This window comes from Hippocampus comes, unplaced genomic scaffold, assembly GCF_001891065.2.
Source record: "Hippocampus comes isolate QL1 unplaced genomic scaffold, H_comes_QL1_v1.1 scaffold122, whole genome shotgun sequence".
Classification (NCBI taxonomy): Eukaryota; Metazoa; Chordata; class Actinopteri; order Syngnathiformes; family Syngnathidae; genus Hippocampus; species Hippocampus comes.
The window spans coordinates 4029638-4081706 of record NW_017842059.1 but is presented as its reverse complement, the minus strand read 5'-3'; the positions used below and the strand labels follow the sequence as shown (position 1 = coordinate 4081706).

General features: G+C 41.0%; 2 protein-coding genes and 1 long non-coding RNA gene across 3 annotated transcripts; 1 reads left to right on the top strand and 2 right to left on the bottom strand.

Annotated features, from left to right (window-relative positions):
* Positions 1-13895: 13895 nt before the first annotated feature.
* linc.pou2af1 (lnc RNA pou2af1) lies at positions 13896-17112 on the bottom strand. The gene is made up of 4 exons (XM_019861609.1): positions 16831-17112; positions 16540-16591; positions 15362-15675; positions 13896-14450 (listed from the first exon to the last, which is right to left on the bottom strand). The coding sequence occupies exons 1-4, from the start codon at positions 16966-16968 to the stop codon at positions 14097-14099; spliced, it is 858 nt and encodes a 285-aa protein (XP_019717168.1). The 5' UTR covers positions 16969-17112; the 3' UTR covers positions 13896-14096.
* A 76-nt stretch (positions 17113-17188) lies between these two features.
* LOC109510922 (uncharacterized) lies at positions 17189-20996 on the top strand. Its single transcript, XR_002167210.1, has 3 exons — positions 17189-17226; positions 18028-18370; positions 19437-20996. It is a non-coding gene; the product is annotated as an uncharacterized LOC109510922 (long non-coding RNA).
* A 1913-nt stretch (positions 20997-22909) lies between these two features.
* On the bottom strand, positions 22910-35813 carry pou2af2 (POU class 2 homeobox associating factor 2). Its single transcript, XM_019861182.1, has 5 exons — positions 35295-35813; positions 34516-34616; positions 28402-28441; positions 27488-27789; positions 22910-24202 (listed from the first exon to the last, which is right to left on the bottom strand). The coding sequence occupies exons 1-5, from the start codon at positions 35452-35454 to the stop codon at positions 23780-23782; spliced, it is 1026 nt and encodes a 341-aa protein (XP_019716741.1). The 5' UTR covers positions 35455-35813; the 3' UTR covers positions 22910-23779.
* Between the last annotated feature and the right edge of the window lie 16256 nt (positions 35814-52069).

Here is a 52069-nt window from a genome sequence, read left to right as displayed (position 1 = left end):
TGTATGTATATATATATATATATATATATATGTGTGTGTGTGTATGTGTATGTATGCACATGTACGTGTATGTATGTATATATATATATATATATATATATATATATATATATATATGTATATACACACAGTGTATATAAATACATACAGTATATATAGTGTGCAATCATTGGCCAGTGCAGTCATCCATTACGGAGTACAGTATTGAAGATGACCCTCCTTGGAAGTTTATGTGCCGGCAGTAGCACATATACAAAAGGCAAGTTAAATCATTTTAAGGGCCAAATACAGATAGGAAAAAAAAATACTGGGGGGAAAATCCAAGAAGATTCGTATCTGATGCCCCTGTCATATTTTCCTTGAAGGCCATGGATGCATTGAAATCAAACATCAGATAAAACATGAGCGTTCCGCTGCTCCACTTCCTCTACTCATCTCACACAGCTCCTATAAACTACTGTTTTGGTGTTTTAAAAAATCTCTTGGTACCTTGACATAAACACAAATGATAAAATACATGTCGGTCTAAATGAAAGTCAGAACAGCTGCAGAAATCTCAAGTCTAAATGCAGTCTTTGTTTTGTGCCGGGCTCGAAAATACCGTATGCGAGAGCCAAAAGGGAAACACCTGCATGTACTTCAGGGTTCGCTGGTCAGACTTGCAAGAACGAGAAGAACAAATAAATATAGAACGATGAAATAACAGCCAAACACTGATGGTAGATATTTCAATGTGTCTGCATATTTTTGAAGAATCATACACATATTACTGTGATTGTTCACACACACACACCCACAAAAAAAAAAAAATATATATATATATATATATATATATACCTGTATACACACACACACACACACACACAGTAAGAAGACTAAGAAGCATAATTAACCCTTTCAGGGACAGAAATTTCTACAGTAGACAGCTTATCATGTTATCAGGGTACAGAGTGCATGAAAGGGTTAAAAGTGCCTGTGGTTATCATCCTTATGATATCAAAAATGTAGTCTGACTGTGGGACTACACTACTACGTCTACACTACTGTGCAAATACTGTAATGGGATACAAATGTGACACAATTCAATTCAAAATAAACGTGTCATTTCTGCTGGGTTTTGACTGTCGGGTATGGCAAGTTCATGCTTGGAGCTTGCCGAAACAAAGAGTTTTTGATCATTTGCATTTGTGGCTATTCATAGCAAACTGTTCGCTCTGTCTCAGCAACACGGTGAAAGAGATTGTGAGGGTGTTTCACATTTCAAGAGAGAACACATGAGTACCAGAAGCTTTTTTCTTTAGAGCTGAGGAGGTTTTTTTTTCAGCCAACACATCCATAAACACATCCTGCAATATCACCTACTGTATTCATTTCAGTTAAGCCCAGTGAAATAATGGGATGCTTTGCTAGCCACTCCTAGTAGATGATTTTATTGTATCATTTTAAATTGGAGTAACTTCATATTCTGCATTTTTTTTCAAGGGGAATTTACACTCAAAATGGTAAACTATTGTTAGTGTTAAAAGTGTAGATCTTTATCAGCTGCTGTTCACTGGAATTTACTCAATAATTATTTCAAAAAATACATTTAAAACATCGCATCTCTCGGCTATAGTGGCTGACATTTTTAGGTCTTTTCACTCTTGCAAGAGTGCAAATTTGAGAAGAATGTGACATTTATTGTAGGAGCTGACCAATTTATGAAATTTTGCCGGTCTATCGTTCAACAGCGGCCTGAGCACCCGTCCATCATCATCAGTCCATCATTTTTTCAAGTGTGAAAGTCAGTCCGTCACTCCGTCATGTTAACTCATTCAATCTCAGCCATTTTCACTGGAGCAACCCCCTCAATCCCAGCGTTTTACTGGATTTTGACTTGTCTTGCAAGGCCCACAGAGTATTTGGTTCTAATGCTATATAAACATGGAGTCTACCAAAATAAAGTTTGGACTCTCTTCTTCTCTTCAGCAGAAAAAGAAATTTTGTTTCTATCTTTTTCTATTCTTCAGCAATCGGTATTACAAAATGGCTAAGTTTCATGAAAATGGCGATTCCAGGGCAAAAAACGGAGAAAAGAGCTTTTTGTAAAATCATGCATTTCAAGCACATGAGGCACCACTGCCACCTACTGGTCGCTTTTTTACATGATTTACAATGCAAACGGCTAATTCTCATTCACAGATTGCATCAGACCCTCCTCCTCTCTATGACGCAAAAAATGACTAAGACGTATAAGTACGTCCTTGGTAGGCGGGGCCTAATTTTAAAAAGACGTACAAGTACCTCTTGTGGAATGAAAGAGTTAATTTAACTCAGTCAGTCCACCAGTTCCCCCACCCCGTCCCTCCTAAGAAACTCGTCATCGTCCAACATTTTATTAAATGTAGCCTTCTTTGTCTTGAAAGTAGTAGCCTCCTCTTCTGTCTCCTGGCTGGGCCTTTTGCCCTTCCCAAAGACGTTTGTTTTTGACTCATTTTGGTAGCTCCTGGGTTTCATTTAAGCGGTAACCTATCACATAACTGAGAAGGGCGTCTTGACCTGTGTCAAGAGTGACACACTGTAGATGGATGTAACAGAGAATCCAGTAATTTTTCAGATCTTTCAGATTCCGAGAGAAATAAAACGCAAGCAATATATTCGTTCTGTGCGGCCCAGTATCAAATGACCCACGGACCGGTACAGGTCCGTGGCCCTGGGGTTGGGGACCACTGATATACAGGACATAAGGTGCACATTAAAGGAACGACTGATATCACTAAGTTTAACAGTCAAACCGCTAAGCTACCAGTGTATGTTATGAGAGGCAACTTTACCCCAATCATGTGGCGTGTGTGGGTGAAAGTACGATGTCTTGGTTGGCAATAGGCGAGACGGTTGCCAAATAAGAATTTACAACTGTAAACCATTTGGGGCAAGAATGAGAAGGTTTTTGAGCAGAGTTAGATAGCACGAAGAATAGCACTGTGAAACTACACATAAAACAAGGGAGCAAACCAGTGTTCATGAGGGCTTATGCCATTCATGACAAAGTCGAGGCAGATATGGCAGCATTGGTTAAAATGTGGACTTTTGGAACCGGTTACTAGTGAATGGGCAACTCCCATTGTGCCAGTACTCAAAAAGAATGGAGAAATACGCACGTGGGGAGACTTCAAAGTGACTGTGAATCCGATGTTGAGTGCACAACAATATCCACTCCCATTCATAGATGATTTGTTTGCAGGACTGAGAGGTGGACAAAGTTCAGTAAGATTGACTTAACCCATGCGTAGCCGCAAGTACATGTTGACAAAGAGTCATGTGGATTGCTTTCAGTAGATGCTCACAAGGGACTGTTTCGATACTGCAGGTTATCGTTTGGCATCACATCAGCTCTAACACTATTTCACTGTGCCATCATATATCCTCAATGGATTATGTGGTATTCAGTGTTATTTAGATGACATACTGTCCACGGGAAAAAACGATAAACAACCTCTTCAAAATGTAGGTGCAACACTGCAAAGATTTAGCGAGTATGGACTCAGAGTTCGCAAGGAAAAATGTCAATTCCATGTCATAGATGAAAAAGGCCTACATACCTTCAAAGATCACAGCCAGATCCAGTCCGGGTTTCTGTGATGGGGAAGGAGCATCATCTTTCCAAGGTAGTGCAGCTTCATGCAGGATACAGTGGAATAGTAACATTGAAAGGGCCCTTGGTATCACATTCATATTGATTTTGGGGGTCCATTTGAAGACGAAATGTTTCTGGTTGCTGTTGATGCACACAGAACGTGGCTAGAGGTGGCCATCATGAAAATCCACAACCTCTGAAAAGACAGTTGTGGAACTTGGAGAAATATTTAGTAGATTTGTTGCTCCTTTACAACTTGTTTCAGATAATGGCCCTCAACTCGTGTCAAAAGAAATGTTAGATTTTCTGCAAGCCAATAGAATGCAATACATATCGAGTCAGCTCCATACCACCTTGCAACAAAAGGGTTAGCAGAAAGGTTTGTGCAAACATTGAAAACAGCACTTAAAACATGACAAAGACACGGAGCTGTCCACCAGAGACTACAAGAGTTTCTTCTTAAATACCAAACCACGCCAGTCATATTCAACTACAAAGCCATCACCAGCCAGCCTGATGTTCAACAGAGAACTAATAACTGACGAACAGCTGAGATTGAACGAACTTTCGTGCACGAAGGTGACTACAATGCGCCATTATAAATTGCAGGTGAGCAGATTTATTTGATACATTTTTGTATCTTTGTCATTTTATTTCGTTGCCATGAATTTAATACTAACGAAATAAAATGACAAGAAGAAATGTAAAATAAAATTCATTTACTCACCAATGTAGTGCCTTTTCACTGAGGTGCAGATCTACGCAAGTGTCCCCAAACGTTTTTAAACGCACCATAGCTTGTAAGTGCCCAGCCGTTTCCTTGCTGCCTTAGTAAAACAATCCAGTGTGGCTCCAAAAACCAAATCGGTCAGTTACAAGCAATAGGCATTCCCAGCAGTACAATGTGCAGCGTTTACAGAGGCTGTGAGTCACGGGTAGCGTTCATAATTGCTCGTCTGAAAATGACGGACAAACTCTTTTCCTTGCTGGGACAGGTTAGCTAGCGCAGGAGTTGGGCGACCTCTTCTTACAATATCCAGCTTTTAGTGGAAGGTCTGTCTTGAAAATTGTGTGGAAAGTAGTTCCACACGCGCACGGCCAGTCTCGACGTAAGGCCTTCTCGCTAGCCCTAGTATGCAGAGAGAACAAGTCAGGATACAGGATACAGATCACGAGTCTCAGACAGATCGGCTATTGAAACCTGACTGTGCCCGTTCACTTACAGCGCACAGGGGCCTGCGCTGTTTAATCTGAAGGCCCCGAGCAAATGTAATTTACCTGGCAATACAGCTAGCTGAAATATGATTGGTTAAAAACTCTACCATAATAAATAACTTATTTATCGAGTGGCTTTCAATGTTATTTAATAACATTGAAAGCCACTCAACTAAGTGGAAATAATACAACGTAAAGAATACAGAGAATAATTTTGTTTACATATTTATGAAAATAAAATACATAAATTATAAAATAACATAAAATACATAAAAGTAAATTTACTTTTCTGAGAATGTTTAGGCCAGCAGAGAAGGCCTTGCTGGCCCTCAGGGTCCGCCACTGTATGAATGTGATTGCACTTTAGTTTACATATTTAAATGTTCAGATATTAAGATTTGAATGAGGAAAAATAACATGCTTTTTCTCTCAAATATATTGTTATAATCATTTGTTTCAGATGTACTGTAATTAATTTCTGTATAACAATTAATTTGGTGCTCAAAAAGTCTTTTTTCAAACTTCAGTCTTGAAAAAGAGGGGTTCGTCTTATAATCAGGGCCGTTTTATATTCGGGCCAATACGGTATATTGTGCACGCCGTAGGTTATATTCGGTGTATGTACGTTTCTATGCAGCATCTTGAACGGTCTAAGTGTGGCTTGAATGGCAAAAGAGGTCAGACGATTGATTTTGTAACTGAAGGATATTTTTCTGAATGTGTTTGAGATAAGAGTGGTCAAAGCTCAGACGGGTTTATTGCCTGCTCTCTTCTGGGATTAATTTTTAACCCGAGTTCTTGAAATGGGTCAGATCTCCGTGACTGAATATGTACATACACATCGAGTGCAAGATGTTTCTAGGGCAACCAAGGTTAAGTCACATTTCAAAGTTGGGTTCAGGAAATGTTGATGGCACGATAAAAGCCTCATTGGTTACGCAAACAATCTGACATTAGTCATTCATAATACACTGTAATAGACCGCCAATGAATTTGACAAAGAAGATGAAAAAGAAGTGTGGCAATTGGTTATCCTACCGAGGGTATACTGTGACGTTTAGCTTTTTTTCTTTTTTTTTTTTTTTACAATTTTTTAAAATGAAATCATAAAATTGCAAATTAAATTGACTTAATCGCAGCAATAGCAGTTGACTGACAACAAGACAAAATTATAACATGCAAATCACTCCACCTGAAGAACAAACAAGTCATAATCTGTTAACAATGTTCCCTCAAACTTTCGAAATGTTCAAGCATGTAATTTTCCAAAAAGGACAAGTTCTGCACCATGTCTGCAGATTGCACAGAACTGCTTGGCCGTCCTCCAAACTGTACTTGTAACCAACCCCGCCCCCATCCCTTAATTATAAATGGTGCCAAGTCGGGAGAAACATCCAACCTCCTCGTCAAAGCTTCCAGGCTTCTCCTTAAAGCATTGATGAACAGTGTCATAATACGGCACACTCTTAAATTACACTAAGTGTGGGTTGTAATACTCTTGTTTCATCGCTAATAAAGGCCAAAACTCCTGACCATAAAGGTGCACCTGCCAAAAAGTGATAACAGGCAGTTGTCATCGACTGACACATAAAGTCAAAGTAACGACACCGGTAAACATCCTGAAGCGACAATGACTTCAGGGTAGTGTGAATGTGCGCTAGCAGGGAACAGGGGAGCGAAGTTTGCTTTTAATCTCTCCGCATGTATATTATGATGACTGAAATGAGCCATAACTAAAAGGAAGCATTCAGGCGGGTGCACCTCAACAATTTGGAATGTTGTGGAAGGCATAATTAATTTCAGTAGTTCAATTCAAAAATGATATCACATGTTACTACAGGCAGGGTGAAATACCGTATTGTTTTTTTTTTTTTTTTTTTTTTTAACAACTGATGTTTGTTGTTACAGCAATTTAAAACCTATGATAACTGAAGGTTAATATTGAAATTAGGCAGGAATAGGACCCAGCTCTGGGGGTGCACAGTGTATGGCCGCCGTTCATCTGAATTGGTCCACCAAAACTTGATGCCAGACTGGTCCCAAAACGCCTGTTTAGACCACCCTGTTGTTGAAATTATTACTTTTTTTTTTAAGTGTGGACGGGTTGGGGGCAGACTTAAATATGTCCCTTAAGGAGGGGGTTATGTCATGATCAGTTAATTATGTTTTTGTTTGATGCGATTTCATTTTGTTCCACATCATGTCATGTTTTCCTGGGTCCCTTTGAGATGTCTTGTCGACTTCATAGGTTTTGCACCTCTTCTTGTCAGTCTTGCTCCTTGTTCCTATCAGCTTCCTGTGGCCATTCATATCTTGGCCAGGTGTGCCTTGTTGTCTCATGAATTTATTTTATTAGTTCCCTGGCGCCCTGCAATTGGCCGGCAACCAGTTCAGGGTGTACACCGCCTGCTGCCCCAAGACAGCTGGGATAGGCTCCGGCATGCCCGCGCATCTTGTGAGGATAAAGCGGTTCAGAAAATGGATGGATGGTTGGTTCCCTGGTTTCTCTCCGTCTGTGTCGGTGTTCTTGCTGTCACATGTCACATCATTTTTCCCCAGTCTTAAGCAGTGAGTGTTTTGTTCCTCCTGTGTTTCTTTGTTTTTTACATCTTGATTCGAATTTTTTTTTGTTTAATTCCTCAGTTTTGGATCATGATGTACGACTTTCTGTTTTGCGTTTTTTTTTTCCTAATACACTGTACAGTCAAACCTCGGTTTTTGAACGTCTCTGTTCTCAACCAAATCGGTTTTCGACCAGAAAATTCGAGATTTTTACACCTCGCATTACGACCGAAAACCGGTTTTCAACCAATAAATCCACCGGCACTGCCTAAGCTGCAGCCACGATTGCGACATAGTGGTTGTTGATGGGTTTCCCCCACTTGGCGCAAAGAAAACAATATGTGATCATTTAAAGATCTAATCATTTAACGTTTCAGAGGCAGCAAGAGAATGCAGGACCCACCCTGAAAAAAAGGTGTATCTTTGTGGGTCCACTGGCTTATTATTGGGTTGAGTACCCTTAGGGTAAATTTCTTGTACCCTTAAACAGGGTACATATTGGGACCCTCACAATTTGTACCCTTTGTAGGCAAACATGCACATTAGGGTACAATTGTAGACAAATATCTAAAGGTCACAACATGTACCCTGTTTAAAGGGTACAGTGGTGTACCTTTGAGCGTCCTGTCCTAGGAACACGCCATTAAGGCCTCAAGGGTACAAATTTAGCCAAACCTGTGCTCATTTTAGCTCTTAGAAGCTTGATTTTAACTACATCCATCTGTTTGAGTTATTTGATCCTTCTTAAAAATACAGTAGAGTAAAAATGTACTCTATTGCCAGTGTCAAATGTCAGAGTTAATTCTACTCAATTTGGTGTCAAAATTCATAATGAAATGTGTAAAGATAGTTAACACTGTGTTTTGTTTACTCTGTTCAGTGAAATATCATATTAAACTTCAATAGTTATTATTATTATTATTATTATTATTATCATTGTTATTATTACATAGCACTACTACATTCCTCCAAACGTGTTGGTATTTCAGGTTCAGCACTTTGCTGGTTTAGTTCTTACGTTTCAGAGAGTGTGTTATTCATGGCAATGCGACTTCTGAGTTTTGTAATGTCACACGTGGCGTCCCGCAGGGATCGGTACTTGTCCCTCTATTGGCTAGCATCTTCATGCTTCTGCTTTGTGACATCATACATAAATATAACGTTAGTTTTCACTGTTATGCTGATGATACCCAACTACAGTATATACGTCGTTAGAAATAGCTAACCCGTGCAGTTGCTGTAATTTAGAGGCATGCCTGGCTGAGATTAAACAATGGCTGTCTTTCAATTTTTTTCTTCTTAAAACACCGATAATACCGAGATGTTGATCATTGGCCCTGCTCGTCAACGGCACCTATTTGAGGACACTACTCTCAGTCTCAATGAATGTACTATTATCCAAAATGATTCAGCAAAAACTCTTGGGTGTTATGTTTGATTCAACGCTCTCTTTTCAAATGCACATTAAGAATATACAGTAACGAGAACTGTGGTTTTCTTCACCTTCGCAATATTGCTAGAACCTTCCCATTGTATCTGCTAGTGATGCAGAAATCGGAATTTATGCATTTGTTACGTCTCGCCTTGATTATTGCAACAAATTGCTCTCTGGTCTTCCCATTTCTAGTATTAAAAGTCAGCAGTTAGTACAATAAAATGCTGCAGCTAGACTTCTGACAAGGACAACTTCAATCATATTACTCCGATATGAGCCAACTTGCGGTGGTTCCCGTTCCACTTGAAATGCAATTTTAAGGTTTTGCAACTTGCACAATATTACATGGCTTTCCTATCTCGCTATATTGGTGATACTGTATGTTCGGTCCTGAACTCTATATTCCAAACACGCTGGTCTTTTAGTGATCCCGAGAGCCCAAAAAAGTTCTTTTGCATGTTTTATTAGGCCTCCAGTACTCTGGAAGACACTATCCATGGCAATTAGTCACGACATCAGTAGAAATGCTTAAAACACGACTTAGGACTTATTTGTATACTCTTGCATTCAGTTGAACTACTTTTTGGTCTGTTTGACTGCCAACGTTTCTGTCCCCCCGCCTCCCCCATTTTTTGTTTTGGAGAAGGTGTGAAGTGACAATGACCCAGTTGGTTGTCGCTCGACATGTTCTTCTCTGATTGATCTGGACAAGATCCGCATCGACTGATCTGAATAATCAGAGATGGTTCACCTCCTCGGAGGCGCTGCAATGCAGATGTCTTCATTGACAAACCGGGAGTACTCATCTCTCCAAAAATGTCTTCCTGCAGTGTTTCCCCCTATTAAATGGACTAATACATTATTTTAACTAACATCGTAGACCACCATATTGTGTCAAATGTTGCCCACACAGCATTCATTGCAGCCTGTTCATCCTGCAAGGGGGATTCTCCCATCTGTGTCCCCTTCTCAAGGTTTCTCATTTCTCCCCAGATGGTTTTCCTTGCCTTCTTGGAGGTTAAGATCAGGGGATGTCGTTAATATTTGTCTACTGTGGACAATTTTTTGTGATTGAAGGATATATAAATACATTTGACTTGACTTCTCATGTTCTGACCTTACATGTCAAACAGGTACATAATATCAATTCCCCTGCAGTCACATGCAACCCTCAGGCCTGTATGCAGCTTGTCAGCCATCCTGATTAAGTACTAATTCCAAACTGCAGACCACAAGGCTGAATTTTTTGTGTCTGTGGAGGGGTGGGGGGTTGATGTCAGAGGCAGCCGCTCCACCTGGTCTTGGCCTGTGTGATCATGTCAAGTCCCGAACGTGTCTGGACCCGCAGTGCAAACAAATGTGCTCTTCACTTTCACCTCTCACTTCAGGCCCTCGCTGTCTTTGTTCAGTCAATACACATGTGCTCGTTGCATGTCCTCAGGCCGTTAAGCGTGAGGACAGTGCTGGCCCTTGACTTGTGCAGCAGATCCAAACTTGAGCTGGGAGCATAAGATACAATCGCTTGGAGGGGGTTGCAGCTGAACCATGCTTGCACAGCTGCTTTCCCTGAATAAATAGTTAAACAGCGACAAGGAATGAAAGAATATCCAATGTGTTAACGTTCAATGAACACACGTTTGAAATAAGCCTTTTGAGTTCATGAGACTCCCAAATGTAGCTGGACGAGGAAAGGATGGAAACAACAATTGGACAGCTGTAAAGGTTGGCGGAACTTCATAACTTTCACGGTACAAAGACCGAGAGCTTCTTGAGAAATCCCTCTTCGCAGCATTCACCATTCAGGGTCTGACAATTTACCATATGGGTCATAATAAAAATAGATTCATGGAACTTCCCTATTTGAGACATAAGCAGACCCATCAAACAGCTGTGCCAGGTGTATTTACTGTTAATCTAAGTTAAACATCAGCTTCCTTTCATCGCCCTCATGCAGAGAGGACACAAGGCGTCTGTATTCATGCTACAGGGACTCTCCCACTCTTCATTAGTTCAGATAAATGAATTTGCTGTCATATAAACCAACAAGATTTCCATAAGTTTTCAACTGGCGAGTCAAGCAGAGTGAGGACGCAGCACAGCTTTGAGGGCAAAGAGTGCAACTGTTTCTGACATGAACGTTTTGTTTCCAGCAGTTGACCCCCCCGTGCTCGCTTCGAAACGACTGGTCTTCCGAGTCAATTCGTATTGAGTGAATTTACATTTGCACTTCAACAATTACAATCGCGCAATTATGTTTTTTTTTCCCCCAGTCATTAACAACCAACACAGAACTTTTCTCTCTTTCCACGTTCTAAACCAAACCACTGTTGAAGATCTCAAGCAGCTCAAGTTTATCCCAGCCGACAATGGCGAGGGACCCTCATTCAATCACACGGTACGGCATACAACCAACGATTGACACTGCACTCTCATAATTTCAATTTTATTTGGAGCTCTTAATCTTCCATTCAAATTCAGTTCAAACAATTTGGTATTTGACATTGTTTTTTGTGTTATGCGGTAAAAGTACTGAACAAACAGTGTCAGGTTGAATACTAATCTGCAGAAGAGCCTTCGTTAACCACAAAGAAAGTCATTTAATGAATGTGACCTGTTCTCCACATGTGAGGGCTTGTGTCAGGAAAGTAAAGTACAAACACGAAGTGCACACGTGCCGCCTCTCACACATGCACGTGCATGCCCAGCAATCTCTTAATGCTTAACTTTGGCAGTGAACTGTATCTACTACAAAACATCAGGAATGAGGTGTGAGTGAGTGTTATGCAAGCTACCAAATCCTTGTTCTTTTTTTTCTTTCTTTTTTTTTTTTCCTTTTTAGTCATAGGAGAGATTTAACCTTTTATACAGTACACTGTAAATATTTTGTATTGAAATCCCATGCATGAACGTTACTCATTGTTGATGACAGTTAATCACCAGCACTTCTCATAATACACTTTTATCAAACCCTCTAACTCATTTTTTTGTCACAGGCCATGTTATAGTTACCGTTTCCCTTGGAGGGCCATTATGACTCTGAAACCATATGAAGAAGACAAGCATAATGGTTTATTCAACTATAATTTAAGTTACTGTAATGAGGGATTTGGGAACAAGAAAACTTACAATATCTTTTATATATTACAGTACATACAAGAATTTGAAAGTTAGGTTCAGATTGTAGCAAGCATCATAGAAGTTGACGTTTGATTTGCTTTCACAGGCCACCTAAAATGATGTGGCGGGCCATATCTGGCCCCAGGCCTAGAGTTTGACACCAGTGCTCTAAGTGAAAATGTCCAAGTTGTGACCACCATTAACTGCAGATGCAGTTCCAAGGTGATGATGAATATTTTTAGAGCTGCTGGCTACATGCAACATTAAAAAAAAAAATCTGATCCTAATAAAGTTCTTTGCCATAAAGTGCCATTTTAAACATTCCGTGACCAGTATGAGAGAATTGGACACACGCTCCCAGTGCAGCTTCCAATTTGGTGACAGAAAATGGACTAGGCTTTAGACCAGGTGAAAGAGGTCTTAATTCAGGCACAGGTGGTCTAACATTTTGTGGATTTTAGTGGCTAACGACCTACGTTTTTGATCGAATACTTCTCATCCAACCACCATCAAAATTAATCTATCCTGGTGAGTTTTGAGTGCATACCACGTAGGTTTTTTGTTGTTTTTTTTAAACATTTTTGAAAAATGACAAGCCAGAAAGAACACAATGAAATAGAATGAGGTTTTTTTAAAGGGGAAATCAACCTAAAAAATTCTTTGCAGTCATATGTTCTATGCAGTATCATCTCAACAAAGCATTCTGATCATTATTGTGTATTGGGAAGCAGAGTTGCTCAGTGCTCAGGTAATGACCAATCATTGCTCAGCTTTAGAAAACAGGTGAGCTGTGATGGTCGTGACCTGAGTCCTGAGCAACTGTAAGGTCATTTTCAGCCGACAAAATGGCCGCCCCTGAGATGGCTGGATTTGGTCACTGAACTCATACTCCACAAACGCAATACGAACCATAATGCAATGTTTAAACTCGTGAAGGTGTGTCGAACATATTGTTAAGAAAAAATTTTAATGAAGTAAGTATTTATATGTCATTACCTGACACCTCTGCCAAGGAGTGAAGTTTTACTAATGTTCACTTGTCCGTTACATAAGTGAGTAAATGGTCAGATTCGATATTTTCTTCTACATTCTGTATTTTCATATATATTTATGTTGAGGGACAAAATGCAAATGTATTATAATTATTCATATCTGTCATATTTTTACATGAACATTCAGAATAAATGAATTGGACTGATTATTATTTGACCTTTTCCCCATACATAGACTTATTCTGGTTATGAAAACTACATCCAGGTATTTGGGAATTATGACTCTGGTGTCATGTGTTGAGGTTTTGGTGGGTGTCAGAGGATTTTCCGTTTTCAAACTGAGACCTGGAGCACTTTAAGTTTTGAGGATGACTGGGGTAGTGTTTGATTTAAAACATGTCAGAAATATTGACCGTTGAATCTGATTTCCATTCGTGGCTTGTCTTAAAAACAAATCATTTGTCATTATAAATTGTCCAAAACTTTTTCACCGTGTGTTTGTGTGTGTGTGTGTGTGTTTTACCTCAACCAGAGTTTGACAGTAGGTTATTTAGTTCTTAAGCCACCATGGAGAGGACCAGTTCAATGCAAGGGCATGTTCATTTGCTCAGAAAATGTGGCTTACTCCTCAAGGATCTCCCCCCTTCCCCCATACGTCCAAAATACTGGATTCAACCCTGACCCCATTTCTGCCCCAAGGTTAGCCGCGATCGGCTCCAAGTTGTCCTGCAATGCTAAGAAAACGAATGGTTTAGAAAATGGAAGGACACACAAATTGTACCTGTAGGTCCAGATTATACATAGAATTTGCTATTATGTTAAATCTGTATCAGTACCCAAGTACTAGATTTATCCATGAGCACCTGGAAATTTATAAAGATCATATCCCACGTTGTTACACTTGAAAAGTTCTATTTGTGTGACCGTGAATATGTATAGGACAATTGGGAGCTCAAACTGAGTGTGTTTTAATATTTTATTACAAACACAGATTTGTCATGGGTATGAAAATAAATCTGAGTAAAAAAAAAAAGAAAAACCCTGATAAACTCAGCCACTTCATCCATCCAATATCCATTCATCTTATCCACTCCACCCTTGCTTCGAGACACGCACAAGCGGATCCTTATTGCGCGCTTGAAAAGAATTGAACACATCATCATAATACATTATAACACATTTCAGTGCCCAATGCAAAATTGCTCTTGAAATAATTCTCCTCCATGAGGCAGGGGTATGTATAATCTGTGGTAGGGTAGTAAGGGGAGTATTCAGGAGGGCAGAAGCTCTCCTGCAGGTTGGCCCAGCACTGAGGCATGCAGTAACAGTCCTGAAGGGTGCAGTTCTGGTTGTGGTAGTTCTCTGCGGAGTAGCTAATGGTGTTGCACTCCATCCTTGTGGGCGAGTCATAGCAAGAGGAAGAGGAAGAGGAGGAGAAAGAATCCTGTGGCGAGTAGCTATTGTGATCCACTGGGCTGCACAGCTTTAGTGACTCTGGTGAGGAGCAGGGGACCTAAAACAGATCATTTCACTTTTGTGAATCCGGGAGTCCAGTTTTCAAACCAATGGGTCTGATAAACTGAAATGTTTAATTTTCTAATCGGGCAAAATAATATCACCGCTTCACATACTTTGGCAAAGGTGAGCTCGGACTTTCTTCGGCTCAAACGTTTAGTGGTTCAAAAATATTACACCTTTTCTGCAACAATAATTGAGGGCTTTGCTCAAAACCACATAAACGAACATGGTAATTGCAAAGTAACATACGGTTTGGCTATACAGCCGCTCATTTCCTCCTTTAAACCACCGTTCGGTGAGATGACACATTACAAAGCCGTTTTTATTTCAGCAAAGTGATCAGATGGTCTATTAATGTGGCGAAATAACTCTCAATCTATTCACCTTTTAGGTTGGACCTTTTTGAATGGCTGTAATATTCTCCAGCATCGGTCACCATGATGGGGCCAATAATGATATCGTCTAACAATTACGTGCGCTAATACATACACACGCACACAAATGTGTTTCAAATCTGCGCTTTATTTCGTTCATCAAATTAATTGTGCTACCTCAGGTAGTTGCCAGCAGAGAAGTGTTGAGTTACTTCTGGGAATACTAGACACAACCTCCTCTCGCGAGTGTGACGGCGATCGTGTGGAGCCACGTTCTTTTGCATTAGCGCGGTGCATTCTGGGACCTGTAGTACTTATGACGCGTAAATTTAACTGGCCTTGCGGTGCTTATCGTCTATTATATTGTCCGTCGATTGTTTAAAAAGACAAATTCTCGAGCCGTTTTGGAACACTGTGGTAGTCTAAATCATAAGCAGAAAATTAATTACTAATACTCCCTGTTGGACAATTTTACGGTTTTTTTTTTAGGACGAACAACACTTTTCTGAAGGCTGCTGGTGTGCAAACCTACCAGCCCGTGGCCATAGTTGTCTGAGTCCAAGGGAAGGCCGTGGCTCCAGGACAGCGGCAAGGAAGGGGGGAGAGGCATGGAGATGTTGTTGTAGCAACAATCGCTGTCGTTGGGGATGTTGTTTCCACCGAAGCAGTCAGGAGGCACCATCATGTCCCCAAACGGCTGCTGGCTGCACGGAAAACCGCTCTCCGTTGCCTGGATGCTGCACCCTTTGTCGGGTACAATGAAGGAGGCGGGGCGCGGCTGCACCGCGGCAGAGCCACAAGTGACGGGGTCCACATTGGGAGTGGCGGGGGGATCCACATAGCTACCTGGATTATATTCATAAATAAATACTTAAATGAATAAATACATCAATAAATAAGTGGTGATTACAAAAAATGCCCCCCAGTCCATCGCGAAACAATCGTTCAAATGAATGGCCACACCAACTCAGTCCTCCACCCCCTTAAAGTCTAACAATTAAGATCATCTAATTGGTGGGTTTGGCTGGCAATCAGTTCGCAGGGTGTATCCCGCCTATACTGCCTGAAGACAGATGGGACAGGCTTCAGCACGCCCCGCGACCCCCGTGAGGATAAACAGATCAGAAAATGAATGAATGAATTGGTGAGTATAGTGAACATCTTCTCATCAGAATACAAAGAAGAGGTGGCGCTCGAGAGCACTGGTGCTCTTGAAAGGGTTAAAAAAAATAAATCAAAAATAGGTTGGCATGAATCCCTCCAGCCGGGTGCTGTAAATGCAAAATGCTTTAATTTATAGCTTTAGAGACTTCTACATTTCCAGTAACCATCTGAGTGCCTGGACCCAGAATTCTTTCCCACCTCTTTTTTGACAGTTTTAAGAGCTTCTATAATAAATAAAAGAGGACTTTTAAATGGGTCCGTAATTTAAGAGAGTGATGTCACAACATCACCAACGGACACAAACGTTTATAAATAGAAGCCCTGCGCACTTCCAATTGTGTTGTCAAATGTTGCAATGATCTGCATGGCGTTTTATGTGAGTATATTTGGTTTTGGGGCTCAGTCCTTGGTCGCCACGGAATTCAAAGATTTTTCAGACGTTTAATTTGAGTCATTTGTAATCTGCATGCAGAGCGCTTTGCCATTGCAATTATTGTGTTGGTAATTCGTCATATGCAAAGTTTCGAAACCGCTGTGTAGACTTACTCGGAAGAGGTGACGCACATAAACCCTGAAGATCCAAGCAGTCTTGAGGTATCTGAATGTCAGAGAGAAAAGCAATATTTAAACATGGAGGAATGGCCGATTTTTTTTTTTTTTTTTTTTTTACGTGTTTCATGTGCTGCTTGTATTAGGCAACATGTGTCAGTGGGTTTGGGTGTGTTTTTCTGGGAGAACACTCTTTTATTTACATGTAAAGTTTATTTATGTTCTCCCCATGATTTAGTTTACAGGCAATACAGTTGCATGACTAATATGTGCTGAGAGTGGAATTACCGTTTTGACTTTTTTACGGTTGGCCTCGCGGGCTCGGTGCCTCTGCAGGAGCTCTTTGACTGTGGTCTTCACTCTCACTCCTTGGTACACCCGTGGTTTATCTGTAGGGTTGATAGGAGTCGGGGGGGGGGGGGTCATGCCACTCCTGTTTACCAAATAATGGACAATAACAAACACCCACTCGGCTCCCAGCCTCCCCTACCCCAACAACACGACGCCTGCGCCCCCTCCTCAGAATCCTATTCATTCGAGTCCCTAATGTTTTTCTCTCTGGATAAGAATGAAATATTTATTTGTTTCTGGTCTATTTTACTCTCATAACCCCCCCCCCCCACACACACACACACAAAAAGAAAAGAATAACCACGTGATAATATACAGTTCTGTGTCTTGAAGGTATATGGGAAACATGCACGTATTTTAAATATGTAATTATCAAAAAAATGAAATTAAAAAGAAATGCCTTTGCACGTGTTTTCTGTTCTTTATGCTCCAACTTTCCCACGTTTTTTTAAGCGTGCGTAAATACAGTAAGCGTAAATGCGCACAGAATCGCTGCTGAACTCATTGACTGTTTCCTTCACCCCGGTGAGCCTGTGCGCTCTTCCCCGATCAACGCGCCCCTTCCAGCAATTAGCCTTGAAACTTCCCACCACGGAGCGAGTGAAAGCTTCCTCTCCAAGCTGTGGATCTGCTTGACGCGCTCTTCCAACCACCCCACCCAAACCAGAACACTCTGGTAAGCTGTAGAAAATATGCGACTAAACGTGTACATTGATTTTCTCACGTGTAATAGATTGCTATGCCCGACATTGATCGAAAGGGAAAATGTGGTTGTCGGTCGGTCGGGATAGTCCGCGTAAAATACAATCAAATGAATGGGAGAGAAAAAAAAAGTTCCGTATAAAGGTCGGATAAGTGAACTCCTTCGATGTGTCAAAAATCACTGTAAATGTTTACGTTTGCGTCCAAACACAACTTTAGAGCGCGAAAACTTTGAGGATTCGGAAGGAATGTTGTGAATTTATTGATTTTGTGTAAGGGCGACGTCTGTGTTGCGCGTAGAGTGAAATTGCTCTCGCCGATCTCTGTTACATATTAAAATCGACCTTCTGCACGGTTGAAATAATCAACATATGTGTCGAAAAAAAATCCTCTGAATGAGAATAAAGATGCAATGGAAAGTGTTTGCATAAGGTATATGGGAAACATGCACGTATTTTAAATATGTAATTATCAAAAAAATGAAATTAAAAAGAAATGCCTTTGCACGTGTTTTCTGTTCTTTATGCTCCAACTTTCCCACGTTTTTTTAAGCGTGCGTAAATACAGTAAGCGTAAATGCGCACAGAATCGCTGCTGAACTCATTGACTGTTTCCTTCACCCCGGTGAGCCTGTGCGCTCTTCCCCGATCAACGCGCCCCTTCCAGCAATTAGCCTTGAAACTTCCCACCACGGAGCGAGTGAAAGCTTCCTCTCCAAGCTGTGGATCTGCTTGACGCGCTCTTCCAACCACCCCACCCAAACCAGAACACTCTGGTAAGCTGTAGAAAATATGCGACTAAACGTGTACATTGATTTTCTCACGTGTAATAGATTGCTATGCCCGACATTGATCGAAAGGGAAAATGTGGTTGTCGGTCGGTCGGGATAGTCCGCGTAAAATACAATCAAATGAATGGGAGAGAAAAAAAAAGTTCCGTATAAAGGTCGGATAAGTGAACTCCTTCGATGTGTCAAAAATCACTGTAAATGTTTACGTTTGCGTCCAAACACAACTTTAGAGCGCGAAAACTTTGAGGATTCGGAAGGAATGTTGTGAATTTATTGATTTTGTGTAAGGGCGACGTCTGTGTTGCGCGTAGAGTGAAATTGCTCTCGCCGATCTCTGTTACATATTAAAATCGACCTTCTGCACGGTTGAAATAATCAACATATGTGTCGAAAAAAAATCCTCTGAATGAGAATAAAGATGCAATGGAAAGTGTTTGCATCAGTGCGTGGGATTTCGCCCAAAGGCTCAGAATACTCGGGAATGCCAATTTGATAAGGCACTACTAACCCGACAACGAGGGACGCCATCTGATAAATATTCATACATCTAAATGCTAGTCTATGATTTGTCTTAAACGTGGCAAAGAGAGGGCCAAAAATTGCACGGCAGACACATCCCACTGAAACACGTTAGTCATAACTCCCCGTTCCACAAAGTCAGCTTGCATAAGACAAAGAAAACTGTCCAAATGTTACTTTTTTTTTTTTTGCTAATGGTTGTTGGATAAAATGAATATCATGTGTGCTGTGAAAACGCAAATTAACACGTAATGGAAAAAAAATAGTAATGCATCGCACAGTACGGTTAGTGAGAGGGACAGGTTAATTTGAATGAAAAAGGACTCCCCTGGTGAACTAAGAAAAAAGTGGTATCAAATAGTAAATATTTGTCATCTTTTGTTAAGCTGACAATAAATCCAACTTTGAACGAAATTTGCGGCCGCGAAGTGAAGGGGGAAAACACATGTTCTCCTCGTGGTTTAATTAGTGCTTTAGTTAACAATTCAAGCATCACTTATGTTCTCTTTTTTTGTTTGTTGTTATTTATCAGGAGAAAAAGCTACACGTGGATTGGACTTGATGAAAATCCTTCTCGAAACTCACCAGACATGACGACAGAGATGATGAGAAGTTTCCCTGATCAAGACCCGTGGGGCTCCTCAATGTCCCTTTCTGCCTCAGCACAATGACCAAGAACGAAAATTGTACAAAAGTCTCCAAAAATACCAACCCAAATCTCTTAGAGCAGCCTCAGAGCATACAACAATATTGTAATGCAGCTGGGAACATATTAGTTTGGGATTTTCTCCCTCCATGCCTACTATTTAAAACCCTTAGAACTCAATGATTTGACAATGATTTGATTGCGCGTTACTTTCGATTTGAATATTCAGAGGCAACGGAGTTATATCGATTTTTAGGCAAAATACACTAAATTGGTGCATTCTATATGTACATTTTTAATAGATGATCACTTTATTTTACATTTGGATCGAAAATAAATCATATTTCTACTCATTTATCCTCCTTTTGAAAGATGACAGCAGCACACCCCCTCATTAAGCAGGAGGGCAAGCGTGCGTCTTCTGCGCAACTTAAACACCGTAACCTCACTTTAATCGATCACCACATATTGGAAGGGCTCGCCCCAAGCGTCAATACCGCGATCGGACACATTTAATGCTTTTATAATGAAAAAAGCGGAGAAAAGTGGGACTCGGGTGGGCGTGGCAAAGGGCAGTAGCCATCTTTGGATCCGCGGGCCTTCAGCAAGTGCAGAAAGAGCAGAAACGGGTCCAATTATGACGTCTGAAGGGGTTCAGATTCAACTGGATTCCGTATTTTAAAAAATAGTTTTATTCTCTTTATTCGTTATTGCACCTAACTAGTTAAACGATTTTTTTTCAATACAAATAAAGGACACCATGTTGACTCATAGTCTAAATTCACTTGTTTCATTCAGTTTTGGCTCGTTTGCTGTTATGCATTTTTGGGTTTTGGAAACTGGAGTTGTTATAATGTCGTCTACTAAAATGTATACATTGTGCCATACTTTTGCTCAGTTATGTTGAGCAAACGGCTCGTATAGACAAACGGCCATTTCCATCAGATCGATATGGCTACAATAATGTGACAGTAGCATTCAAGGCAAGTTTGAGATTTTGATTCAGTTTTTAGGGTCACCACTAAGAGTAGTCGTTAATTATTGTCAGTACTGTAATATATTGCAGAAGAAATCAATAGGTGTTCACACTTTGTGCCTAAAATACTGTTTTGGTAATTCATTTATCAGGGCTATGTTTTATATTCTGTCTTGTTTTTATATTTTGTACTTTTCCTCATGCATATTTTTATTTTAGTTTAGTTTTTTTTTTGCGGTATTTCACTAATCTAATGCACAGTACTGTACGTTTCTTGCGCGGACAAACCTCTCTCTCTCTCTCTCTCTCTCTCTCTCTCTCTCTCGCTCTCTCAGGCGATGTAATGTCGCCCCCTGCTGTTCAAAAATGAGAACGTCGTCTTTCCTCGAACCCATCCTCAGATACAAAAATCACGTTTCCCTGTTTAAATCCACCCTTTTTTATTTAATAAAACGACATTTGGAATTACATTTTGATGACGCTTCATATTGTATTCCTCCACCAAATCACAATTTTGGAACAAATATTAAAGGTATAAACATGAGCCTGCTTTTGAATTAACAGACATGTTTTCTACTTGGTTTCAGATTAAATTATAGCACAAATGACGCTGCTGCAAATACTTTTGTTGAGATACTTCTCTTGAATTTAAAGCCATTGAAGAGAAATATGTTTTATTAAACATCATGACAACCATTAAACAAAACCTTAAAATCACCACAGTCAAAATCCTTAACTTTTCTCCATGCGCCTCACTAGAAAAAAAAAAAAAAAGACTTGTACTGAACTACTGAACATATTGACTCGTTTGGTAGTTTTATGATCACATTCTGTACTTAGATATGTATCACACATAACTTTGCAACATTCAGGTGCTCTTCCTAAAATTTGAATATCATGAAAAAGTAGATTTATTTCAGTAATTCTATTCAAACGGTCAAATTTGTGACAGATACATTTCAAGTGTTAATTCATTTGAATTTAGATGATTAGATCTGCATTTTGAGTTGCATGTTTATGGATGAAAAGTGTGATCGAAATAAAGCTTGCTTGACTGACTGATTGAGCTCTCGGCGGCCGACTGGTTAGCGCGTTGGCCTCACAGTGCAGAGGTGCAGGTTTCGATCTCCGGCCTTCCAGTGTGGAGTTTGCATGTTCTCCCCGTGCCTGTGTGGGTTTTCTCCGGGTATTCCGGTTTCCTCCCATGTTCCAAAAACATGCGTGGCACATTGATGGAACACTCTAAATTCTCCCTATATGTGATTGTGCGTGTGGATGGTTGTTTGTGTGTGTGCCCTGCGTTTGGCTGGCAACCACTTCAGGGTGTACCCTGCCCGAAGACAGCAGGGATAGGCTCCAGAACACTCTGAAACCCTTGTGAGGACAAGCGGATCAGAAAATGGATGGATGGATGGGTGGATGATTGGATCTGAAAACTAATTAAAAAAAAAAACGAATGAAAATAAATGTGGGGGAGATTAACAAAGACTGGACTGCAACTGGAATCAAGAGCTTCAGGATCCACCATGCACAGACATATGTGAGACAAGGGTTTCAGTTGTCGCATAGCTTGTGTACCTTTTGACAAGCCACGCTTGAATAACAAACAGCGTCAGAAGGGTCTTGCCTGGGCTAAAGTCAAAAAGGACTTGACTCCTGCTGAGTGGTCCAAAGTCATATTATCTGATGAAAGCTAATTTTGTATTTCGTTTGGAAACCAGCCAGTGTCTGGAGGAAGCAAGAAGGGAGTCACGGAATCCACGTTGCTTGAGGTCCAGGGTCAACTTTCCACAGTCAGTCATGGTTCGGGGTGCCATGACATCTGCTTGTGTTGGTCCTTTGTGCTTCCTGAAGTCCAAGGTCAACGCAGCGTCTTCCAGGAAATTTTAGAGCACTTGATGCCTCCTGCTGTTGACCAATTTTATGGAGATGCAGATTTTATTTTCCAACAGGACTTGGTGGCTGTACACAGTGCCAAAGCTCTCAGTGTCTGGTGTAAGGACCATGGTATTCCTGTTCTTGACTGGCCAGCAAACCTCAGAGAAAAACTCTGGGCTATTGTGAAGAGGAAGCTGCGAAGGCCACTGTCAGAGCAACATGGGCTCTCATAACACCTGAGCAGCGCCACACACTGATCGACTCCATGCCGCGTCGCATTGCTGCAGTAATTAAGTAAGTTAACTACGTATGGAGTGCTGTACATGTACATACTTTTCACGCATCTACTTTTTGTGTGGCCAACATTTCTAAAACTCCTTTCTTTGTATTGTCTTAAAGTAATTTTGAATTTGGGTTTTTTAAAATTCGTTTTAAGATACAATCATCTAAATTCAAATGAATGAACAATTGAAACATCTCAATCTGTGTGGAATGAATGTATGCAGTACACAAGTTTCTTTTTTTTTTTTTTTTTGAACAGCATTACTGAAATAAATCAACTTTTTCATGATATTCGCATTTTTTGATGAGCATGTCTTTGAAAGGTCCCAAAAAGCCGCCAAACATGTATTTGCATATTCGGTGACATCAATCATCATCAAAAGAAAACTGCTCAGACAGGAACATGCAGAAATTTATGTTTTAAAAAAAAAAAAAAAAAAAAAAAAAAAAAAGACTGATCATCAGCGATCAAAGTCAGGTGAAGGTGCAGCAGCTCGAGAGCAAACAAAGACACATTTGGGCTCTTGCTCTGAAAAAGGAGATGTCGATGGTGGGCAGTTGTGTTCGATATCACTCCAGCCAAAGCTGCACGTCCGCTTCAATTCAATACGTTTGATAAGTTGAAAGTCACGACTCAAGCGATAAGAATGCCAAGATAACTTATCTTGTCTCGGGTAGCAATAAATTCTGTCGCGCGCCCTCTCAGAAGGAGAAATCATTGATTTACTGGAAGGATAGAATCATATGATACATTCAATGCGTGGGTTATATTTCGACCTGTTTAAAATTAGCGTCCCCATAATCGGGAACTTTATGATTTGAAGTGTAGCTTTTTTGGAAATTGTGTTGAATATCCTACCCAACAAATAGGTTGTAAGAATTATTTGTTGAATTGCAACCTCTACAGATGAAGTGGGCCATGTTTTTAGTGGTCCTTTGACTTTGTGGAAACTTTGATTCTCCACTACGGCCAAGTGCTTGTTGAGTTTTTCAACACCAACTGAATTAAGGTCCATCGACTCCTCCCTGTGATCTGAGTCACAGATCCTTTTTCTCCTGAAAAATACTCAAAGCTCAGACACGTGAGATACAGTCAGTAGGTCCTCCTTAGCTCGTAGGGACACCAGGAGGTCACGGCGTCCTCCTTATCCCAAGAAGTGTGAGCCTCCATATTTAAAGGGAGACTCGTGTGGCCGTCTGCTGCCTCCTCTGTGACGATCTTGGACGCCAAGTCGTTGTTCATGTAGGGAGAACAGGGGAAGGAGGAGGATGGGGCTGTGTAGGAGTTGCTGGAGGTTAATAGGTGGTACTGCGCATCCTCAAGGGAGTGCAGCGTGTAGGACAGGCTGGTGGAACCCGGACCCATTGACGACGAGCCTTGGCTTGGTTGGGAGGGGCTCCCCTGGGATTCCGGGCTGGGCATAGACGATGGGACGCTGACAGAAGCCAAGTCGTCTGGACAGAGAGCGTCCACCTGGGGAACTGGCTCTGGAACCGACTGCTCCCACGAGTCTCTCTGAAGACGATAAAACAAGAGTAAGACGATGTTTCCCAACAAGGTGTGCCAGCCACTGGTGGGCCCATGTCGGCATGGGAGTCACTTTTGGTTTAGTTCAGTCGTGAGGATAAGCGGTATGGCATATGAATGTTTGAATTCTCAAAGTGTGGTACAAGCACCGTTAGTGGTGTGCAGGCTCCTCCCACTAGTGGTATATGAAAGAATAACTGACTTGGTCAAAATGTGCCTGTGCATTTTTTTAAATCCAGTATAGCATATTTCGTTACTACAGTTTACTTGTAAATGACCGATTAAACTGTTGGGCATGTTTGTGCTGGCGGAGGGGGGGGGGGTAGTTCCTGTTTCGATTAAATCAGACAATAAAGAAGTCAAACCACCTTTCCTGGGCTGCAAAAACAAAGGGCACCCATTTGACTTTCGAAAATCTCACAGTTTGCTACCAAACAAAAAAAAACTATGGAAGTATGAAGAGGCCAGCGACAAGGTATTGTCACATGTTGAGCTATTTTCTGAACTTTGTTTGCTTCAGGCAGTGAGGCAATAAGGCAGCGGTGGCCAACTAGTCAGAGACCAAGAGCCAATTTTTTTACTGTGTTACTGCAAAGAGCCACCTCATGCACATGGACACACATAAACATCACTGCATCCCTTCCACACACACACACACACACACACACACACACACACACGCACGCACGCACGCACGCACGCACGCACGCACACACACGCACACATGCACACAGACTTCTGCTCAGCTACATGATTGTAAATGTCACCCACCAACAGGATAATGACAGAAATTGACTCCTACAGTACAAAGACCACAGGCCAGTCATTTTCAACAATGAATATTGTGTGCACTGTCCCCCACACACACAAACTCCCAGTTCAACCATGTCCACAAACAAAAATATAATAACGTTTTTCTCTTAGCATGCATGTTGCTTAGCGCCTTAGTGCAGGGACTTTTGGCATTCCTTCTCTTGAACAATCCTCTTCAAATCCGGCTTGTATTCCGTTGTTGCCACTCGAAACAGGCACTGTCTGCATGGTAGCTGCAGTGGTTACTTATTACTTGGGTCAGCTTGCTACATATTTGACCGAAGATCGACTTTTGGAGCGATGAACATCCCACGATCGGCCTGATCACGCACGTGCAAGCATTTTCACGCGCACGCACGCAGGCGCCCAACCACGCACACGTGCGCATAAGCACGCATGCACGCACGCCGAGATGAGCGACAGCCGCAACGTCCCACACAGACACACAAAGTCCCCCCACCATTTCCTCCTCCCAATCCTCGCGGTCGACTTGGGACCAGTCCGCTGGCTCTCGGTCGATTGTGATTGACGTATTGGGCACATCTGCCTTAAAATGTGAGGTAATTCGCTGACTAGCTTAGCGCTTAGTGCCATTGTTTGCGCATCAGCAGTGATTCAGTTGTCATCTGATTGGTTGCCCTGTATGTCAATCAAGTAACGGGCTTGATGATAGGCTGACATCATAAGTTCTGCTGTACATAGTGCCGTTGTTTGAATGTCAGCGCCATCGCGGAGGCGTTTTCGACGCTTGTCATGTGAAAGCCCGGGAGCCGCATTGAACCAGCCGAAGAGCCGCTTGCGGCTCGCGAGCCACCGGTTGGCCACCCCTGCAATCAGGTATCTCAATAGCTCTGGGGTGCATCAGCATCTATATGACTCGTGAGTTGGTATATTTTGTCAAATGACTTTGGTCACACTCTTATTTAGCCTAATGTATAATAAAGATTCACGTCGCTCGACATCATAAAGCCGCATCATAAATCTTTAAAGTTTCTGTGAACATCTTGTTGGGGGAGAGAGTGGCCTTTCTCTTCCTCCGCGTGTTCGTTAATTTCAAATCCAACTGACAGAGAGGAATAATTCCTTAACAATCTCTACTTATGTCAACTTCAACCGTCTGCTGCAAATATAAGAACAATCGACCCCAATGTTTTGAATTTTATAATTTTATGAGCATATCGTCTTTCTCTCCAAAAGCGCTCACGACAGTTTACTGGGCACAATGTTCAATATGTGTGTTGTGGCAACATGCTCTTTGTCCAAAAAATGAGAAGGAGCAGAGGTATGTTGAGGTGGTCTTTTCAAATGAAGATTCTCAGACTTTTTGTGTGTGTGTGTGTGTGTGTGTGTGTGTGTGATCCTCATTCCCAGGCAGTGGCTGGAAACGTTTATCACAACATTCTCTCCTCCTGGTCCGGTGTGCCATTTCAAAACATTGCTCTTGTAGTCACAGATTGAACTTCTTCTGATGTTACAGTGAAACTCCTCAAGAACGAAACCTACATGGGCGAAAATACCCCCTAGTGTGAAAATATTTTCATGCATGAAAGCCATTTCCACTTTTCTGCTGCCCCTACAATGAAAAGTCCCCCTGTTCCGTTATACGAAATCTTTTTCTCCGCTCTTGCCTTGCAACGAGATTCACTACAACGAAAACAAGCCTTCCGCAAAAGTCTAATCCAACCTCAGCATGCCACAGCGACCTCTACTGCTTCGTTCGGAAACGGCAACAACAACCACCACGCTGGTTTACTCATGCGCAGTAGTACAGGAAATATTTGTTTCAAACGCAGCACAAAAGTTGCATTGCTAAAATGGCGACAAAATGGACCTTTGCATACCAAGGAGTTAAGAAAAGAAAAGCTTTAACGCTTGAAGACAGGATAAAGGTAATAAAAATGAAAGATGGAGGAAGCAAAATAAAAGACATTATGCAAGAAATTGGTGTAAGTGAAAGTAAATGCGGATCGTAAATTTCGTAATTTCTTTCCCTTTTTTTCTTTCTACACTGGCTATATGAAGTGTCAAATAAGTGTATGCTCATACTTATGCACTATTGGAATAAAAATTAAAAGTACACATATACGTTTTTGTGTGTGTTCATGTTTATGTTCATGTCTGAGATAAAATTTGCTACAGTGAAAAGTCCCCTGTTGTGAAAAATTTCTGGCTGCAAACATGATTTTGTTACAGAGGAATTTCACTATAGTACAACCGCCCCAAGCCGTGTAAGCCATTTTTCAATGTCAAAGGAGCTTAGGACCATTTAGAAAAGGGGGTGAAAAAAAAAACATTCAAACAACTCCGTGAAATGAAACCCATGGTACCAAATAGCAAAACTCTGACAGGAATTCTTTTCCGGGAAGTCGCACGCATAATCGTTTCTCTATGAATGTACTAAAGTACAGTAATAAGGTGGATACAGTCTATGAATAGACTAACAATGGCAAAGATTCCTACCATATATACATGTGATGACTCTCCACTGAAAGGAGGCAAAAGCGATGATAGGGACGAAGAAGGTAGGAAAGATCCTCCAGAGCCTGAGAAGGTGGTGGTGGTGGTGGTGTTGCGGTATTCACTGAAAGTGTCAGGGTAGTAGGTGTCAATGAGAGAGAAGCTTGATGTCTCACAGCCCAGTGGTCTGCCTCCAAAGGTAGATGGGTACACATCTGGTGAGAACTGCTTGGTAGATGGACCAAAGTCCGAATCCGATATGAAAGGACGCCTCATACCGTAGTAGCTGGGTAACATATGAGACCCTGTAGGAAAGAGTGGGACAATTTTTATGGACTGACAAAAACAATTTGCTTCAAGCTTTTATGAGACACACTACGTGCTCGACCCTGTAAACATAATAATGCTGCTCTGCAATGACATGGCTTGAGCAATATGTTCATCATTGTGGTTTTGGAATGGTGAAGAATTTCGTTTCACAAGTCAGGAAATGTTTCTTGCCTTTCCACGCATCCAATTTCTCTGCCACCTGTTCTCATTAGAGTCACAGGTGAGATGGAGCCTCTCTTAGATGAGGGTGGGCAAGAGGCGAGGTACTTCCTGGATGGGCTTCCAGCTATTGCAGTTGTCACATTTGAGTTTGTTATTTAGCTTTATGAGAAGGGTAACCGCTATCAGAATGACACACTAATGCAAACTACAACAATACTAAAAAACATGAGTTGTTCTCTTCCAGCGGCCCTCCAGGACCGGAATTTGACACCCCTGCGACTAATGCAAACTACAACAATACTAGAAAACATGAGTTGTTCTCTTAATATATTGAAGGTTCACTAATGTGTATAAAGTGAACAGTGTAGTTGGTCCTTCATTCATTCATTAAAGTTGCTGGGTTTTTTTCTGAGTCATTTTCTCACCTGACATCTGAACGAAAGAAGGTGGAGTTGTTGAACCACTCTGTTAAGACAAAAAAAAAGACGTGAACAACACTTAAATCCTTTTTGTGTTTCTTACTTGACAGCAAACATGCAACAGGTGGTTTTTTTGTACCACACAAAGAATTCAGTTGGAATTAAAACACTGAGAGAATTTCACTGAAGGTCTTTTGAATATCTCAAAAGACAATCAAAAGAAATGAAAGGATATGAGTGACAGTCAGGGCAAAGTGCATCTCATTTCTTCTGTTCCAATTTGGAAACATTCTAAGTTTGAGTCCTCAATGTACGGAATTGAGCAAATTGATGAGCAAAAATGAATTTCAAACATTTTAGAATCAGGCTTGTATGCTATTCCATTTATTGCATGTTTTGGTTAGGAGCAGCAGTCGTAGTGGTAGTCATAGGAGAAGTTGACAGTTGACCTTGATCATTGTAGCATAATGCTAACACCATACTGCTGTCTGTTGAAGTACTTCTTCTTGTGGGATTCATTTTGTTGTTGTTGTCGAGTGCAAAGTCTGGTCATGGAAAACTGCATTGAGATAACCAAATGAATTCAATGGACAGGTTACAGTATTTTTGAGGAACCCGATTTGGTCATATCAATTTGAGTTTCTCTCTCTCTCTCGCTAAAATGTCATGATTGTCAGTTTTAAGACCTAAAAACCGAGTTTAGCCGCATGTGGGGAAAAGACAAGAGATAAGCGCTCTTGTTTGCATATCGCCAACATGAAAGAGTTGATAATATGAAGCCCATGTAGGCTGGGAGGCAAGCAAATTTTGAGGACAAAATTTGAATGTGATTTGCCAATGCTAAGACTTCCTCTTATGGCCCAGGTACGGCTCAGTGCATCTCTGAAGGCCTTGTAGGGAAATCAGCGTGTTTAAGTTCAGACTGCGTGTGTGTGGCTGTCTGGTTAGGTGCCATGCTTTCTTTGGAAAATACAACAAACCCAGACAATACTATTTGAAAAAGCACAGATTTTTCAGTCACGATATTCAACATATGAATGTTTATATTGCATCCTTGATTGGGATCATTTGATATTACGGCGTGTTTGGAAAGACAACATCCATAATAGTGCCTACTACAGTCTTGTCATCATTTTGAACAGTACACAACTCACTCCGTGGTCAATGTTTGCTCTGACAGGCAATGAAAGGCCCGGATAGCTTTAGTACTCCTGTGTCTCTGTGCGTCACCTTTTGTAAACATAAAAGTAAACAGTGCAATGAAAAGGCCCTGAACTGAGACCAAATACCCTCACATACTAACGCATGCATATGTTGACATGTTCTTTTTTTTTTTTTTGCCTTTATAAAAAGGATCCAATATATTAACAAGACATAACCACACTGTTTTAAAGCTCCTGTTAAATCGCTATGGCCACCATCAGCTGTTGTGGTCTACATATTGATGACCAGCCAAGGTACCTCATTAGTTTTTTGGCACAAACAACGGTGTAATATATTCATTCCAGTTATTATCTGCATGCTTGTACAAACTCTTTGGTACACTAATATGATCAGACAATGTTTTATTTTGATCTGATGACGTATGTATTTATTGGCGAGGCTCCGTCAAGGGGGGCGCGTTTGACCTCGGGGAACATGCTTTTTTATTTTTTTACTGTCCTAAAATAACGTGCAGTTGCACCTCCACTACGTTAGGGGGCAGTGACGTTCTCATTGGCAGAGTTTGCGCAGGGAGCATTCTCAGGGAGGAAATATGACGAAGCGCCTGTAGCGCTTGACTTCAATGTGACTGCGGTGGTAGACGAGGAAATATCCATGTGCTTACTGTGTCTAAACCTTTTGGTAGCGGACAGCATGAAGCCAAACAAATTAAGGCGTCACTTAAAGACATTACACCCCAATCACGCTGATAAGCTGCTTGAGTTTTTTTCAGCGAAAACGTGCCGAATATTGCAAAAAAAAAAAAAGCACAAATTCTTTTATGTTTTTGTTTTGCTGGTTAAAGTTTTTTTTAAATATTGTGCTCCTGAGATAATATTGGTGATTAGTTTGAATGCATTATTAGTTATTGATTTTATGTAATTTTATTTTTCAGTATCGTAAGGTTTGACATGGTCAGTCAAAAAATATTTGTTAAATTAAGGATTTAATGTTATTTTTGAATTTCAAATGCACTTTAAATCGTTTCTGTTCCAGTTACTAAAGCTATTCTTTGTTGTAAGTTGGTCCATTTTTTTTTTTATTATTCTCTTAAACGTTAATAAGGATACAGTGTTATGCAAAGGTGTACTTATAACAATTTCATAGACAAATGATACTATTTATAGTTGTGCGGGGGCGGGGCGCGAGATGTTTTCCTCTTCCTTGGGGGGGGCATGACAGAAAATAATTGAGAACCACTGCATTAACCTAACATGCATGTTTTGTGATGTGCGAGGCCCGTGTTTGAATTTACTCTTTTTTTTTTGTTTGATTTTGGGTTTTTTTGGCAAGTCGTTGCAGGAAATAAAATCATCAAGACACAGAAACATCTTATAAGTAGACTATCCATCCATCCATCCATCCATCCATCCATCCATCCATCCATCCATCCATCCATCCATCCATCCATCCATTTTCTGAACTGCTTTATCATCACAAGGGTTGCGAGGGGTGCTGGAGCCTATCCCAGCTGTCTTCGGGCAGTAGGCGGGGGACACCCTGAACTGGTTGCCAGCCAATCACAGGGCACACAGAGACAAACAACCATCCGTGCTCACACTCACACCTGGGGACAATTTTAAGTGTTCAATCAGCCTGCCACACATGTTTTGGGAATGTGGGAGGAAACCGGAGTACCCGGAGAAAACCCACGCAGGCCCACGGAGAACATGCAAACTCAACACAAGGAGGCCGGAGCTGGAATCGAACCCAATACCTCTGCACTGTGAGGTCGACGTGCTAACTACTCTACACCTGGCCGCCTTGAGAATAAATATTGCTTAAAAAAATGTTCAAGCAGATTTAATTCAATTAAAATTCAGTAAGGATCATTTTAAAGCACAAATAATGCTAACCTGTAACCTGATAACCTGATTAGCTGTCCACTGTATTAACTGCTGTCTCTGAAAGGGTTAAGAGCAGTAAATTCAAACTGAAATTTAATTTCTTTCATTAAAATAAGATGTAATTCATATTGACTTTGTAGTGAGGCATGATGTGTTTTTCTGGCTTCTATAATTTGAATTTTGTTTGCACAAGGCATAATTTTTTTTTTTTTGCAAACAATGAAACAGACACTGGTCATTTTGTTGTTGTTGTTTTTTGGGGGTTGGGTGGGGCTGGATATAATCTTGGTCTTGTTTTTGTCTCGATAATGCCTTGGTCTTATTTGGTGGGGCCATGATGACAAAACTTGTATTTTCCCATGCTGTGGGCAAAAGAAAGGTGCTTGACAATGAGGCATGCATTTTTCAGCTGAGCATGGTTTCATGCAATTAGCGAAAACACTGACAGCGTTGAGAGTCTATGGGTCACATTTTCAGGCTTAGCACAAGTCTAGCACAGAGTGCAGTCTAAGTGTGGCGGGGTTCTTTTGTTTGGTATTTTCCGAGACTTTACACAGGTAGAAATTGGCATAACGGGGGCATTTATGTAATGTATGCCAATCGAAGCGGATCCCCTCGTTTCCATTAAAATCAGGGTGGTTTAAGTGGAAGAAGAAATAGACTCAGTGAGATCTGTGCATGACACTGGCGCACTCAAAGTGCATTTAGACTTGGAAACTGAGAGTTCTCCCTTTGCGGATGATGTATTTGGTCACATGTGACATGAGCAATTGGAGACCACCTTGCACCCACGGCCGTGCGTCCATGTTTGACCCCCACCTAATAGTTGTGCTATGCGGTCAGGGGGGTTCTGTTGAAATATTCATCAGATGATTATGTTTGTTGTTCATTCAATTCATTGATTTCTGCAATGATTCAGAGGGATTTACGCCCCGGCACGAAAATGAAGATCCTGCCCTACAAAAATTAGTAATATTTTTCTTATGTGGGGGAGATTTGACATACTTGGAGATTATCTCAATCAATCAAACTTGACAGGATCGTTCACAACACTATTGTTTGTGGTATGTCAAATGTAGAAAAAACTTATTTTCACTTTCCTGGGACAGTAGAATGATAACTGTAATTTATCATCCATCCATTTTCTTATCTAAGGGTTGCAGGGTGTGCTGGAGCCTATCCCAGCTGTGTTTGAGGTACACCTTGAACTGGTTGCCAGCTAATCGCAGGGCACACAGAGCAGAACAACCATTCACTCCCACCTAGGGAGAATTTAGAGTGTTCAATTAACCTGCCACGCATGTTTTTGGGGATGTTGGAGAAAACTAGAGTACCCGGAGAAAACCCACACAGGCACGGGGAGAACATTCAATCTCCACACAGGAAGGTCGGAGCCAGAATCGAACACTGCACCTCTGCACTGTGAGGCCGACGCGCTAACCAGTCGACCACCGGGCCGCCTGTAATAAATCACAATATAGAAAATGTTCACAGTTCACAGTCCACTATTTTATCTCGCTTTTGCTCTAAAGCAATCTCAATGACGTTTTGGATGATTTTTCAGAAGTGTGCTTTATTTGTTTATCTTCAGCATAGATTAAACTTTGGTGGTTCGCACGTCCGCCTCACGGTGCAGAGATGCAGGGTTCAATTCCAGATTCTGGCTTTCTGTGTGAAGTTTACATGTTATCTATTCCTAGTGCCTGCATGGTTTTTCTCTGGGTACTCCGGGTACCTCTCATATGCCCAAAACATGCATGGTAGGTTAATGGAACACTCTAAATTGTTCCGAGGTATGACTGAGTGTAAATGTTTGTTTGCCTACGCGTGCCCTGCGATTGGCTGGCAACCAATTCAGGGTGTACCCTCGCCGACTGCCCAAAGATGGCTTGGATAGGCTCCAGCACGCCCGTGATCCTCTTGAGGATAAGTGATTTGGATAATGGATGGATGGATGAATATATTGGATGGATGGATGGATGGATGGATGGATGGATGGATGGATGGATGGATGGATGGATGAATAGATTCAACTTCCCTCTGAGATCCAGCTCAATGTTTCTGTGTCATGTCCATCCAACCATTTCCCACTGCTAATTCTGTTTCGGGCCACAGGTGGGCGGAAGCCCATCGCAGCCAACATTGGGTGATTGGTGGAGGTACAACTTAAACTGACAGCTATTCAAGATTGTATCCATTCCTTTAGGCAATTTATAGTCTTCAGTTCAGTCTAACATGCATCTTTTGAAATGTGGGAGGAAACTTCAATGCCCTTAATACAACTCCTCATGTAAGTGGAGATTTGGACACAGAACATTTGACTGCGAGATAGGCGTCCAAACCACAGGCCCAACCGCGCTGCCCTTCCCCGGTTATGTCTCACATATGCGTAAATAAAAGGCATTTTCAATCGGTGATTGTCTGATTCCAGCATAAAAGCAAACACTGTCCTGCAACAAGATTCTGTTAGGTGGTTTGGATGAAAAAGCAGTCTTGCTTGTGCATGTCGATGTCTAAAGCGAATCCTTACTGCAAGTGAGAATGCGTGTTGTTGTGTGTTTTTGAGGCAACAATAGAGCGGTTGTCTGTGGCCTGTGCAAGACTGCGGACAATACAGGCCTGCAGGTGTGTACGGCTCAAACTTTGCATAGGCAGCCTCCTGCATGAGCTTTTCACTGTCTCTCTATGGTACTCGTCCACCCGTTCCCTCCTCCAGCACACAGAAGGTTTTTGGAAAGCATGGCCATCACTATTGCTAGCAGTGAATTAGTGCTCTTTTGTTGTCCTCTCAGCACCGTGCTTTGCTATTTGCGGATTGGCTTTGCAAGAGCTTGACGGCTTTTCTAAGCAAAGAAAGCTTGGGGAGGGTGGTTACAAGATAGACAATGGACCAACCATGAATGTTTCGTCCACATAACCAGCTTGAACATCAACAGACGGGGAGATTTTTAAAAGGCCACCAGCAGAATGTCAACTGTGGCCTTGAGGTTTGGTCAGGGAGTGGGGAAAAAAATAGATGGAGAGACAGGAAGGGACAAAAGCGTAGTGGTTTTCAGAATGTTGTACTTACACTGTATCTTGGCCCATTTGTCTGTCGGGATCGTTTCTCTGCCAACAGGTCTTTGACTGTGTGCTTGACTCGGACGCCCTGGTACACTCTCTTTGAATATTCTATTGGGCAATAAAAACAGTGTGCCTAGACATAGTCCTAATGCAGAAGCGGTTCCGATGTCTCGGGTATTGCAATGTCACGTAGAGTACATGATTAGTGTCACAAATATGTTGATTTGAATGTTTCACAGTTTAGCAACATAAAGGAGTCACTCTTTGAGAGTCATGTGTCAATGTCATGGAAATTGTCTTTGGGATGGCCAGTGCAAATGCAATGCTAACTGGACGTACATTAAACCAGAGTTTTTCATGGCATAACATTTAATTAAAACTTTCATTTGAAAAAGTTACCAGACGTTTTTTTTTAAACTCAAATATCAGACATGAAATGGAGGGCAGAACATTTTAAGATTCTAATGTCAATTGTAACTCATTAGACATAACATTGTGCACAATATTTTAGAAAAGCCCCAAAAATGTAGTTATAATGAAAAAATATGATTATGATTATTGGGAAAAATGCATACGTGCAGGATATAATTTTTCCATGAATTCTATACTGTATTGTAATAACTATAAAAACTATAACCTAACACAGAATGACAAATGCAAATTATTCAGCCCTAATCATTGAAAACTGTTTCTAAAGTACTCATTTCATCAAAGAAAAAGATATATATATATATATATATATATATATATATATATATATATGGTATATAAGTCGAAGTTGCTTACCAGTATCCATGATGCTGTTGTTCAGTCTGACACACAGACAGGCCGCTCTCTTCTTCTGCTGTATTTGTCTACAGTAACTGAATACCAATGTTGAGCACCATGGTGAGCGGTGTGCCTCCGTGAGAGCTTTAACCACGTTGTCAGGAGGGCAGGTACGCATGGAACATGCCACCTTACTTTATCACTGCAGATGTGAAGTGTGAGCTTTTTAAAACATATTTGTTTAAATGCAAATATTTGGTAAGGACGTTTTTTGGACTATTTGCATCCGCGTTTAAGATTCTGTGTTAGAAACATTGCGTGCATAGTCGTGAGGCCAGCATGTGCGCATACTTTTTTGGAAATGGACACATACTATGTCACAGAGCTATGAAATGCTCTATTCGGGCAATGACACATAGGATTGGGCTGGGAGGTGCAAAGAAGAAACTTGTTCGCTCTGAGACTTGGAAAGAAGAGCTTCGGGACACAACAGACATGATTACAAAATAGACATGTATACATAAGCGATGAAGTCTTCAATCATAAATTAGCTGCTTTGGTGACAGGAATGAAAAAAATTACCCCCCCCACACACACACACACACACACACACACACACACACACACACACATACACACATACAGTATATATATATATATATATATACATAAACACACACACACACACACACAATTATTCAATTCAACTGTTTTTATAGAGCACTTTAAAACAACCACCGCTGTATACAAAGTGCTGTACATGGAGCAAAAATAATTCATACAACAAACAATAGAACAATAAGTGAATATCGAAGACGGTAGAAAGCACAAAAACAGTTTGTTTTCGGTACCTCTAATCATGTCTGGTCTGCACACCCGAGACATTGAGCAGGTGCATAGGGGTAGAAGAGCTCTGAGAGCTAAGGTGGGGTGAGGCCATTTAAAAATTTGAAAACAAATAATTGGATCTTAAAAAGAACTAAAATATATAGGGAGCCAGTGAAGGGATGCCAAAGTAGGAGTTAGGTGCTCCCTCTTACAAGTTCCAGTCAAGAGGTGAGCAGCAGCATTGTGGACCAACTGGAGACACTTAATGGTGGATTGGCTGACTCCAAAATAAAGTGCATTACAGTAAACAAGCAGAGATATGACGAAGGCATGAATTACTGTTTCAAAGTGATCTTGAGAAAGGAAAGGCTGTACTTTAGCCAGCTGCCTAAGATGAAAGAAATTGGATTTGTCAACAGCACCAGTTTACCTGTCCAATTTAAATTCACTGTCCAGTTTAAGACCCAAGTTCGAGACTGTTGGTTTAAGATTAGGAGCCAGGGGGCCCAAATCTACAGGATGGGACCTACAAGGGACATTGGGACCAAACACTGCCACTTGTGTCTTCTTTTCTTTGACATTCAAGAAATTCAGTGCCATCCAGGTCTTGATTTCCTCGAGACAGGATAAAAGTGGCCTCAATGAGAAAGCGTCTTTTTTGTTCAGTGGGTCATAGATCAGACAGACATCCGCATAGCAGTGGAAGGAAATGCCGTGTTTCCTTAAGATGGAACCCAAAGGGAGCAAATAAGAACAGCAGAGGCCCTAGAATTGAACCCTGTGGAACACCACACAACAGTGTGGCAGCTCGTGACTCAAAGCAACCAAGGCTAACACAAAACGTTCTGTCAGCCAAATAGAACCTAAACGATGCAAGGGCGCTACCGCCAATGCCCACCAGGTGCTGCAAATGAGCCAACAGAATACTGTGATCCACTGTATCGCATGAACGTGGAAGAAGTCAGCCGGTACGTCTGTTAGAAACGTCGGCAACCTCTCCTCAACACTACCATGCTCAAACGCAGCCGAACTTCCAACGTATGGTTGAAAATCTGACAATGAATGGCGATCATAAACCAAGCACTATGAATAGAAAATAAAGCTGAAGCAGCTGGAGCATCGCCACACACACTGGCGCACTGTCCACTATCTACACAAAATATCCAGGCCTTACAGTAATAACTAACAGCTCAGCTAAGTAGGCAGACAACAGTAACCCATCAAAAAACAATGTTAATTTATTTACTTTGATAAGATGGTGATGGCAGAATTTCAACTGAGAAATGGCTTTTACCACCAAAAGCAGTTACCACTAATCATCCCTGGGTCACAGCAGTGAGTGACATTTGACAAGAGCTCAGGCCGGGTGGTCACTCATGCACGTATTGTGTATGGAACAAAACTAATAATTGATGGTTCATACAAATACTGGTGAACATTTCTCATACTCTTGTTCACGAAGCAAACAGCTGTACAGTATGGAACATATAAGCACATTAGTATTTATAGCTAAAAGTGAGGCATTGTGGGAACCTTGAACTTCACATTCTCGTGTCTCGGGGAGCAATATCACATATGCCCATGTCACATTTTCAACACGTCGACAACTCATGCGCCCGTACCATAGCACAATGGAGGGTAAGGGATAGATTTGCCTTTTCAAGCTGAAAATACAGTCACTAATTTTTGAGCATGTGTTGGCTGAAGATGAAAATATTTAGGTTTTGGTAAAAAAACAAAACAAAAAAAAAAAACAAAACATATTGCAGCACAGTACACATTCAAGTTTAAAGAGAAAATCCCACCAGATTATGTGATTGCAGGACAGCCCCAAATGCAATCATGATATAAACGTGTACCTTATGAATGTTAACAGTTGCCATTACAATATTCATAGTCTATCAAGCAACCAAGCAGCTATTTTATTTTCAATTTATGAAGTTATTTTTTGGGAAAAACTACATCAGGGCTTTCTGTTAAATGTGATGAGTCAATAGTTTCTGATTATGTATTTATTTATGTATTTATTTATTACTTTATTTAGGTTTTGGGATGTCGGTCAGTCCTGGCTGAACCCCATCTTCCCACACTTTGTCTGATGCGTTCACAAATCAGACTTTGATACTAAGCAGAATGGGGAGGAAAACATTTTTGTTTCTGGAATGGAATAAAGCTACCATTTGAGCTGTAAATAGAAAAGCTGATCTTAACAAAAGCGCTGAGACAACAGATTCACACTCTGAATATTTGGGTGAGGTGATGCTTCACTATGCTGCCCTGAGCCATGTCCTACTCAAATTGCTGTTCCAATGATTTGTATAAAACAGTTTGAGCAAACCAAAAAGCAAATGAGCCTTGTGTTGATTCGTGTTATGAGAAAATGGGACAGCTGGTGGCATGGGACAGCGACGACGCTCCCATCTGACTTTAATTGCTAACCTGGATAAACATGAGTTGACTTGTCAGTGCAGTTCAGTCAAGCAGGAGTGAAAACGCAACTCAGATATGAGTACGCTATACTGTACTTGTAGCGTCCAACAGTACAAACATGGAATGTAAAATTATTAAAATGCATGATTGTAGAAGCTCACGCTCCTGGCATTCTGCAATTGTCTATGTTTGGGTAACTACTGTATGCAGTACAGTTTGGCAGTCAAAGTTAAACAATAAAATCAGAAACAGTTTTCATCGAATTGTTTGTGTGATTAATTGATCTGCTTTCGTCCAACAAATACATCTGTAAGTGAAATTATAATCATTTTAAGGGATGCATCGAACACTTCGACTTTAGAAATACTACCAGTACATTGTATCTTGCATATTAATTAAAGTACCATAGCAAAATAATAGGCCTAGTATCAAAATATTAGGCGAGCCATATAAATGTAGTGTAGTACTGTAGAACTTGCACTGCATTTTCAAAAATGTTTCTGATATTTTGACTCTGAGATGGAACCAAAGTGCCTCAAAAGCTCTTCGTGCACTCTAAACTGCAATCACATTAATAACAACAATGTTAACTGAATGCCTTAATGAAGTCAAAATATGTATTGCTGTTTTATTATTGTTATTATTATTGTTTATCATTGAAATCACGAATTCAAATGACACAACTGTGAACCTAGCATGATTCAGGATTACAACTTATAATTGTCCTCCAACTCACAATGCCTTTTAATACTGTACTGTAGTACCGTCTATGCTTTGTATTAACCTGCACCAAAGTATTTGCCATTTTCAAGCTGCAATGTTTTGAAAGGACATAAAACTTAATATCTAATTAAAAAAAACTCTGGTGCCCAAAGGGTTATGAGTGTTATTACTTCTGCATGAGAATAAAATGAAGTGAAATGAACACGTTGCCATTTAAAAGTTTAATGAGATACAGTTTGACCTCAGAACCAGTTGATATTCCAATTATTTTGTATGGGAGCATTTATTTAAACTCCCTGATGGTGTAGTGGTTCACTCGCTTGATTTTGGTTGACGCAGACGTGGTTTCATTCCCCATTCAGTGGTGGTGTGCATTTGATTGTGAATGATTGCCTGTTTCTATGTGTGTCCTGTGATTGACTGGGAATCAGTCCAGGCTAAATGCAATAGCTCCCCATGGCCCTATATAAATTATATTGAAAATTGATTGCTAGACAGAAAATGTATTTGAAAATTGGACTATGTGCCAAATTTGAGGTTTTATAGATATGCAACTTAGGAGAGATAAGTAGCTGGGGTGAAAAAGCATTTTGGCACATATGTAAACCAAAAAAAAAAAAGTGTTTGGGGGGTAAATAGTGTTTAAATGTAGGTCGATGATAAACCGGCTGTACACACTAAAAGACCCAAAGGCAAGGTATTTCCCAAACGCTAACTGTAAAAGCCCAACATCTTTTCGTTTCAAGGTGGGGAACCAGTTAACAGCCAGTAGAGAGAGCAGTGGAGTCCCCCAGCCTCAGGTATTGCCGTGAGCCAGGGCTCTGCCATGGATTGCTGTACAGCAACTTTTATGCAACTGAGCTGCAGGGTAATCTCGAAAGTCCTTACGCTAATTACACCAACTTTAACCGCAGAGAGGCTGAACCTGTACTGATGTGATATGATCTTCTGCACCAGCAGTTTTACACAAACTCACTGATCATACCATTAAGCAGGGAATACGCATTCCCATGCATGAATCACAATGTCCCGAGATGGGGTCAGCAACTCCACATCCCAACGATACACGATGTTGATGGTGCACTGCTTCCCACTCCTAAAACGCCAGATGGTGGAACAGAATTTTTTTCAATGCCATCTGGAAGTTATTCTCCATGGCTTCACCGAACTACTTCCACATCTCAGTTTTTGTCTCGATGACCGCCAAGGCTCGATTCCGCTTTGCCAGCCGGTACAAATCAGCTGCCTCTGGAGTCCCACACTCACCACTGGTGTCAAAAAAAAAAGTTTCGAGGGTTGCCGCTACACCAGGTACCGGCCACCTTATGGCTACAGCCTCAATCCGCTGCCTCAACAATGGAGGCACGGCTTATGATCCACTCTGACTCAATGTCCACCATCTTTACCGGGATGTCTGTCAGAGGTGGGAGTTGAAACTCTTTCTGACATGGGATCCTGTCAGACGTTCGCGAAAACCCTCATAATGTGTTTCAGTCTGCTAGGACAGACCGGCATCCGGCCCCACCATCGAATTGGACTCAAAAACGTACAAATTTGACTTTTTTTCTGACAGTGTAGAGTACTGTCAGCACTATCAGTCGAACCTGTCATGAGGAGACTGACGACAGCATTACATCCATACTCAACGATGTTGTTATGTGGTCCGGAAATGTCAGTTGGCTTCCCAATTCCACTCACAGATCCCATTATCTGAAGCAGAAGTGAGAATTCTGGCTGCTGGTTTGGAGTGTGACTGTAGCTTCTCCACAGTCCTGCCAAAGGCAATTTTCCCGATGCCCCGATGAAGCCTGTATTTTATTTATTATTTCTTTATGCAATTGTTGGTGAAGTAATCACTAATTATATTACATAGGGCACATCTCCGCTCTGCCGTCTTTTGTGCTACAGATGCCTGAAGGAGCGTAACGTAGTTGTGTGAAACAAAGGTCATGCATTTACTCCATCACTTGAGGGAATTTTTGTAGTCATTTGGGATGATATTTTGCCTGCATCTCTGCTGAATAAATTTGTGGTAGGCTTGTGAAGTGCGGTTACTCTGAGGCACCACCGTGCGCGCACTTCAAAATGCACGTGCTTCGAGTTTAGGTCATTGCATCATATTAGTTCAATGCTAAATGGCACATTTCTAAACACTGTACTTTGAATTTAATTTAATTACAACGGATCCAATTCGTTTGCTCACTTGAAAAGTATTTGCCTTCAAACAAAAGGTGCACTGTCCTGAATTGTTTAACACATCTCCATGTATATACCATGACATAAAAACTGGAATTTTGTCTCATATCCATCTTTTTATCTGAAACCCAAGTGTTGTCAGCGTACAACAAAAACGAAGACATTAACCTCGCCGTCCAATACATGATGGCGGGGGGAAAGGTTGGTGGTGGTGGGGGGGGGGGGACTAAAGAGAGCGCTGAAGTCAACTGTAGTTGAGATTTTTGATTGAATGAGTTCTTGAGATTTAAACAGCAGAAAAAAAGGGACAGAAGGGACACAGAGGACTGTGGACCAGAGAGCATTAAAACATTGAGATACCAGATTTGTAGTTGCAAGATATTCTCCCTATGTGGCCTTATTTAGAAAGATTGTTTGACGTTGTCGGCTCTAAGAATGATTTGTGGCAAATATGTTCTCTTGTGCCAGCCAAACAATTCTCCATCGACTCTGAAATAAAAAAGACATGCAAGGTGTATTTTTTTTTCAATTGTCATTTTCTAATTCTATTGTGAGTCAATTCACCGGTTTACATGTCCAGTGATTCAACACCCTAGCGACACCACGATCACCACACTACAAGTGAATATTTTTGGTGCAAATCCCCCCCACCCAATTGGACCAAATTGTCAAATTGGTTATTGTACATAATTGTGAGCTAAAATAATGTTTTACTTTTTACTTTGGTACTTAGCTTTGTCCATAGCATGGAGCTTCCTGTTTCACTCAAGTTAAAGCAGCTGAATTACTACCTCTGCTTTTACTCGAGTTAGTTTTCACACATTTATCTGCACTTCTACATACGTGCGGGTACTTTAGCCACCACTGTATCTTGGGCAGCATAACTGGATGGATTTGTACCGTGTCAAGCTAACCTCTTAGGAATGTTCCCGTCAGGACAGCTCTGGCACATCTTGTCCACTAGACGGCAGTAAAAGATAACTCAATGTCGTAGTCAAGAGTGTCCTTACAAGTCTGGAAAGTTGAGAGGGTCATGTAAACAGACTGGAAAGTTACGATCGAAATTTACAGACAAGGGTGAAAACAAACGATGAAACGGACAAGCAGGAGGAGCTGTTATATGTCCTCTCATTTTATTTGTTTGCTCGCTGTGTTCGACAGCTTTTACTCATCCCTGATGCTGTCTGGTCATAAATTATCACAGGCTGGATCTGCTCACATAGCAACTACCAGTTTCAACAAAGAATGGACTGTACTCAAGTTTCATTTATATATGTTTCCTCCCTTTTTTTACTAAAAGACAGTCACGACACAAGGCAGCATTTTTTTCATATATACTGTTGATGTATCTATAAGGAAAAAGGCTAACCAGTGAACTTGCATGACCTTAGGGAGTAAAAGTAAGGCGCAGAAAATGGGGAAGGAGTTCAAGAAAAGAGAAATGGGCGCACTTGGGGAAAAAAGGGTAAATGGAAACAATATTTCAAATAAAGCATAACATTCTTCTGCAAGGTTCAAAGATGTGTGCCAAAATGCCGGTTTACTTCCCATTTCACTATATACCCAGTGGTACCTTTCAAAGTGTATCATGATTAGAAATTAAAGTCCGTTTTAAAAAAAGGACCCAAATGTCCTTTCTCTGCCACCATTGTGAATACCGTATTTTCCGCACTATAGGGCGCACCAAAAAGTCTTAAATTTTCTTAAAGGCTCACCGAGCGCCTTAAAATCTGGTGCGTCTTTTGTATGGTCATTACGGTAATAGATCGACTCCAAGATGTCTCCTTCCTGGAGACATGCTTCCAATGTAATAACTTGCTGTTGGTTCATTGAACTGTGTCGCTGCTTTATTAAATTAGGTTTTGTTGCAGCTCCGAAAAAAGGAGAGCTGTGGTGTTCATTTTTTAAAACAGTCTCAACAAATACAGGTATGCCTTTGTCTGTCTACGTGCCTTTTTCCGTTCGACTCGAGAGGCGTCCAAGACCGCCACCGAAAAACGTAAACTAATGATTACTTCAATGAAATTACGAAAATTTAAAATAATTCATTAAAAGTGAAAAGCAAGCGAGGATATCACAAAATATATTCTATAGCCATCCCTACAGAATTTATATTGTGATTTCATCATTTGTGAATACACAACAAAGGAATAAATAAATACTACTGACATTTGATCGTAGTAGTGGCGCTATGATCAAGGAAATGCCAATGCGTTTTTCGGAGGCGGTCACGAACGCCTCTCGAGTTTAACGGTATAAGAGAAGGCACGGAGACGGACAAAGCCTCACCTGTATTTGTTGAAAAAAGGAGAGCTGTGTTTTTTTTTTTTGTAAACGCAGACTTTATTAGTGGTTTTCACAGCCTCAACAAATACAGGTATGCCTTTGTCTGTCTACGTGCCTTCTTCCGTTCCACTCGAGAGGCGTTCAAAGCCGCCTCCGAAAAACGAAATAATTATTACTTCAATGAAACCACAAAGAAAATCAAGCAAGGAAATCACAAAATAAATTCTGTAGGCGGCATATGGAATTTATTTTGTGATATCCTTGCTTGATTTTCTGTTTTGATGCATTATTTTCAATTTTCGTAGTTTCATTTAAGTACAATAATAGTTCATTTACATTTTTCAGAGGCGGTCCTGAACGCCTCTCAAGTTGAACGGACGCCTCTCGAGTTGAATGGAAGGAGCGTACCACCATCTAGTGGAGGCATTGTAGATTGCGCCTTATAATTTGAAGCGTCCAAAGTATGAAAAAAATTTACAAAATAGCCATTCATTGAAGGTGCGCCTCATAATCCAGTGCGTCTTTTAGTGTGGAAAATACGGTAGTTTGTTTCTAATCACAGTACACTGATCTTGGTTTAGTGACTGGAATTTTCCAAGGGACCGAGTACTGTGTCTGGCAAAGAGTAAGAAACTGTTGTGAAGTCAATCCTCCACTGTTGCAATGTCTATCATGCACATATACGGATTATTCGCATAAAACTAAATTACATAATGTAATGCCTTGGTATGTGTCTGAGCCTCGCTTGCTTGCTCTCTCTTGGAAATCATTGTACGATGTCATAGTTAAAAGCAATACTTTGAATTCTTCCAAAGGTCTGGAAGATATATTTTGTTGAGTGGGGTAACATAAATGTTTATTCCAGGCCTGTCTGCACACATTCACATCACCTTTGTATGAGCTCAGACAATCCAATGAGAAATGAAAAAAAAGGGGAAGCGTTTGTGGAACATGGAATTTTTTTGGTGGAAATACAAATATAACATGTGCACAAAATGCTGTTTCGTGGCCATTCAAAATTAATTTGTAGCTCCCTCTGGACAATTGCGTAAGCAAATCAAAAGCTCCTTTTATGGAAATGGTAAGGTCGAGGTGGAGGCCCAGGCTGCGCAGGGGTACAGTAGTAAGATTTTCTTTTAGACTGGTAATAAGCAACAAAGAAAAATCTGAAAAAGCTGGCATTGCTGGAAGTAATGAGAACAGACTGCTAAAAGACACTTGTCTTTAAGGATACTAGGAACTGAGGTTTCCAGCAAGGGTCTGCACCATTGGCTTACCCAGATGCAAAGTTGTTTACATGAATTTAAACCACAAATTAGTATTTTGCAGAGGTGGGCATTCCGTCAGTACTGACGGAAGGTTGCTCAATCCGTCACTGAAGGATGCCGGTTTTGTTGATGAATTGTACTGTCTTTGTTTTTAATTTATTGTTTGTTGTTGTACGAATTATTTTTGCTCCATGCACAGCACTTTGTACTAGAGGTAAGATCGGGCCGCCCGAGCCCGAGCCTGACCCGACCCGACTCAAAATTCGGGTCGGGTCGGGCCCTAAAATATCAATCATTGCTTCGGGTTCGGGTCGGGCTTCTCTCTCGCTGACTTATTTAAAAATAAATATATGTTTTAAAAAATGTATACTAAAACGATGTGCGGATACTAAACTAAGGAATACTTGTTTTAAAACAAACAATTTGGATGAAACAGAGAAGGCGCTGTAATGTAAGTGCTATTTAACTACTAAACGGGAGTGCAGCCGCAGACGGCCAGACGCTGAGCATGCGCTGCGCACGTGTCACACCAAATTACAGATAACGAAAATTGAAACTTTTATGTTAAATTTCATTTAAACAAGAGTATAGAAATAACTTCATATATCTTTACCTATTTATTTGATTTGAATTATTCTATTTAAAGCCTAGTGGGCTGAAGGATTTCTCTGCGTCATTAAGCAAATGCGCATCAAGATCTCTCTTTGTCTGGCCTCTTATTCTGTATTTCAGCGTTATTTCGTTGTGGAAATGCATTTATCATGTTCATTAAAATATGTAGATTATTTGAACCTTAAGAAATATTGTGTTTTTTCTGCCAAAAATGCTCACAAATAAAATATGAAATTTCGGGCTCGGGTCTGCAAATCAAGTTTATTGGTCGGGCTCGGGCCGGGTCGGGCTTTAATACCCTCGGGCCCGGTCGGGTCAGGCTCGATTTTTTAGGACAGATCTTACCTCTACTTTGTACACAGCGGTGGTTGTTTTAAACTGCTCTATAAATACAATTGAGTTGTGTCGAGTTGAGTTGAGAGTGACAAATTCATTTTGTCTTCTAACAACATTCAATACACATTTGTGAACTGAGGAAGCTTTGTAGGTGGACCCCCCTCCCCCATTCTTGCTTGATGTACAGTTTCAGCTGTTCAACAATCCAGGGTCTACCTTGTCGTATTTTACGCCTCATAATGTGCCACACATTTTCAATAGGAGACAGGTCTGGACTGCAGGCAGTCCAATCTAGTACCTGCACTCTTTTACTATGAAGCCGCATTGTTGTAACATTTGCAGAATGTGGTTTAGCATTGTCTTGTTGAACTGAGCAGGGGGCGTTGCTTGGATGGCAGCGTATGTTTCTCCAAAACCCGAATGGAACTTTCAGCATTAATGGTGTCTTCACAGATGTAGTTACGTTACCCATGCCACCGGTACTAAACACAGCCCTATTCCATCACAGATGCTGGCTATTGAATTTTGCTTCCATAACAGTAATTTTGCTAGCCTACACACTGGCCCAGCAGCTTAAAGGGAACAATGTGCACTTCTGACTTTTCAGCTAGGTTCCAAGAACAATACCTGAACTGCTAAGTGATTCATAGATCTGTATCTATTAGACCACTCTCTTAGGAGATTTCGCCTCATCTTGCTGCAGGGATAATGGGAGCATATAGAGAAAAACCAATGACATATTTTGATTCTACAGCTGAAAGTGCTCTAGAAAGAGGGAGGATAGACACATCCGCTGGTGCTCTTTCACTCGCTTTATTGAACCAACAGTAACGAAATCCAGCAAACACCAGCTAGTTCTTAGCCAGCCTGCTGAAAACCACAACTGATACCAACAGCCTATACGCACAGCGGCTATTGTTTTAGCCAGTTAACAGCCGGCCAACTGCAGACCCTCACTCACTCTGCTCACTTCCTTGTCACTGAACAGCCTGCCTTTTAAAGGCCCAAGCATTCAATGTAACAGATTGTGGAATGTGAAAATGGCGACCCCTAGTGGACAAAAAAGATCTTGCCCCCTCACAGGCATACATCAGGAGCATATTGGCACATCGACACAATTCTCACTTTGTGGCTCAAAACGCCACCACAATGTATTTTTAATGAAAAGAGCTGGATGTGCTGTGACTGCAGACTCTCAACATAGATATGAGGGCATTTACATCCAAATCCGGTGAACGTTGTAGGAATGACAAGTTTGTTTGGGTCCCCTCCCAATTTTCTAAGCCTTAGAATCTAAGGGACCAAAAATAAAGCAGCAGTTGGCTGCTCAGCTGTTCCATGCATGGTCAGTGAAGCATGTATGGCTGTCGATGCAACGGATCACCTTATATTCATGGGTGATGCAACCACTGACAAAAGCAGGAAGATGAATTCTGAAATAGTTGGGTTCATATTATCTGCTCATATTTAGTCAAATGCTCCAGAACTCATTGGGCGGTGCTTCACAGTACTAATGTTGACCTGAAGCATACTGCAAAAGCCATCACGGAGTATTTTAAAAGAAATAAGTGGAATGTTATGCAATGGCCAAGTCAATCACCTGACTTGAATCTGATTGAGCATGAATTTCACTTGCCGGAGACAAAGCTGAAGGGAAAATGCCCCAAGGACAATCAGCAGCAGTTGCAGTAGAGAAGTGGGAGAGCATCTGTAGGGATGCAATCCACCATCCGGTGATGTCTTTGTGCTCCAGACGTCAGGCTCTATTTGACTGTGAAGGATTTGCAACCAAGCATTAAAATGTGAACGCTTCATGTATGACTGTTCATTCATCCCATTACTTGTTTTTACTTAATGGGAGACATATGCAAACCGATATAATTTATAAAGTACTATTTGGTTGCTACTTCGTACATTTCGTCTATTGCCGGGGTGGTCTGGAACGTAACCGCAGCATAACTGATGGATTACGGCATTTCAATTAGTGCCATTCTCATTTAACTCTATTTTTGTCATCACCGGCTGTGATTCAGAAAATGAGTGTTCATTCAATTTGATGCAGCTGTCCACTGATAGGAAACAAAATGACAGAACTTTGCACAGGTTAAAAAGCAATATTGGCCAGCTTTTAAAGTGATGTACAATGTGTGGTCCACTTGTGAAGCCTTTGCCGATGGCACTCTCAGACCTGAAAAGAGTTGATTTCCAGATGTGTCGTTTGCCGCTGACTTATGTAAGGTAAGTGGAGGGGTGGAGGCAGTGGGTCCGTCATCTGCTCTGCTGATTGAAAATGTTCAAATGTTGATTCTGTCTCAGCTAACGACCTCGGTGAGCAAGCAAAATTAACCCTCTGCTTAATCAGTATGCTTGCATAAAGGCTTGGAAAATGGTCTTCATTTTCCATTCATGACTGTGTTTTATAACCTACTGGTTGACAATAGAATACATCGCTGGTGTCGGGCAGAATCCTCATACCTTCAAAATCTGCACTTTTCAGGAGACCCCCAAAACAGCATGTTTGCTCACCCAGAGCATTATCAAATACAGTAAGCCATTTTCAACAATACCTTCAAAATCTGCACTTTTCAGGAGACCCCCAGAGCATTATCAAATACAGTAAGTCATTTTCAATGCTTGAGACGGGTCAATAATTTGTACAATAAAAAAAATATAATTGGATAAAATGAATAAATAACATGCACATACGGTATGTGGAGTAACTAATAGTATAGCTTTGTGAAAAATACTAAATGTACCTATCACAGTTCGGGGACGAACTGAATGGCAATCAGATTCCACAAACGCAGACACAAACAAAATACATTAAAAAAAAATATTGACAAACAAAAGCGCACTGAGAAAATACAAAAATCGCTGGCCAACAAGAACCGGGAAAAACAATACATTAACAAAAAGCGCTTGCAAAAGGCAAGGAAATAGTTAATCCGATAATACAAATCAAATGACGAGAGTCCAAATGTACGAAACAAAACAAGAGCAAGATCATAAACAAAATAATATAAATACTTAAGGACAAGAGGCGCAAACCTCAATGTTGAGAGGTTGAGAAAACAACACTTGAGCAAGGGCAGCAACAACGTCAATAATCCGACAAAGACACGAGATCTTGGCAGTCCTGAAAAACATGGCTTAATCGTGATGATGAAATTGGCAGCAGGTGTGCACTCTGGAAAAGAAGCGTTACACTGCCACCTGCTGGAGAAACACAAGAACAGGATCATGACAGTACCCAATTGTGACACCGGATGTTCTGGCCCAATGCCGTTCGACATGGCAAGAAATGGAATTGTCCATTAGCATGTAGGATTAAAAAAAATAACAAAAACAAAAACAGACTACTTAGTTCACTAGTTCGCCAAGCTAATAGGAGCAGGATGGTCTTGTTCAAGAACCAGATGCTTTTTCTATGGACCCAGATCTATTTTTTCATTGACTATACTGATTACAATCCCTCAAGCGGAAATTCATTTTACTTGCTGTTTATTTTGTGTGGCACACCGCGCGGCAAACTGGATCGTACACAATGCAGGCATGCGATTGGAGGCGTCTGAATGAAAGGGGCGGCAAACAAAGCGGCCCTTTTGAGCTATAGGCTGAGGGAGTATATGCCTTGCTCAGAGGAACTTTGAAAGTAGGAAGCAGACTAGAATGAAGCCAGCTCATCTGAAACATTTGGTAGAGAAAAAAGGACAGTTAAGTAGTTCTCTACTGAAGTGCTGTTCAACAGCACGATTTTGAAAGAACAAAACAACTTCGAGTAACATTTTGGTATTCGTTCGTTCTTGCCTTTGTGAAGGAAATGTCAATCGAACCAGAATCAGAGGGGCTTGTGTACAATCAATATCTGAAATGCTGAATTGAAAAGAGTGTGAGTGAATATTGGATTTGATGACGAACCACTCGTAAGTGTTGGCAAAATTAAAAAGGTAGAAAATATAAGTGTGATATTTACAGTAACAAATGTAGTCATAACGTAGCCATCTGCATTTCGTTTGAGTAATAAACTGGCTGTTTTCAAAGCAAGGCCACTCCTGACGTCAGCAATGCTGGCGAGGAACCTGCGAACATTCCTCAGAAGAAGAGGAATCCAGACAGACTCATTCCCCTGCACCCCATCCCTGCTCTCCCAAGCTCCTGTCAGCCAGGTCAACATCTTCAGCGAGTCAGGAGTCAGCTGTTTCTCTCTCTCTCTCTCTATCTCTCTTTTAATTACTCCTTTATTTTTTCCATTTTGATGACATAGTGGTACAGCAATTCAATTCATTTTCTATACCACAATCTCTTTGGGTTCCTAAGGGGCTGGAAACGATTCCATGTGACTTGGGATGAGGGGCAGACACCCCTTGACTGATCAGCTGCCAATCACATGGCTGACACAGAAATCCAGACAGACAACAATTCGCACTCACATTCACACGCAACCTTCACTGAACCCAACATAAATATTCGACATTGTCGGAAAATGCACATGGAGGGAAGCAGTGCAAGCACAAGGGAAACAAAACACACGCACACACACACACACACACACACACACACACACACACACACACACACACACACACACACACACACACACACACACACACACACAGAACCTGCATCCAATCCTGAAATGAAGAGACGAATACAACATGCTGCCAGACAAGCCTTCAGTGAACAGAGGATATTGTATTATTATAGGTTATATTAGAGAGGAATTAATAACTCAAGTTTTGTACTTATAGTTTGCAGTGGTGTAAAATGGCACCGTGACACACTGAGATGTGGTGCGGTGGTGGGATGTCAATAAAAACTAAGAATTATCAACATAATAGATTAACACAGAACAAGTGTCAAAACTGTTCTCAAGCAGGAGACACTTAATTTTAACTCTTTCATGCACCCTATAACCTGATCACATGGAAAACTGTCCACTGTAGTAAACCTCTGTCCCTGAAAGTGTTAAATATCTTCAAGTTAAATTAGAATATTATTTACTAACAAGAAAAGCTAGCATAATGTATGTAGGCGGTCGACCAGCAAATCTTCACATTGGAAATGGTAAATGAATTCAAAATGACACAATCCTTACATTTACTTCAGGTTTTCTAAAGTGATCACATACACATAAAAATAACTAAATAAATAACATACGTAGTCTCAAAAGCATTAACTGTCCCGTCATGTTCTGTGAAGCTCATACGTATGTTCTGGCCTTCGTTTGTGCGCACAAATTGACCCCAATGTGCTGGCTGACACCAACGCTACTGGAAAATGTCACAGGTGTCGTATGCGTTTTACTGTCACTGCTGTCAGGTCGGCTTTTCCGTGACTTCCCAGAAATGCAATGGAAACGACTGTCATGATAGAATGGAAAAAAGTTCTCCAGACTGGCTTTTGATGGTTAATTGGTGGGTTGGAATTCACTTAATCGCTTAAAGAAATCCCTCAAGTGAGCCAAATATTATTGCTGTTTGTCTGTCCATAAACTGAGATTTAGTCTTGAAATAAAGCGCAGCCGTTGCAGACAAGAGTCGCATGCTAATGAGGGGAAAAAGTGAGTCTATGCCTTTCTTATGAGCAGCACGCGCCTTATGTCACAAATGTGTCCTCTTAAGAGCCTTTTTTCAGCACACATGGGAATATGTTGAATCACTCACAGCTTATTAATGAAATGATGACACCATGGAGTGAAAAAACAGACCCTGCTCTGAACCTTTGCCGGGTTGTCTTCCAGAGAGTACTGCTCGGAGTTGGAGGAAGATCATTTGGGAAATTGACACCACTGTTTGACGTCAGTACTGATAGTGTCCATGGTTACATTGGTAACAACAGTAAAAAATATATATATATAATAAAATAGTGGACAAACACAATTTTGAAAGCGGTACAGACAAGAGTGACGAAGTTTTATACATCACCGGAATAATTACTGGAATCCGGTTATATGATGGCGTTGTAAAAACGACAGCATGTAGCACTAGCGCCACTAGCAGACAATAGTTTGGCTTCATATTATTGAAAAGGTATTATTTTCCGCCCACACAGTAGTCTGTCTCTTCATAAAGGCAAAACCCTGACAACCCTTTATGACTTAGCTAAGTGGTAAAA

Bases quoted from the DNA above. Each gene is read 5' to 3' on its own strand.
- linc.pou2af1 (XM_019861609.1), bottom strand. From the start codon at position 16,968: ATGACCCCCCCCCCCCCGACTCCTATCAACCCTACAGATAAACCACGG. The intron at 16,592-16,830 runs GTAATTCCACTC...TCTGACATTCAG, and splicing joins ACCGTAAAAAAGTCAAAACG to ATACCTCAAGACTGCTTGGA. The intron at 14,451-15,361 runs GTAGGTTTGCAC...GATCTGTTTTAG, and splicing joins ACAACTATGGCCACGGGCTG to GTCCCCTGCTCCTCACCAGA.
- pou2af2 (XM_019861182.1), bottom strand. From the start codon at position 35,454: ATGCGTACCTGCCCTCCTGACAACGTGGTTAAAGCTCTCACGGAGGCA. The intron at 34,617-35,294 runs GTAAGCAACTTC...ATTGCCCAATAG, and splicing joins CAACAGCATCATGGATACTG to AATATTCAAAGAGAGTGTAC. The intron at 27,790-28,401 runs GTGAGAAAATGA...TCTTTCCTACAG, and splicing joins TTCTTTCGTTCAGATGTCAG to GGTCTCATATGTTACCCAGC.